The following is a 67,030-nucleotide window of genomic DNA, read 5'->3' as shown; positions in this document are numbered from 1 at the left end:
TGATTTTTTGACCATCGTTGTTACTCTAAAACGATGATTATCATCGGGTCAAGTTGAGAGAGAGAGAGAGAGAGAGAGAGAGAGAGAGAGAGAGAGAGAGAGAGATATATATATATATATATATATAAGCTCGAAAAACTCGAAAAGCTCGGATTAAGCTTGCTCGGCTCATTATGAGTTCGAGCCGAACTTTAATTAAAGTTCGGAAAAAAAAAAACAAGTTCGAGCCGAGTAAATTAAAGTTCAGCTCGAACTCGCTCGGTTTATAGCTCAGTTTGCGCTCAGCTTGCGGTCGGCCGAGCGAGTAAACGGTCGGGATCGCCTCTGGGGAGCCCAGTCCTGGAGAAGACGTTGTAGATGTTGCTGCCTCCTCCTTGTATATATATATATATATATATATCAACTCAATCTTATGATAGCCATCATTTGCTCAACAAAATGATGGCTAAACAAAAGCTACTATCTCGAAGGTTTAACTGCTAGCCGAGGCAACTTATACTACATATGGTGAACTTCACAAATCTTTAGTTTAAAGTTTAGAAAAGCTGTAGTAAACGGATTACTAGTTTCCCAAAGTTTTAAACATTAAAATTTCCAGCTATTCTCCGCAAAAGAGCAAATTGCCGCATTTCTATAGGTTTAGTTAACTTAAAAACAATCTTTTAAGAAATTTGATAAATTTTGTTCTAGATATGAGAACTAGAACTAATGTTCTGAGGATAGTAATAAAAAATTTCTCATAAGTAAAAATCGGTAAGTAAAAAGACAAGTGAACTACCTATTTTCTTGTTATAGCTTTCACGCACTATAAACTAAAGATCCATCAAATTTACTAAATCTAGTATAAATTGCCTCGGCTAGCAGTTAAACCTTCGAGATAGTAGCTTTTGTTTAGCCATCATTTTACCGAGCAAATGATGGCTATCATAAGATCGAGTTGAGAGAGAGAGAGAGAGAGAGAGAGAGAGAGAGAGAGAGAGAGAGAGAGAGACTTTGGATCAACTCTTTTCATTATTTCTAACCATTGGATTAAATATTATAACCCAGTGGGAACCACTCAACCCTAGGGGGACCACTCAACTCTAACCGACTAACATCATCCTGACCCTACAATTTTTTATCCGAGGGTTAAAAACTTGATAGCAAAAAGAGTGTTTTACTATTAATAGTATTCCAGCCTAATTATATATATATATATAGTAGAGCTACTATACTGTCGAAAGTATAGAGGATATGGTGGTTTCGATTTTTTGATTCTTAGATCAACCTAAGCGGCCAAGCTGGAAGCCTTCCAAGTTACCAAGTAACAGCATATGCCTGCTGTTGCCTACCTTGCTATTAATTGTATGCTTGATAAAATATACATAATATTTTTAAAGTAAAAAATTATTATTCATATAAAATTTTAATTTTGTTATATATGATTGGATAGTTTAATCCAATATTTATTTATATAATTTATTTATTTTTGACTGCATAAATGAAAATGAATAATATGGAGATTGAAGACGGAAGAAAAAACATGTGAGGCTGAAAAGATTAGATATTCAACTCATAAATTATTTTTTTCATATTATAATACTATATTCTATATAATTATTTTGTACTTTAAACTATTAGACATATTTTTGTATCAAATTATAGATAATGTTCTATAGAAATTAAACTATTGATTGTATGATGTTGAGAATTTCAAGCGGCTCGTTTAGGCCTCGAGCTCGCTCGACTCGAAATTAAGCTCGCTCGAGCTCGGCTCGAATTAATTTCAATCCAAGCTTGAGCTTAAATTTAAGCTCGAAATTAATTTCAAGCCGAATTTGAGCCGAGGTAAGCTCGCTCGAGCTCGGCTCGTTTCCACCCCTAGTCTCCGCCAAGGGATCCCCAACCAGCAAGGAGTAGATTGACAATGCCATCACCCGCCACTCGACGATTCTATGACTAGGTTTAAAGTTTGAGATGTTATTAATTTAGGGTTAGAATTTTGGATTTAAGAATTTGTTGGATTCTAATTAAGTAAATTTTTTTTGACCTGGTACGTAAAAGTTTTGCTCTTTTAACTGTGTGGTACATGCATTGCAAGTCCATTTTCTAGTCTAACTAAAAATTACAAGTCCTGCATAAGTATTAAAAATTTCAAGTGTGCACGATTTTGAATATTATACCTAAGATTAAGAGTTTTATACTTCTTAACAATCATAAGATTTCTAATTAATTATACCTATTTATCTTTAAGCTTCCTCCGATTAAGCTGATCAATTATAATTATTAACAAAAATAAATATATTTTTTTAATTTTCATTATTCTTGTATATTAGTATACAAAAATAAATATAACTAAAAAAAAAACAACACTCATCATATCTTTCCCTCTTTCTGTTAATGCAACCAATTAATACAACCAATCGCGAACATATGATTAGTATTCTGTCAAGATATTTCTTCAAACAATTACTGCATACATGAGCTATATTCATCATGTATAAACCTTCCTTAGCATTTCGTCGAACACTTGGCACGTGCACACAAACTATACATCATGCACAAGTGGAGTTTGATATTTTGCTGAGCCTTGCTTATGCACAAGTGAATTCGGACAATCCACCAATCATTTGATATGCGTATTTGAATCACGGATCTTTGGCATTTCATCGAGCATTTGGTAGGCACGCATGAGCAATGTATAATGATAACATTATCTCTGGCATTAGGTTATGCAAAATTCTGTCTTTGGCATTTTGCTAATCACTTGGCGCAGGCACATGAGCAATGTCCTATGCACAAACTTTTTTTTGGCATTGTCTAACACTCAGCATACACATATAAACTATACACCGCGCATGAGTTGTCTTTGACAAAAAGCCAATTGAAAAGGATGGCAATCAATAATTTGATTAGCGCTTTCCACTTATGGTTAAGCATCAAGTGGATGGTTGTTGCCGTCGCCCTTCTCAACTGCCGACAGTTATGTGCCAGGCAGATTGTCGTCGGTGCCGGTGGCCTTCTTTACTGCCAAAGGCGAAGCGCCAAGTGGATGGTCGTCATCACCGTTCTTCCCTACCGCCGACAGCAAAGCGCGAAGCAGATGATTGTCGTCGTAGTCCTCCTCGACTACTGACGGCGAAGCACTAAGTTGATGGCCATCCTCGTTGTCAGTCTCCTCTACCACCCACGGCTAAGCGCCAGCAATGGCGGTCGTCGGCAGTGGTGGCCTCCGCTACCGCCAATGAGGAAGTGCCAGCAGATAGTCGTCACGATCATTGACGCAGCAACAGCAGGCAGGTGACCACCTCCTTAATTGGTCAATGATGGGCGCCCACTTGTCCTCGGTAAATGGCGACAACAGCAATGGAAGCGCTGCACCACTCCGAGATCAACGATGGCCTGACAGCGGTAGTCAGTGACGACGTAGGAATTGCGGTGAGCGGTTAATTACCTCTCATCAATCAACAATGAGGGGCGTGGTGGTGGATGAAACGATCTCCATGAGGTAGTCTGGTGTGCATAGAAAGCTCAATATAGGAAGTGCCTTGACTGTAAAAGAGAGAGGGGGAGTGTAAGAGAGAGAGAGAGGGAGAGAGAGAGAGAGAGAACCCAAACCCACCTCTCTATCTGAGTTGTTTAGTAGATAGGATAATAGCAAAGTGAGAGTTAGATGAAGAAAATGGTGGAGAAGCGGGGGAGAAAAGTGGAGAGAGGGTTAAAAAGTGCAAAAGAAGAATGAGATGGTTCGTTGATCTAAAGAAATGGTGACTTGGGAGAAAAATTAGTAGAAGTGGATTGATGGTAGAGAGAGAGATTTAATGAAGTGTGAAAGAAAAGAGATATGATCTTTCTTTCTTTTTTATTTTAATTTTCAGTTAGCTTGATTTTGAATCCTAAAAATATTTGATATTTATAATTTGTTAAAATAACATATTTCACCTATGTATTTGATCACGCTACTTAACTACCAACCACTATATATTTTTTACGCGAATTGGAAAGAAATAGAGCCTAGAGTTCCAAACAATAACATTCCTTCCCATAGAAAAAAATTGCAAAATAAAAAAAATCAAAAAGGTAAGAAGAGAAATGATAAGTAAACAACCCTCGTCGTCCACCGGTTGTAATCCCTCTCCTTGAGATTTAAAATATTCAAAATAAATTTTTGCACTAAAAATAATTGATGATAAATAAAAAAAAAAACTAGTTCTTGAATGGTCTCTACAACTCAAAATGTATTGCAAATCTAGCATTGCTGAGTAAGAGCAAGTATAGTCCACTTATTATCACCATACGACAAAAAAGTTTAAAATACAGCAGTTATATTATTAATGTGGTGTCCCCAATAAATCAAATAACTTTCCTAACATTCATCCATCTCATCATAATTTTTAGAAGAATATGTTCATTATATTTTTCTCTTAAAGAATAATAAAATATAGATAATTGACTGAATATAGATAATGTTGTATAACTGCTGCATAGTAGACAACTAGTCCCTAACCACTGAACGTCAGAAACAAAAAATAATTTTTCTAACAAAATGATCATTTTACGTTCCTATCGTATATGATTCACTTATTTCAATTTTCTTCAAATACGGTTAAATATCAGTTTATAATAGAAGTCTAATTTTCTTTTTAATGTGTCCCGACCAAAGTAAAATATAAAAATATACATAAACGTTGATGCAGATTAAAAAAAAGTAGAGGAACCGACTTGCTACATGGTACAACGACCACCTACAAAAATCCAATTTATGGACTACTATGGAAAGTGGCCTGATGAATTTGATGAGAAATTTTACAATCCCTAAAGAACACGCGTAATCATGTTTTTCCTATCTGACCACCACCCTCAGCGGTCCACCACTATTATTTCAAGTCGGCTTCAAATGGAAGAACTCAAATGTTACAACCCTCAACCCTTATCAGGGAATCAGACATTGCCCCCTTTAGTTTACCAAGTAATGAACAAATACCAAAATCAAGCATACAAACTATAATTGAATGTTCATGGCGCAGGTGATAAAGGATTTGATGGTCAGTGTCTGAGGTCTCATGTTTGAAAGCTAATTACTTCACATTATCAGCAAAGTTTCTAAAGAAGTAAACGAAGCAGGATAGCTTACCATCTTTCTCTCTCTCTCCCTCTCAACAAAAAAAAAAAAAAAAAAAAAAAAAAAAAAAGGGAAAAGTTGTACAAATTATAGAGCAAGTTATCAAAATTATCATTAGCTAACGCTGTAGATCAGAAAACTCATCTCAAAATCATTAATCTACTCCTCAGACCTAATGGTCAGAAAATTATAGTTACTAGAAAAAACTCCTTACCAGAGGATACCGAAGGATGTTCCCACAAGATCAGTCAATTAAACTTTAATCCGAATAAGCATTCAACAGTGAGGCAGCACAGGATTTTTCTGAAGTACATGAGGCATTACCAGCGAAGTTTAGTGGATCTATGGTAGCATTTCAAGTAAGAAATCCAATGAAGAAGTTTTATAAGTTTATAACATCAAAATATCAATGCACAAACAACTCATTAAGTAATGCATTACTTCATCGATAGTTAGAAAAAAAGTTCTTCCTCGGGACTTAAGCTGCATTTTGGATTCTAAATCTTCCGACTTACAAGAAATGTAAATCAGCACTCTAGACTCCCCATACTATCATTGACAAACATATGCATCAAGAAATAGATGATTTATCAGCATGGTAAAATCACACTATAACTAAACAAGTGCTCTGCAATTCAGAAAATCGAAAATCAGCCTGACGTCAATGGTCTCAACCGTCAAAACCTTTTGAAGAATCCGATACATAAACAACAACAAAAGGATAAACAAGGCGCTTAAAGTGCATCAGAGAAAACAATAAATGGGAAAGAACATTTTGTCTAAAGAGACATGTCGTTCAAGGTCATATTGCAAACGGAAGCAAATAGGCGTTAGTCTTCTATTAAACTCTCCTGATTCATACTGCTAATCATTTGACCAGTTTCCCTCTGTCCATAAAAACAAAGTAAACCATCTAGCAGTGATGTGTGCGCGCAAACTTAAAAGAAATCTCATACAATTAGACTCACCCTAACCAGTGTTCCCTATAATGATACCTCTAACAGAACTTCGTCATTTGGCAGGAAATAAGTTATAACCATTATGCAAGACCCCTATCCTGCCACTAATAATAATTCGAAGTTTGTGAAAGAAGAGCAAAAGAGCTTGACCTAAATTATATAAAACAACTGTCATTCTCCAAAAGATAAAGCTATTAGTGAATGGTATTTTTAACATTTATATTCAACACTTCCCCTCTCATCTGGGCTCGAGATTTTTTAGTAGGCGAAAGACGCGGACTTAAATTAAATGGGAGGAAGTTAAATAACGCTAAGAGCCTGGTGGGATTCGAACTTAGGACCTCCTATTTTGATGTCCTGAAAAAAGAGTAAAAAAAGCTTGACCCTCTAGGGTTTCATTAATGAATATAAATAGTACAGAATGTGTATACAAGGCAACCTGTCCCAGCGATAATACAGCCAAAATACCATATAGCCCCTATACTATATATGGACAGTAGTAATATATAATACTAAAAAAATATTGCTACATATATCGTAACAGACTAAAATAATCCTAACAGTTCAATAAAGCCAAGACCAACTAGTTGAAATCATATGAATACTTGAGAGGCATGAAAGGGCATGAAAAAACTTTGTTTGCTGTCCTATATGAGCCTCATTTAACAAGGAACCTCTCTTAACACGTCAACTACGATGCATCATGACTTCTTGAGAAGTCATTTGACTTCAGGCATAAAATTAAGTTTGACTAATTAGGCACACTATGCACATTACTAGCTATTTAAAATATGTTACAAATTTGATTATTTGTTCTCTAACTTTTGGCACATATGATCCTACATAGTAGAGACATCATTACATTCTTTTACCAAGTCATCTTTTTATACATCATTTTATTAGTTCTTTAATCTGTTACTTATTTGGACATTGGAATTACTTTGATATTTTTAACAGATTTAGCAGTATAGTGCTGCAGTCGTGCCACATTCTCAAGGATCAGGCTGAGATGAAGCCTAGGCCCTACTGACCAATCCATTAATGGCTCTATCATCTTCCAGAAAAATCAGTAATATGCATTTGCTTCTGTATGCTGCATGCTGAATCTTGTCAATTGCTTAAGAGTATGGAACTAACCGTACAGAGAAAAGTGGGGCTAATTAAAAGGAATCAAGTGTTGATAGATGATTCGGCGATCATTGCTAACAGAAGTGGACGAAAAAAGAAGAATAAATCATACATAAAAGATACACACTTACCCTACCTTTAAAAACTTTGGAACATATATGAGTTGAAATTTAGTTGCAAATAAAATGCTGTATTACTGTGATGTCTTTCTCTTTTTACTGAGGTTCAACAGGTCACTATAGGATTGTAAGCTGACCCCAACATCTTCATCATACTCGAGACCAAGTTCCTCCTGCAAGGAGATAACTGTTATTCAGAAGGTAAAGAACAAAAAAGATGTTCATGTATAAAAACAATCTTGCTTAATGAAAAGACAACCATGTACAAAGAAGCCCCAGTTTATAGCCAAAAGTTTGCTCAGGAAACACAGAAAAAAAATCTAGGGAAGAATGCCTCAAACCCCCTGAACCACTGCACCTTTACATATGGAAAATTAAACTTAAAAAATTACAAATGATAAAACAAGCTAATAAAAAAATTTATCTACATATGCCAAATTAGTTAAAAACTGCCAATCACATAAACTGCAAATGACTCAGCAGCTCCAACACCGACCGCGACAGTTCAAAAGAAGGGTAAGACGTAAACTTTCGATTTCCACGTGATATTCGCATGCCAATAGCCATTATTGTAAAATCAGAGGTAGATGGTCGAGTAAAACGGGCGATTTTTTTTCTCTTTTCAAGTTTGAGTGATCATCTGTAGAAACTGAGTGGTTCAAGAGGGTCTGGCACATTTTCTCACAGAATACAAGGAAAGAGAACGATGATGCAAATGAAAAACCTTGAATTCTTTTACATCCTTGGGTGAATTCTCTGTTATCGCATCCCATAGTTCTTTGAAGATCCTCTTTCGCTTTCTCCACTGATTAATTTTCTCAGAATATGATTCTTCTACTACCTTCTTCTCTTCTGGTTTGACCAAAACAACTCCACTACGCAATTTCACAAGCTTGTCTTCCATTTCCAGGACCTGGATTGATAAAATTGTTTCTAATTTTATTATTGGTTTCAAAGCACATACTTGTTGCAGATCAAGAGTATCAAATGTAATTTTCAAGGCATACCTCGCTTCGTAATTTTGCCTCTTTAGCATGAATTTCTCCCAAAGTCAAGCTTGATTGGAGTGCTCGAATTTCTGCACTAGAATGTGGAAAGAGTTATATATTGAATTGCAATTCTGTATAGGTAGTTTACAGAGTTTTACATATATATCCCTGCGAATTATATATTTACACTGTCCACCACGTAATATCTAAATTTTCATATATATATCCCAAGAAAATGCAGTTCTCTATTTAAATGCTAAACTCTAAGGTTAAACAATCCATTTCATGCTGGAAGTTAAGACATTTTATTTCATGCTGGAAGTTGGTTTTGTACAAGAAAATGTTATTTAACGAGAGGAATCAATATGTGCAAAGATAAACATATGCAAATAGATTCAGCAATATATGTCTATAATATTTTCTACAATGACTAAGGAACAAATTGCACTGAACCATACCAGCCTCAACCTCCGCTAGGGCTTTCTTTTGAGCTTCAAGTTCTTCCTGTAGCTTGCTATTATCCTTCTTCATCTGATCGAGCTCTTGCCCATTGGGTATCTTGAATTGATCTTGCCGAGCAAGATAGATCCTCTGCTTACCATACTCTTTGAAGGAAATTTGTCCGCTATCACACAATGCATCCAGCGCTTTCTGGACTCCAGTTTTCTTAAGATTGTACTTTTGCAATGCATCAGCGACATTTTGAGAATTTAAAGGCCTATTTTGCTGGCAAAAGAACAGCATAAGAAGTTAATGAACCATTTCACGATGATAACCAGGAAAAACAAGATACAGTCAGATTCTCATGATGCTTCCAAAATTATTATGGAGCAATTGCTTATATACCCCTACAAGATTCCCGACTTTCTTATTTACCTCTCCTAGAAGGCAAATATTAAAAATACCCTTTTAACGTTCCAACCAAGGTTGAAGGTGCCGCCCCGTGCCTTACGGCACGGGGCGTGCCGTACCGTGCCAAGGACGTAGCGACACGCCCCCGTGCCACGGCACTTTAAACCTTGGTTCCAACCTTTCAAATGTACCCCTAAAGTTAAATTCTGTTAGTGAACTGTTAGGAACAACAGTTATTTCTATAAAATTACTATTTTGCCCTTTCAAATATACCCTTCTACCGTCACCAACTTTTCTTATTTGCCTTAAATTAAGGGCAAAAAGAGGTATTTTGACTTCTTCCTTTTCAAATATACCCTTTTACCGTTACCAACTTTTCCTGTTTGCCCTTAAGTTAGGGGCGAAACAGGTATTTTGACTTTTTTAACTCTGGTAGAAATTTAACCTAGGTTTAACATGAGATAACTTAATGGGTACTAACAGCGGGAGTATTTTTGAGTAATTGAGAAATATACGAGGGGTATATTTGAAACAAAAAAAAAGTAAGGATATATCATATATTTTAGAACTTTTGAGGGGTATATAGGCAATTATCCCAATTATAAACTACAGAAGGATTATAAGAAGGATAATAAGCAAGTGAAGATAAACACATTCGATGTCCTACTTTTGAGTTGTCAGCCTAATCTTACAGTATATCAAACAACTGAAGAGCATCCAATTGTTAATCAGAATAAAGAACATATCTATCTTACAAAAATAGGACTTGGCATTGAATATCAAAGTTGGCACAGCAAGACCAGTGTGTTATATTATTTTGGTGATTAGATAGACTAAGCATAACAAAAAATAACAGTAAGTTTGTGTAATTACACTGTGACTTCACTTTCTGTTTTTGAATAAAGCTCTAGAAATAAGATATCATCTCACAAGAAAAAAGTAAGATCTCTTAAAGTTATAAACACAAGATAACTGATTGGGAGACTTGCAATCACGGGAGAAAACGTTAGGATTCGTTGATTGATTTTGAGAATATCAAACCAAAATCAACAATGGCGTGATTACTTTGTATTAAGAAATGGTCTTGCGGTGAAAATTCATAAGCTCTGGATTTGTATTTCTTTTCTTCTTCTCATCTTTCTTTTTCCTCTCTTCCTCATTCACAACCCCCACACCCTTCCCTTGACGCATTCCTATGTAACAACTCATTCCCTGTTTGAGCTCTCTAACCACAATTAGCTTTCCATATAAAGAGTTAGAACCATGGGGAAGTCCCATCTATCAGAAGAAGGTAAAGCAAGAGAAAAGACTAAATTAGACTCAGTTTCTCCAACTTAAATAGTGCATATTGATAGATGGATGATAAGAAGAATAGAAAAGATATAAGCCTGCACAAGAGGTGGTGCAGAAAAAAGGGAATATGATTTGCAAGAACTTGGATGCTACATAATTGAAGATACACTAAGAATTCTCCAGAACTCAACCATCACTTTAGAATATTCAACATATATATGGCATCAATAGCTCCAGAGGAGTAAATAACATAATAATGCAACATGGAGAAAAATGACTAAGGCATACAAAAGAGAGCAGAGAAAAAGCAAAAGGCAAGCAAACAACAAATTGCAAAGTTTCTTTTCAGATTAACAATATGGTCTTGTGACAGACACAACCCACGACAGAAATAAGTAACTCTGACAGCAAGTGGTAATAAACAGATCTTCTGGGCAAAAAGATTACCAATACTTTTCTTCAAAGACATTATAAAAAAGCTAACATATAGTATCAATAGAAAATCGTGTTGATACTCAAGGTATCCTTAGAAATGGAGTGCTATATCACCTTTTTAGAAGAACAAAGAACTACTATTTAACAGCTGATCATAACTGATGGTGCAATAATGTGCAAAGGAAAGAAGAAAAACTAACCAATAATTATAAGGAAGGTATGTACTTACCATTTAAGGATCAATCCTTAAATAGAAAAAGAAAAAGAAAAAACCAATTAAGAAGCATTAGCTATACCAAAAGACAGAGTCTTACAAGCTACAGCTAGAAATACTATTCTAAAAGCCTGCTATCTAGGTAGGACAATAACAAACGGTATGCACGAAGTGAAAAGAAAATGAGTTACCAGTCACTCCATAAAAGCAAATACTAACATTACAGTATGCCACTATTGAGTAAAGTTTAGCTGACTAACTAAGAAGATATTTCGTGAAGTTTGCTCAAGGATTGAAGTGTATGATGATAAGCAACTCGTCAACATGACGGAGAATGTCAACCAAAAAAATCCCAAAAAGAAAAGAGAATGCAACAAAATTTGTGCAAATAGGCTCCAAACAGCATAAATTGATTATCAACATATCTGTCAATTCAAATAATACAGAGAGAACATTCAAGTTGTAGATACGATATCAAAATTGCAAAATAATATATAAATAGGATAAAGCACTGGTGCAAGAAAAATAAAAGGATAATATAGTTCACTCTTTAATCCACTTATTTGTCACATCAAAACCCTAACTTGTCTAATCTAAAATGCTGGTTTACAATAAGAGGCTTATCTCTTTCTCAAAATTCAAGGTCCAGTTTTCTAGATAGTGTATATGCTCCATTACTACTCTTGTTACATCAGCCAAATCAAGCAGGATTTCTTGTCCTATTGAACAAAATAGCAACTCCAAAGTTGCTGAGAACATAGGCCTTGAATCCTAGATCAAGTTACCCTCAAATTCCCAAGATTTGATCCTTAACAACCATTATTTTGTACTCATTTTTAGAGCACGTTGTTCTGTATGTCCTGATGCACATCTAAATTGAACAAGATATGTGAAACTCATAGCATACATGCAATTTTCATGTCAGAGTCTAAGTACTTAGATCCACTATACATGATGAGAATAAAAAAAAACACCATAACAATATAAGAGAGAGAGAGAGAGAGAGAGAGAGAGAGAGAGAAGCTAGAATGCTTCTAGAATGCATCATTTCGTTAATGGGGCATCTGAATAGACGATCGTGATTGGCACCATTAATCATGATCTAGGCTATCTGAACTTTCTAAAGACTGAATTTCGTGATTTTGCAACACCATTTGACTAGTATTCAAGTGATTCCTTGGGACCACTTGATCACTAGTTAAACGATGTCGTATAATTGTGAAATTCAGTTTCAACGAAGTTCAAAAAGCCTAGATCATGTTACACAGCGCTAATCGTTGATTTGGATGCCAAGCATCAAAACAAAGTGGAAGCAAAATAGCCACATATACTTCTATAAGTGTTCCAGCTTTACTCTATGGAAAACATTACCATTCTCGGATCACAAAGAAGCATAACTGCACATATCTAATTGAGTGTTATCTATTCCCAGATTAACACAATGTTCATATTACTCCTGAAACAAATACCCCTCGAGGGAGATACCAAACATTTGCTTCATGATATTGAGCTCGAGCATAAACTACTGGTTTTGAATCGAAAGAAAATGTAGCTTTGTCAACGAGACCAAAACCCCGAACTCGAATAATTTCCAATAAAACTCAACTCGAAAACAACAAGAAAATAGTTTAAATCAGATCTAGGGTTACCTCGTTCACGAAGTTGAGAACGATTCCTGCGGTCCAAATTCGAAGGCGAAGAAGCTTGGTTAGAGACGATGAAATCGGAGAAAAAGTTCGTAAATAAGGGGGGCAAAAAATGGGGGAGAAAAAGAGGAGGAGGAGGAGGAGATGGTACCTTCGACATTGTCGGGTTTGGGCGCCATATTCCTCTTCTTCTTCTTCTTCTTCTTCTTCGGGAAGGAGAGGTAAGTGGCGTCGAAGAAGACGATGAAGAGTGAGACGGTGATCGAAGTGAATTTTTTTGAGGGGAAACTTCAAATACCCTAGTTTCGTACTTTCTCACTTTAATACCATATGATTTAACATATATCAAATTAGTATCATATGATTTCACACTTTTTCACTTTAGTACCCTGTGATTTCAAATGTATTAAGTTAGTACCATGTGGTTTCAATTTTCTCTTTTTATTATCCATTTCGGGTAATATAATTTAATGAAATATTAAACCACAGGGTACTAAAGTGAGAAAGTGTAAAACCACAGAATACTAACTTGATACACTTGAAACCAAAGGGTACTAAAATGAGAAAGTGCGAAATCACATGATACTAACTTGATACACTTTAAACCACATGGTACTAAAGTGAAAAAGTGCGAAATCACATAGGGTATTTGAAGTTTCCCCTATTTTTATTAATAATCCTTCCCATTTTTACAATTATTTTAAAACTAATTTTTTTAAAAAATAACTGTACCACATCATATTGAGATTTTGAAAAAATAAATAATATAGACGTCATTCACCGTACTCATAACTTTTCCTAAAACTATTGTAGAAATAATAGAAAAGAATAGAAAAAGGAAGAAAACGGCGAACAATTTATCTTTTTTTAAAAACGGTAGATCATTCACTGCTTTTGTATGACTGTAAAAAATTTAATCAATGTGGTGATTACCGCTCTCACTAATATTTCTTTCTTCCTCCACCATAAGACTATATTTACAAATAAAAATTTAATGGATAAATTTTAGAATAAAATTTTAGGAGAAGACTATACTGCATTAGAATCTCCGATCAAAGTCGCTTTGTTTGCGCTGTACTTATACTGGTCTTTTTTTCTCTTTTTTTTTGGCATTTGGGCATCTTAAAATAATTTATTTTATAATTAATCTTTTAAATAAATTTGATCTACAGAAATAATTTTATAATAATGTCAATGTTGACATAATACTGGATAGCAGAGAGTTGATAAAACTTATTCTTATTATTAGTAATAATAATAATAATTATTATTATTATTATCTATAATATATTCTATAATAACTCTATATTAATCTCTAAAAATTTATCCATGTAACAGCCCTACCTTTTTTGTTAGGTATGGGCTCTATCTTGCACTACCTTCTTTTTATTACTAGCTTTTTCCCTTCTTTCGACCGTTTCTCTACTCAACGCTTTGTCATTCCTTCTTCTCATCGCCGCTTCCTCCATCAATGTTTCAATGTTTGCGCTACCCTCCTTTGTTGTTTTTAGTACTAAATTTACCATGCCTAGATCTAAATGCTACTCGATCTGCTATCAACCGCCCAAGCTTTGTTCATCGTCATTTTCTGTCTCCTTCTCGCCTCTTCTCCCATCACGAATGATACTTCAACTTTAGCTTTGGCTTTGGCATTGGCTTCAGCTTCGAATCCATGGGCATGCAATAAGGAAAGAGGTCGTGGTTGATGGTTGGTACCTGAGACCCAAGTTCGAATCCTAGTTGATTCATATTTTCAGCTAAGTTTATTTCTAAATGAAATAAACGAAGCGGGTAGCGTGCTACCTATCTCTCAAAAAAAAAAAAAAAAAAAAAAAAAAAAAAAAAAAGGAAATAGGCCGTGGTGGAGCATGCAGCCATCCAGCCATCTACCACTGCTTGGTCAGCGTCGAGGCTCGTGCAGATCAAAGCCGTCGAGAAGGTCACATCTAACCAGTGGCAATCAATTAAAGCTAGCTGAGGTGAAGACGATCTGGTCACCCAAAGTGGAACCCTTAGATCGAAAATTTGCAGAGGAGGTATATTATGATTTGGTGGGTTCTTTTTCTTCTACTTTTTTTTTTTTTTCTTCTCATCATTTATTTTTTGTTGTTGCTATTCTCTTTCTCTACTTCCTATAGCTATGGTAGTCTATCTCTGATGCACTCTGTCACCATTACTCTAAAGTCAATTTGGTATTGAAGCTTATTTAAAGCTAATGGCTTGTTTGTTTGGGAGCAACAGAATGAAAAAAGTAATTTTCGGACAATAAACAACGTGTTTGGTTTACCATAAAATTATTATGCCCGAAACTTAAGTTTGTCAGAATGCCGTAACTTTACTTCACCTCGGGATAGGACGAAGTCAATTGTAGGAAGAAAATACTGGAAAAATATATATAGTAAAAAACAAAAGAAGGATTTTTTTATTATATTATAATTAATTTATATAGTTTTTTTATTATATAATATAATTTATTACTTATATTATTTTTTATTTTTTATTACATTATAATTTATATTTATCAAGTTATATAAAAGACAGCAATATTATTTTACGCTATTTATTTCCTACTAAACAAATAATAAAACTAAAAAAAACGTTACTTTCACAGCCAATAAAACAAACAACTAAAGAGAAGTTATTTTTATGTAAACTCTAGTTTAACCGAAAGCACACTTCAACCCAAAATTCAGTTTTTGGCAAAACAAATACACCCTAAAAAATAAAATAATAAAATTAAAATAAAAGCATATAGAAATTTTTTTTTTTGTTTACCGATAAAACTATAGAAAATATATTGTAATTGACTTATATTAGTAGAATTTATTGCATACGATATTTTTTTTCATTATACTTTAGCATGAGAAAGCATGGAAGTGAAATGTATAGTTAAATATCTATTTTTCTTTTCTTTTTTTTGGAAATAGACTTTTATTAAAAGTTAAGCAAGCACAGGATGTGTAACAATGCAGTTTGGTGCATCTAGTAACAAAAACTTTTGCAGTTCTAGAGGATGACTATCCTCCCAAAAGGTAAAGGAGTTAGCATATCTACCAAAATGCGCAAGCCAATCAGCTGCCTGATTAGCTTCGCGAGGGATGTGACTAATACAAAATGAACAAAATGAGTGCAAAAGTGAGAAACAGTCAGTAAAGATAGATCTTTGCTTCCAAGGGATCTCTGTTTTCCTCGTTAAGATGTTCACCAGGAACATCGAATCGGTCTCCAAAATTGCATTGTCCAACTGCCGCTTAACAGCCTTAGTAAGAGCATACCAAGTGGCTTTGGCTTCGGCATCAAGAACTAAATTACAACAAAGTCTCCCAGCACCTGCAAGGATAAATTGACCATCAGAATTACAAAAAATAAAGCCAGCTCCTCCAATACCATATGTAGGATTATAAGAACCGTCAGAATTAATCTTAGTCCAACTGCTGGGAGGCGGATGCCATTCAATGGTTCGGCTAATCCTAGATTGCCTTGGAGAAGTAGGCTTAAAATATTCGACAGTTCTAGACAAAGTGCGATGAGCCAAGACTTGATTGGAGTCTCTTATTCTCTCAAAGAGAAACCCATTTTTATGCTTCCAAAGGGTCCAGAAGCCATTTAAAATAATAGAGTGAAGGAATCTTCTTTCATCACTATCGAGCAAAAGGCCGTCATTTAACCAGGAACCCTCGCACCAAAGGTTGAAGTGCTGTAGATGAAAGCTCACCAAATTGCATAGGCAATTCCAGAAATTTTGGGCTATAGGACAATGAGCGAGGATGTGGGAAACAGTTTCATTCTCTTGATTGCATAGGGGGCAAGTAGGATCACTATCCGGATAGAGTATGTGCAACCAGGATTTAGTTGGGAGCTTAACCCACATAGCTTTCCAAGTAAAGATTTTAACTTTGGGGGGAATAGATAGCTCCCAAATAGTCCTCCAACCAAGCCAATAATGAAAGTCATTAGAAGGGTCAGGTGAGAGATATCTATAAACGGAACTTGAGGAAATTTTACTATTGGGTCTAGGGGTCCAAATCCAAGAGTCAGGGGATATAGATGTAGGGAGTGGAATAGTAATAATCCATTGGATAAGGAGCTCCCCAAAGCAGGCATTTAGACGATTGAGATTCCAAGAATGACGATGAATGAGCCATTTGACTTTCTTGTTACCAAAAGGAAAGTCCATATTAATATAGGTAGGCTTCCAAGCAAGAGGAATATAATCAATCCAAGGATCAAGCAAAATCAGAGTAGAAAAGCCATTGCCAATGGACTTGATGATACCACCCCTCAGATCATGGATGGAGTTGGATATAGCAGCATAATAAGGAGAATGTTTAGTCCGAGGTTTAGCAATAGTCCAAGGGTGGATAGAACCATAATTTCTGTTAATAAACTAAGAAAGGGCAGTATCTCTGTTAGCAAGAAGGTGAAAGGCTTTAACTCCAAGAAAGGCAATTCTAGATCTTCTAAGATCTCTCATGCCAAGGCCACCATTAATTTTTTTGGAAGTGATAGTGTGCCAAGCATTAAGATGAAAACCCTGACTAGCATTGTGCCTTTCCCACAAAAAGAAGCGAGAAATTTTAGAAATTTGGTCAACAACACCAAGAGGAAGGATAGTGTTGGTCAACGCATAGGAAGGCATAGCAGAGATGGAAAAGTTAATTAAGGTGCTTCTTCCAGCTTGTGAGAGAGAGTTGCGCTTCCAACCAGCAAGTTTGGAGCTAGTCTTGTCAATGATGTCTTTAAAGTGACTAATACGAAGTTTAAAGGGGGAAAGCGGAATGCCGAGGTAGCGAAAAGGGAAGGATCCATGCCTAAAGCCAAGAGTTTGACGGATCAAATTGATAATAGCTTGGGGGGTCCAAATAGGTAGGAAAAATTCAGATTTGGTAGCATTAATCTTCTGATTAGTGAGGGAATGATAGGTACCAAAGATGTTAAGGACTTTTTGACAATTAGCAACAATGGCTTTGGTAATAATGATAATGTCATCGGCAAACATTAGGTGGCAGATAGGATCACTGCCGCGCACCGAGAAGCCATCCAAAGCATTATCACGCATAGAAATGTTTAGAAGGGCCGAAAGAATATTGGCACACATGATGAACAGGTATGGGGATAAAGGGTCACCTTGGCGAATGCCACAGTAGGGATTGAACCAATCTATACTCGACCATTAAGTAAGAAAGAAAATGAAGGGCTGGTGATGCAAGCCTTAATCCAATTAATCCATAACAGAGGAAAATTCATAAGAGAAAGAACTTTAAGGATAGCCGCCCAACTCAAGCGATCGAAGGCCTTTTCTATGTCAATTTTGATAAGCATGTAAGGAGTATCGGTTTTCTTAGTCTGAAGCATGTGGATGATTTCCTGAGCCATCCAAGTATTGGTAGAAATAGACCTGCCAGAAACAAAAGTCGACTACTTAGGGCTAATGAGATTTGGGAGTAAAGGTTTCATGCGGTTGACTAAAAGCTTGGCAAGAAGGCGGTAGCAAACATTACAAAGAGATATGGGCCTAAAATCGAAAACACGGAAAGGATTAGGCTTCTTAGGTATAAGAGTGATGAATGATTGGCCCCATGGGTGCGGCAAGCTACTCTCATATTGAAAATATCTCAAAGCCAAGCATAGGTCGTGACTTAGAATATCCCAATACTTGATATAAAATTCGGTGTGAAAACCATCAGGCCCAGGAGCCTTACCACGGCCCATAGAAAGAAGGGTGGAATGAATCTCCTCATCAGTGAAAATGAATCTCCTCATCAGTGAAAGTTTTAAGAAGCTCATCATGATACCCAGAAGAGAGACCGGGAAGAGCAGGCCATCAAAACTGGGCAGTATTGATAGATGAAGGATGCGACCACAAGTCAGAACAAAAATTAATAAAGGCGTTAGAGATCTGATCATAGGAATCCACCCTGATGCCATTTTCATTAATCACAAAGTGAATACTATTTCTTCGACGCCTAAGCAGGGCAGTAAGATGAAAAAAGCGGGTGTTTCTATCTCCGTCATTCACCCAATTAATGCGACTTTTAGAACGCCATTTAGTGTCGAGTTGGCGAAGGAGGGCCTGATGTTCCTTATAGGCAATAGAGAGGTTGACAGAATCCTCAGGACTTAAAGAACGCTCACAATCCTTAGCCTCAAGGATGTGATTACGGTCACAAACACAATCAATACGATTCTCAAGTTTGCCAAGGCTATGTCTATTCCACAAGGAAACATTACATCTAATTGCAGTAAGATTGCGATGGAAATTGGATAAAGAGTTAGGGTAACTATATAGGGTCTAGGAGTTAGCAACAATAGAGGTGACTTCGTCATAATCAAACCAGAAATGTTTAAATCTAAAAGGCTTCTTCCCTATATGGTGCAGGCGAGTTAAAGAGGTAAGCAGGGGTGAGTGGTCGGAGCCCATGCGCGGCAAATGTCTAACGAGACAATCAGGGTAGAGAAGCATCCAGGGGTGGTTTCCCAGAGCACGGTCAATGCGAGCACAAACATGCCTGAGGCCTTGTCTATTATTGCACCAAGAAAATGGAGGCCCGGAGAAGCCCAAATCAGCATAGGAAAGTTGGTCCACAAAATTTCGAAAATCACGAATACCATGATTAATAGCAAAAGGCTTGCCCCCAAGCTTATCTTCTTTACTGAGAGTGACATTGAGATCACCCACAATAAAATGAGGTGCATTAATACTAACAAGAGAAGCAAGCTCGGTCCAAAGAGATTTGCGAATAAGATAAGAAGGACTAGCATACACACCAGATAAGATCCAGGGAAAAAACCCATCAATGGAAATAACTGCATCTATTGCCTGTCTCGAGTGGATAAAAGTAGTAACTTGCACCTTGTTAGAGTTCCAAAGCAGCAGAATCCCACCTGAGAAGCCCAAGCTCGAAATTTCGGAGGATCGCCAATGATAGCCCAATCTGCGAGCAAAATTAGGACCAGAGATAGTGCTTGATCTAGTCTCAAAAAGAAGGATAAGAAAAGAGTTATGATTACGAATAAACTCCCTACATCTATCCATGGTGGAGTTCTTGGATAGTCCACGGCAATTCCAAGCGATCAAATTCATTAAGAAGTTGTAGAGCATGAGGGAGGCTCAGCATTAGCCGCAGCAGTAATTAGCTCAATTAAAGCCCTAGCATCATTGGCCCTTCTAAAAGCCGAGACTTTGGGTCGAAGATTAGATTTAGCAGCAAGTGACGAGCGTGAAAGCTCGTGGGCAAGCTTAACCCGCCTTCCAGAGTTGCACCTTCGCAACAGTGAAGGAGTAGGAAGGTCTGGATCATCTTGTAAGATTTCCTGGCTTCGCAAGTCTTGCGTTTCTTCCCTAGAGCGAGCGAGCGAAGAGAGAACTTGCTCAATTTGGGCTGCTAGGTTAGTATAGGTGGTCTGAGAGGAGAGAAGAGGAAAAGAGAAAGGTTTAGGAGGATTTGTAGTTGGGTTATCTCAGGGGCGGAGCCATAGAGGGCCCTACAATGGCCATGGCCCCTCCTAAATTTTTTAAAATTACATATAAGTACTTTATAATAAAAATTAAAATATTATAAATTTTAATTTTAGGGGGCCAAATTATTTTTTTAATAAAATTTGTGTCTCAATTTTTTAAAAAAATTTTTTGGTCATTTTCCTTACTCTTACGGTCTTGTTCCTCTTTAAGCATATTATCGTTAACAGTGAATTTGACAATTTTTTTTTTTTTTTTACTATCCAAGGTCGAATTTTTTTCCTAGCAAATCTAAATCTTGGCCTCCCCGAATCTTAATTTCTGGCTTCCTCCCTGGGTTATCTGATGGGTTTGAAGGATTGGGTATATGTAACATGTCAATGTCATTGTTCGGGGCATTTAAACTAAGTGGAGGGCTAGTAACACAAGCAATAGGATTGGTAGGGGTTTCATCCATCATCATATCATGATCTGATGGTAAATGAGTGTCTTGTGGGGCAAGCAAAAGATGGGTAGTACAGGGAAGGCTTTTCTTGGAGGTTGAGCCATCACGTGGGCTGGGATTGCAACTTTTCACAGTGTTTGAAGCCATAATGGCCTAAGGGATTGTCCCAGACGGATTAGACAGAAAGGCCTCACTCTTGCTTCTGGACCGTTGGATGGCTAGTTGAGGAGCAACGGCTTGATGTCGATGGTCGACTGGGTTGGCGTCGGGCCCGGCAGAAGGCATCGTCGGTGATCTATCAAGTGAGCCACTAACCGTGTGGGTGGGAATTGCACACCGGCGACTGCGGCGGCGTTCAACGCGAATCCATGGTCCAAATAATGGAGTATCAGCATTCGAAGGGTGCACTTGTGTATAAGGGGGTTGACTGGTTTTAGAATTGGAGTGAGTAGTGGAATTGCCTTCATCAGTAGTGGTCGTTGACGAAAGAGGGCAATCACCAAGGCGGTGCCCGATTTTCCCATAGTGGAAACACATTGCCGGAAGGTTTTCATAGGCAACGGATTGATAGTAGCGCCCTTCGATAGTTTTCACCCAGGTACCCTGTTTCAGCAGTTGGTTAAGATCAAGCTCAACGCAGACACACGCATAGCGCCCTCTTTCCCTATTTAAGATGCATTCATCAATCTTGAGAGGTTTACCAAAATGGGAAGCAATCTGAATCAAGATATCTCTATCCCAATACTCGTTCGGGATGTTGGATGTGGCCCACGTGATATATTCAAGGCGATCCATAAAGATACGGTCAATCTATTTAAGTCGATCTATAAAGATATTTTAGATCTTACGGTTAGGATGTATCTGGACACGTCCTTGATGGACGGACGTGATTTAACATCCTTACATTAAGTTATACATAAATATGTAACATACGGGAGTCCCGGTCTAACCCTAATCCAATTGTCTGTGACGGCTCCATCTCCGGGGATAAGGGAATTAGACTCGAAACGTCCCGTCTTCTTGCAGATCACAAACGAGGACGAACCACGAGAAAGAATCACCGCTTACAAATCGGGTACAGAAATCGAAATCATGGCAGAAGGTACGATCTAGTTTCTTATAAAGTTTCTAACACGGGATTCCTAAGAGGTGGATCCAGACACGGGCAAAGCTAATCTCCTCTAATAGAGGTTGAAAGTTGGGGCGCCAATGAATGAGATTAAGGGGAAGGCCTTTAATTGACCACGGATCGCCAGTGATCACCTTCATCATGTCCTCCTCCTCTGAGAACTTGAAGACAAAAAATCCAGCAGCCATATCAACCACCTGAAGGGCACCTTTTGGGTTCCATTTAAGGGCGACGTCTCGCCGAAGGCTCATAAGCGGAGGTGGTTTGCCGAGAAACTTGCCAATTAGGCTGAAGCTCCATTCCAAGCGGCTTTTCGATAGTAGTTCAGGGGAAATGAAAACTTCATCGGACGTAGAGGACTGAATACGTTGCAACTGATGCAAGGAGCAGGGTGAAGTGGAAGTATTTTGTCTGCTGAATAGTTGAGCCCAGGAGGTTGGGTTTGATCGCTGAGATTCACTTGAATCTGGTGGCTTAGCAGGTGGGATGGGAGGAGGGGAGGGGAAAGGAGGTGGATCGTTAGAGGATGAAGCCATTTTCTTTGGAAGTCCAATTTAGTTAAATATCCAAAAGTGTATAATGGTGTGTTGATCCTATATTGACCATGCGTGATGCGAAATTTAAAAAAAAAAATCACTTGGGCAGGGGAACGAATTGCTTTTCACTAAGTTTGGCACCAAATTTAAATAAATTTTAATTTAACTGCAAGAAAATCATTTAAATGCATTTATCTATAAAATTCTTTGTTGATTTCAATCAGAATTCCCACTAAAATCTATTCTATTTTGTTATTTTGTAAAAACAAAATGAGAAATCATTTTGGTACAACGACTCTTGTTAATTCCATCCTCAGTTGCATAGCAAGAAAGATACTGTAAAATTATGATTAATTTACGAAGGAGTATTTTCAACATTATTGATAAGGTATAACTAATAATAAAATAAATAAATCCTCCCCAAATCCAAAGTAAAACCATCGGATTTGAATGACACTCAAATTGTATTACGAAAAACCGCATCAAATCATTCCGAATGAATTGAATGATCAAGACCATATTGCAAAAGGCTTCCTTAAAAATACTCTTTTTTTTTCTTTTTTTTTTTTTTAACTTTCCTTCCTAACTTTTAAAAACCATAATTTTTTTTACCATCTTAACATTTCAAATTGCTGCATTTAACCTCCTTAAGAATTTCATCACTATTACATCCATTTCATATAATTTATATAAAAACTACTCTTCAAAATAACATAAATACATTAAAGAATTATTTTTTTCTTATATAAAAGGTGCAATTTAAATATTTTGCCCTCTCCATTCTCTCCATTAACATCGTACCCTCCTAAAACGATTTCTGCAATTTTAAGGAGGCTATAAATTTTAAAAGTCAGAAAAAATGTAAATAATTACAAAAAGTTTTCCCCAATTTAGGCAAAAAAAGAAAAAAAAAATCTTTAAACTTGTAGACAATGGGGCAGCCAAACAGGGTGTTAATGATATTGATCCACAAAGGCTTAGAATGCAATCAGAATTCTACTTGGTACCATTGGGAAACATGTAGAACTAGCAGTGGCTTAGGCTAGTATAGAAATACATAAGTAAAGCCACTCCTTATTACACTACCAAAGTATCAAAATTAAGCACTTCCAATCTCTCCTTAAATGCTATAAAATTACAAAGCTAAGCATTCGTTTGGCCCAAAAAAAAAAAAAAAAAAAAAAATTGATCCCCAAGAAGTCGCCATGCATCAACCAAAGAGAAAAGTGAATTTCTTTTAGTTTTCGTAACGAATGATCAGTTTGTGAGAAAAGAATAATAATAATTTACTTAATAACAAGGAACATAGATATGATTTCCTTAATGCTTCACATTTTATTTCCAAAAATTTGAGTAGAACATCAATTACACTTGCTTACGTTTCTGTTCGTAAAGAAAAGCATAAAGGGATGAACATTATGATTTCTATTGTCTGTTTTGATTAGAAAACCCGTAATTCTCCAAAGAAACAACAAAAGAATAATAATATTGGCGAAAAGTGCTGCATAAGGACCCCATAAAAATAAGAAGTCCAATGTTACCTCAACGGACCTCCTCCAGGAACAATAATGCTAATGATAAGAAAACAAAAGATCTAAAGACGCAGATTGCTACATCATTTTGAACTTACATTCCCAAGAACACTAGCTAGGGATAAAAATACACTTAACAAGCCTGAATTTTTTGGGCATGCTCAACTTTCATCTGTTTTTTACCACACCTTCAACAAGCATGCATAAATTCTTGCCACATTTTCATCCTTCAGAATATCCATTAGTTGACATAGAATCAGTTGATAGATGACTAAAGTGGTACAACAACTTAAGCTCGGTGATGAAATATGTAATAATTAGAGTACAATGAAAACCCAAAAAAGACAGCAAAGAAGAACGAACTTATAAAGTGTAAGGAGAAACAAACGATGGTTGAGGGTCCCTCCTTTCCATATAGAGGAGAATTCAAATGGAAAGGTACCGCCTCCGATATGCGGCCATACATTCCCTTTATCCCAACAAAGAAGATAAACAGTATCTATTCCCACCAGAAGTGGAGAGCACAACTGCCTATAAACATAGTGTTTATTATGATAACAAAAGATGAGAGTTAAGATGAGAGTTAACTGCTCCTAAGGTACCCCCAGCTTGTCACGGCGTGAAAATAAGGGAAAAAACACAGAAGTGTACTTCAACCAAAATTTGCAGTAGCATCAAGTACTTTTGCAGTAGGAATGTGCAGAAATATGTATTCCGTTCAAATATGAAAAATAAATGGTGCAACAGTGTAACACAATTTAAATTGCTTAGTATTGACAATGTAAAACTGGACAGTGCAATCTTGCCGGCCAAATTTTCATAAACGTGTCAGTATTACATAAATTAAGAAGTCTATGAATCAGAAAGTTCCTGCCATTATTCTACACGTAATGTATTGATATAGAGCACATAGGAAAGCACATAACATCACATATTCTTTTGAATTTATTTATAGGGTGAGATGGGACAGTTTTCAAGACAACAGTAGGTATGGGTTACAACATATTGGATTGGAATTCAAAAAGCACGAACGAAAAAAAAAACAAAAAACAAAAAACAAAAAACAAAAAAACAAAAACAAAGGGAACAAAAACGGAAGGGGAGAAAGTAACTAAGGATTTAGACACAATTGAATATGACGACGTCCTGCTAACTAATGGAGAGCCAAACAAACTTTTACAAGTAAAGCTAAGAGTATTTTAAAAGGTGACTCCAAAATAAAATTGATAAGTCAGTTTTGTACACGTGACAGCTACTTTACCATAATAGATTAGCTTTCAAAATTTGTCAGAAAGTTCAAAATCAAATCTACTTAATAGCTATCAGATATACAAAATTAACTCATCAACGTCATCTTGGATTACATTCTGATATACCCATATAGATTTAGGCCACGTTTGGATAGCTTGTTTAAAAAACTCTAGTTTATTTTATGCGGTTTTGCTAATTAAATCAGGAATTCCATGGAATCCTACAGGAATACTATACTCTGTTTTTATCTCTATTGGATGCCAAGTGCAAAATTTGAAAGTAATGCTGTCAAATTTGATAAAATAACTAATAAAAATATTATATTTGCTAAGCAATTAGAGATCAAAATAACTAACTAAACTAAATCAAATTGAACTACATTTAGACTAATTTATTTCTAATAAAAACATTACTTATAAAAATTCCTAACTAAAAATTAACAAACAGAGATCAAATAACTAATTAAAAAAAATTAACAAATGACGGCGGGTGCAAAGTGGTAGGGAGGATCAGAGAGCAAGAGTGGGTGGGTTCGGGGTATTGGGGGAGAAGGGGGAGTGAAAGGAGAGAAAAATAGGGGAGCGGGACTAAGGCTCGATGGCCAGAAGAAATTTTTTTTTCAAGGTTTGGATTTTAACTACACTATTTTTAGCCCCCATGTTAACTATATTTTTTTTCTTCAAGCCTTTTATTTGAAGCATCTAAACACCTCATAGCAAAACTTTTCCTGGGAGCATAGTATAGTTATACTATACTCTCTTTTATGATACATCCAAACAGAACCTAACTATTCTTTACAAACATGTGGATGCATCATAGAACATAGTATAACTATACTCTTGAGAAAATTTTGCTATAAAATGTTCGAATACTTCAAAAGAACACCTAAAACATATAGTTAACCTAAAATAAAATCCACTCAAACCTCTGAAAATAGTTTTCTCCATTTTTAGGGCCTTAACACAACCTCAACCCCCCAACTGCAACCTTATCTGCTATCTATCTCTCCCTTTTCCCCTCAAACTTAGCGCCACCTCCGTCGACCCCTCTTGCCGGCCTCCTTGCTCCGCCACTCCCTCCTCCGCCACCCCTCATTTCCCCATGGCCGATGATCCACCACCGCTCTCTCCTCTAAACAGTATGTACCCAAACAACCTAAAAAATGAATCTGTAAAATCATGTAAGATCATATAGAATGCGCTATTTTAGTCAAACCTAAACCACATAATAAATAATAGCTAACATGCACAACCCTACTCCAAAAGCGGAAAGTACCACACTTGTTGATATGCCCAGGAGTGAACGGCCCCACAGATAATTTAGAACTTGCCGAGTAGTCGTCCAGTTGTTGTCAAAACCAAATAACTTCATATAATGGTTGTTGCCAATGCAAAGGAAGAAGCTATGCTGATGTTAGCACCCATAACTTTGTATCACAGAAAAAAGAAAACTAAAAAAGCCTAGCAACCATAAGAATCTGCTAACTGACAGATAATCTAATCTTACCTTGTCTAGGAATCATAAGCAATGTATAGCCCTCAGCTTTTCATGGTGTTGTCAACTAAATGAACCACAACCAGAAAATAAATAAAAATGATCAGCACTACAATCCTTCAAAACAGTAAGTTATCTCTCTCCATTGAATCTACTTGTAACTTATCTCTTCTCCTTAATCTACAGCAATTAAACTTCAAGGGCCTGTATGATCCATTTTCTGGAACAGCTCGACTATTTAAGAAGCAAAAGCTAGGATTTCGAGCAACATAAGTCTAAAAATTTTGGTCAGAACAGGAGGAAAAAAGACGCTTCAAGATCCAAAACAAAAGATCCAATTTGAACATTTTATTTCTAGCTTCACCAAGAGTATTAATTTCAGAGAGCCTGCAAAGGCTTCTTTGAAAAGCTATGCTTAAACAAGACATCTCAAAAGCTATAGACAGAACTAGCAAGGCACCAACGACCTCTAACCACAGGATATCTCTCTTTGACCTGCTACTACAATCCAACATTGGGATAACAAATGTACTATAATTACAGGAACACTATCGAACAAAAGATGCATGTTACAGTCTTACAGAGTAATAAGGGACTATATGACTAATCATAGTCAACTAGTGACAATAACCTGCGCAGTGCTGCAGACACTTACATAAAAACATAATGTAAGAATCAATTGATTTAGTTATTATTAATATTTAATTTTAGAACTTAATCGTTAAATATTTAATATTTAAAAATATTATTTTAAAAAAAATATATGTATGCTCTCAAGCACTCTAAAGGTCACAATGAGCCCACTTACTCGAGCCTATGCGTCTACTCCCCGAGACCTAACTATTCTGGGTACACCAATCGACATATTGCATTTTCATGATTTCTCCATGAATTTATCATTTTTATAAGAACCACCAAATCAGTCACACCGCACTGCAAAGAACAGTAATGGTGATTTTTAAGCCTACAGATTTGGACCTAATGATATATATTAACCTATCACTTCAATTATTATTTTATGTAAGAAACAAATAAAGAAAACTAGTATAATTTTTGTCAATAATAAAATAATGTTATTTGCTAATATCGTTTAGTTGATGGAGTTTACATATATTTTTACCCATATTTTATATATTAATATATTTTAGTATATTTTTATTTTATATGGTATATAAAAACTGAAAAAAATCAAACATCAGAAATTATAAAAAGGAGAGAAAATTCCCTACTACTCTCCCGCAATTTTGCCCAATTCATTTACATTTATGTCTAACAATTCTTTTAAATTACAGTCTGGTCCAACAGACATAACAATAAATCCAATGAGCTTGTTGGAATGAATCAAGTCCAAATGAGCCCTAATGATCATGAAAATTAAAATATATATCAAACTCACCTATATTGTTGCATAAGTTTTCTACACTTGGTGCAAATAATATTTTTCTCCTCCAACCTATCTCGTCCTACGGTAAGAGAGAGGTAGAGAGAATGAAAGGGAATAAACCCCTTTTACATAGGAGAGGCCCAAACCATGTCAACATGTAGGATAAGATAGGCCTCCATTGAGGGCCCATCTGTCAAGCATAGGAAGAGCAGTTTTTACACTAGTCCTTCTATTTACATAAAATTAAATATTAATACAAATTGATTCATTTGATATCAGTTTGATCTCAAATTTAAAACACAAGACAATCTTGGGCTCATGATCGACATTAAAATCTTGGATTTAGTATTCGAAAGGTATTTTTAATCAAGATTTTTACATCCAGATTCAGTTACCATTTGATGCACAACGCTGCGGACGTTTATATAGAAGCGCAATGTAAGAATTGATTTAGTTATTATTGATATCTACTTTTACAGCTTAAATTTTAAATAACTAAATATTAAATGGTTTTATATATGAAACCAAAATATAATCATGTCTTCAAACACTTTGTAAGTCACCACGAACTAGGGCTCACAATTCAGCTCATTGTTCACGAGCCAGCTCGTGTTCAGCTCAAAATAAGGTCGAGATAGATCGCTTATTTAATAAGCGAGCTGAACACGAACTAATTTTTTCACCTCAAAACCTTAACGAGCCGAGAACATGAGCTAGAGTTAGATCGCTTGTGTTCAGCTCGATATAGCTCACATATTATATATATATATATATATATATATATATATAGAGAGAGAGAGAGAGAGAGAGAGAGAGAGAGAGAGAGAGTAGGGCTACTATACTCTTATGAGTATAGAACACTTCGTACTCATAAGTTGTTTTCGATGATGGGCTTCCAAATCGACGATTCACTCCGTTAGATATGATCTAAGAGTATTTGAAACTTCTAGAAAATAAATTTCATAATTTTTCGAAATCATAATAAAGTCCATCAAGCAGGCATAAAATGAACGGCCAAAATCGAATGACGTCCTAAAAATGGATGATCAGATCCTTCAATTTCAGATTGGAGTTACTGATCTTTATCTAGGTAGTGAATAGAATTTTCTATCAAAAATTCAATCGGTTCCGATTCTTTTACACCGTTAAACTAGCAAATATCCCATACCAGCTGTTAAAAATTATCAATTTTGTAGCCTTCTAATCGTAAGGTAATGATGTCGAAAAATTATAAAATTTGATTTCTAGAAAATTTAAATGCTCTAGATAACGTTTAACAGTATGGATCGTCGATTCGGAAGCTCTATCATCGAAAACGACTTATGAGTACAAGGGTGATCGTACTCATAAAACTATAGTAGCCGGACTATATATATAGAGAGAGAGAGAGAGAGGGAGCGAGCGAGCGAGAGAGAGAGAGAGAGAGAGAGAGAGAGAGTAGGTCTTGTGTGCTATCAGGAGCACGGAGGCCTTCGTACTCCTAAGTCGTTTTCCATGACGTAACTTTCAAATCGACGATCAACTCCGTTAGACTTGATGTAACGTATTTAAACTATCTAGAAAATAAATTTTGCGCTTTTTCAATATCATTTACCTAGTGATCAAAAGGACTCAAAATCAACAGTTGAAAATAAAAATCAAACAAAAAGTCATAATGTAGCATTAAAAGTTTCGATCAGAGATATTGATCTTGTTGTAGATAGTATAAAGAATTTTCTATCAAAATTTCATCTGATTTGAATACTTCTACACCATTAAACTTGCAAACGGCATACATCAACCATTAAAAATTGTTGATTTTGAATTCTTTCGATCACTAGGTGAATAATATTAAAAATCCACAAAAATTATTTTCTAAATGCTTCAAATACGCTAGATCAAGTCTAATGGAGTCGATCGTCGATTCAAAAGTCCCATCATCGAAAACGGCTTGGGAACACGGAGGTCTCTATGCTCCTAATAGCATATAAGACCTCTCTCTCTCTCTCTCTCTCTCTCTCTCTCTATATATATATATATATATATTACAAATTTCTACTATTTGGATTTTAGGCCAACCAAAATGTAAAGAGACCAATATTTTATGAATTTCAATTATTAGATTAAGATTCTAATTTTCTACTTTTAAACTTTTCAACCACTAGTAGGGCTAACAATATAACTTCTTGTTTGCAAGCCAACTCGTGTTCGGCTTGTTAATAAACAAGTTGAACGTGAGTTGGATTTTTCAACTCAATATTTTAACAAGCTCGCTTGATATTTTAACGAACATGAGCCGGGCCCAGCTCGCTCGTGTTCGACTCGTTGACAGCCTTACCATGAACCCACTAACTTACGCCTATGCATCGCCAAGATTTAACTCTTCTTAATACACTCAACTATCATTTGCATTTTCATGGTTTTTTGGAAAAAAAATCTGTCACATTCATAAAATCCATCAGATTAGTCATATCATACCATTCAATTAAAGTCACAGAATGTAGGTGCATAGGTTTGGATCCAAGAGCACATATCAATTTTTCACTCTACTCCTCTCATGTATATCATCATATGATTTGGAAGTATTTTGAGGAAGAGCAACAGAAGAGAATTCAAATACCCAAACTTGAGGTCGGTTAATTACACCGGAAGGAAATAGCATTACCTACAAACAGTTAAAAAAAGGTCCAGTGGAGTAAAAATATTTCCTGATAACACGATGGATACCGCCAATGGAAAGCAATTTTCCTTGGGCCTAGGGCCTTCCTATCCCCCCTTTCTTCCTCTATTTTTCTCTTTAGTGGTCTCCTTAGTTTCTTTCGCATCATCCTTTGCTTCTTGAATGTAATTTATTTCGCAGCCCTATTCACATCTAACTTCAATCTACTCAAATCTGACTCACATTCCCAATGATTTTAGTATTTCATGATTTGGTCACAATATCACAATTGATCTATGCATCGAACGGTAAAAATTTGTAGCCTATATTTGTAGCTAACATTGACGAGAAGAATACGAAAGCCAATTAACCAATTGTGTGGTAAAAATGAAAAGCGGAATGTGTCTGTAGCCATCAGTGCAAACCACTGCTCATAAAGATTTTAGTGCAGACACTAAGCCTGATTATCTTGCCTCATCCTTCTCCTCGTATGTACTCTTGAAAGGACAATAATCAACAGTAATACACTGAATAGGTGAAGGCCTGTGAGAGGTCCATATGATACAAGAATGATATATCTTCAGAAAGCAATGACTCATATAGTTTCTATTTCACTACCAGGCAGACTTTCCAAATCCAAGAATATTGGAACTAATAATAAATAATCCAGACAATTCTTCACCATCACATAGGTTTTCCCATCTTTCGTCAAATATTTTGGTTGAATAGTGTAGGCTGAAGTTCTCAATAGACCCTAAAAGGATATTAATTAAGGCCTAGTAGGAATTCTTTAGACAAGATAGGCAATTTTTGGAGAAAATCCTAGTCAGCTGCAATAAGCTTCAGGCTAGAGAAGTTCCAAAGGAAAACGTTTTGTATGGTAAATCAAAAGGGAGGGAAATCGAGGCATTGAAAGAGCTGAAGTTGATAGATTATAGTTTTACCTAAAGGACTTTTTATTAGTTATCCCTATCCATCTTATCTATCTCCTACGTCTTCCTCTGCAGCTCTCCTTGAAAATTTAATTCTTTACACATCTCAATTGAATCTCTGATGCAGTTAAAGTTCAAATTTGACTCCTCTTTTTCCTAATATAATTGATAAATCAACATGAAGGCACCTCTTAACTGCAGGAATGATTGAAGTATATTATCTCCAAAATTACAAACCCAGAGAGGGCGGTGTATACGCATTGATATTATTGATAAAACTTCAGTTCTTCAGAAGTCATGACCAAATAGACTGCGGCAAAATAATTGCAACAGAAATTATCATCTGGATCTAGTCTCAGACCAAAAGTACGCACCAAAGAGAGTTTTCAATCAGATCAAAGTTGGACCTTAATTGAGACAAGGGATAAAACCCCTGTTTGACGTCTACAATAGATTTTCCTCGCAATTCCAGTAAAAACCAGAGAAAGGCCAAAGAAAGTAGTAGAGGGAGAAAAAGCAAAAGAAGAGAAGAGGTTCCTAAATCAAGCTAATTATTTATATTTATGATGCAGATGAGAGGCTCTGAACACTGCATAAGCAGAGAAAGAGAAGACAAATAGAAAGAAGAAAGAAGCCAAAGAATTAAAAGGGAAAAGTTTCATAATCATAGAAAGAGAACAAAATGACAAAGCAAAAGAAGAGAAAAAAGGATAGGAAAGGACAAGAAAATGAAGCAAATGAGTAAAGTCCATAATCGATAAATACTTCATTTTCACTAATAGTTTACCAGTAAATGCATTCTTCTTGAACTAGCCAAGCCAAAGTGTAATATCAGTTTAACCTTGAATTGAAAAATTATGAGTTCCATCAGCAATCAATCAACTGGCTAATGCTAAAACAGCAGAAACTAGTCACCCAACTGTTTCACCTTGAGTTAAGCTCTACTTTGATCAATTTTTTTTTCATAAATATCGGTCAGTTATTCAGTTGGGTATCAACGATCTAACTACGAAATCTTGATTGCAACACCCTGGGCTCTCATAACAGTCTGCTCTATGCTATAGCTAGAGAGATGGCAAATAAAGAATTTGTGCAGAATGAGAAACCAGAGACATAAAACAATGTGTTAGGCCTTTTAACTGAAAACTAGATAATTTTATGGCCTATATGGCATAGCTAAGGCTTCTAAAGTATATAATTCAGTAGATTTGCTTGGGAAGTTAAAAATCTTTTATATCATCCCATTTTACATTGAATTACCCAATGAGTTATTACTGAAGCATATAGAAGGAGCTTCAAATTGTATATATTCAGCCATTAGGACATACACGCAGTTCAGCTTCCTGTCAAGACAGAAGGCAAGCATTTTAGCCCTCAAAAACCTAGCTTTTACTACTTGAACAGAAAGAGCTCCTTAAATCAAGCTAAACAGAAACTGTTCTACTTATGGAAGACAAGCCAGAACTGAAAGAACACACAACAAACTGAAACAATACAGAAAGCCATAACGCTTATCTAATCCAGAAAATTAACAGCCGATCAACCAACTACTGCAACAGGTCTCAGTTTTGGCTTCTCCAGTATGTTTAGGACTATATTTCTTCGTTCATAACTACCAAATTATCACTTCAATGGCTTGAGCTACAACAAGAGACACCCTATCTTACTTCTATGTGCATGAGATTGAACTATACATTAAAATAGTGATGCATTTTAAGAGGAGGTTCAGGTTTACTAAGTCCTATCCTTCCAAGAGAAGAAGATTTTAGGCAACGCATTCTCTTGATAAGTTAAGATAAGAATTAGAGTGCAAACAGGTCCTAATAAATGAAATCAAGGCCAAATCAATTCATTGGGAAGGAACGGGCAAGAGAGCACACCATGAACATCGTCGAATTCTGAATTCAATGAAGAGTTTTCTTTCCAAAGGCATGTTTGGCCACTAGAATAGGATATGCCACAAAATTGCTTAGGAAATCCAGCTCATAAATATATCGTTCAAAAGATAAAACAATTGGCGAAAAGTCAAAGAAGTCAGCTCAAATCCTTTCTTTCTCGTGCTACAGAAAAAAACATTAGCAGTGGAGGCCACTGCTGCTTCCTTCCTTGATATTGAGCTCCTTCACACTCAAATCTGAATCCAACAACTACAGGAATTCAAAAGAACTGAAGTGAGATTAGGTCTCTCAGGACAAGAGCTCGGTGGTGGTGGGAGGAGGGGAACCTTTGGCAGGTTTTCTCCAATCTGCCGTAATGCCAATTCCACTAATGGGATTAGCACCATGTGAGGGGGATAAAATGATTGAACATGATTAGATATTCCAACTCCAATCCATCCACGCATAGGGTTACTGACACGGGACTAAAAGCCTGAAAAGGGTCCCAAGCCATGGGTGCCAAATATTCCCCAAGAGCTCTGTGTCCATTTTTGACAAAGTGCTCTTTTCACTTTTCTTAATATCAGCACTGAGATGTTGATAAAAGTAATATCAGCACACTGAGATGTTGATAAAAGCAAAAAAGCGACTCCCCTTGATGGAAAAGGAGGATATATCTCCATGAAAAAAAAGGAGATTGATTCTCTCCATCCAAGAAAGGTATTGCAGGACCAAGAAAACCAACAAGCAACACTCCCACAACAGATCGAAAATAAAGGATTTCAATCCCAAGCAAAGACATTTGATGAGAAAGGTCAAGGATCCTTCTACACCCAGACATACACTGCAAAATTAGCCACAACTAAATAAGGCGTCTGTCACAAAGCATATGCTTATCAGTTTATTATAAACCATTAAGGCATCAATAGTGATGAAGGGTGTTGAAAATGACTTTGGACTGCTGAAAATCAAAAAACAATAGTCAAACTATTCCAATGATAAGCAAAGGTATCATTTAGAATAGAAGAGGATATGAATCTATTAACACTAATGATCTTTTTCAAAGGTTTTCAGGTGGATTCAACATAGCATACGATGTTGCTGTGATATCTTCGCCATCAAATAATCCATCCTAACATGAGGGAACTTTGGATATCTCAAGGGAAGCTATATTCCCGAGATGCATATATAGAGCTTACAGCAAATTTCAAGGACCTAAAAACTCATGTGAACCAACGTTTATTCATCAATAGAAAAATATACAATCCAAAGAGGCCTCCTCTGCTAAAAGCGACGCGTTCCAAGGCGAGTTTTCCCTTCGCAAGTGGAGAGGAAATCGTTAGAAAGTAACTGTCTTGAAATTCTGGCTTGATTCTGATCAAGCCAGAAGCTTTTTTCTTTATTATCAAAATAAGTGTCAAAGGCTGCGCTAGCAAGGAGAACCTGACAGGACATACATGCCCAATAGTTGGGCATGTTACCCAACTCAAAAGTCAGAGCCAAAACAAAAAACCCCATTTCTATTAAGTAAATGTTTCAGCTGGGATTTTGTGAAAAAAAAAAAAAAAAAGAATTAGGGTCCTCAAGACTAACATAATGGCACCTAAGGTTTAACCATAGTTAGCTCAATTGCAAACCCCCCTCCGAACTGCGATCTGAATCACACGTACTGATTCACGGTGGGTTCTCGATCCAGATCACAAAAAGTGGTGGTGAACCGAAATAGAGGATAAGCAGTTCGATTTCCTAGATGTAATTTGTTTAGTTATCTAAAAGAAATGTGTTTTATTAGATAAAATAATACAAAAGGGTAATGCTCGTATAAAAAAAGTTGAGGCAGTTTATGTTAGAAGAGAGAATACCCAATCTGACCTTACTGAAAGAAACTGTCCGGTAACAAAGGAATGTTACTGACCTTTTTATACATGTCGATCTGTATTGACGTTCTAAACGAACCACATTCCGGGAAAAAGTTTCAACTAATCCTAACCCCCTCCTAACACGTTCTTAAGAAACTAGCAAACCACACTCCCGTACATGTACCACGCACCACAGCGTATCCCCTTCTAGATAACATTCGGTTTAACATTAGGCCAGAGCGCATCCCCATGTAGGTGCTGACCAAGCTAGGCCCTGATAGTTGTCTAACTTCGGTTGAAATCAGGCTCAAGCACAACAAGGCCTACTATAACCCCTAGTGAAAAACATAGCTTTTGCTATTCATGTAATTAAATTGTTCATGAATCAGTCCAGCTAGACAACCAGTATAAGATAAGACTTTATTTTTTTAAAGTAATTAATGATAAAAGTCAATTTATCTAGAAGTCTTGATCAATTAGTAGGCAGAAACATTATGCTCTGTCAAGTTCCAAAGAAAGTTTTTAAGCCATGGAAATGATAACTTAATATTCTTGAGAGTAAACTTTTAAACATTAACGAGATTATCGTGTAACGAAACATAGGATAAATGCATAACCAAATAATGATGACTACCAAACTAAGGCCTTGTTTGGTATTATTGCCTTTTTCTTTGATAATTTAGACACAGATCTATGCATTGAAATATTGGGGTGGATAATAGAGTGCTTGCAGTCAATACATCTACTGGGGTTGTTTGGCAAGGAAAAACAAATACATAGTAGCAACTTCTTTTCACGTCTTTGGGTTTATGAATGCTTTTTGGCATCCAGCAGCGTTCCATTGCAAGCTAGCCGACAATAACAAGAGTAGGAAATTCCAATTGCTGACACATCCTATCAAACAGAAGTTTGGTTTATGAAAAGGAAAAAAGGGCAACCATACCAAACAAGGTCTAAGCCGATCTTCATTAATTTAGTGAAGCAAAGTGATTTCTGCATTATCTAGCAAACGATTCTAATAGATTAAATTACTATGAAATGAGCAAACTATATTATATTCAAACGTATCTAAAATGAGATATGCTAGTAAGATGTTGTTGAACAAAAGACTTTCAATGTTTCTATACTAAAAGAAGAATTAAAGCAGAAAACAGCAGTTTAAATAGTTACCAAGGAAATCTTGATTTGTATTTTATAAAATTTTGAATTGTAAAATACCAGGAATTGACAAAGAGATAGGATGCAAACTTACTGAATCTCGTACAATTGATCAAATACCTAAGAGGGAAAAGAAAGTGTCATTTGCGACCAACACATAAAACTAACCTACTAATGTAGAGAATTTTGCTCAAGGAAAAAAAAATAAAGAAGATAAAGAGAACACAAAAAAAAAAGATAATAATTGAAGGAAAGCATAAGTGGACCTAGAGAAAATTTTACCATGCTAAATTTCACGGCAACGACGATGCATCCAGCAATCTCCATTCCAAAAGCCTCGAGAACACAAAGCAAATATTAGATGTGGTAAAATATTAAGACAGAAGAACAAAGAAAAATGCAGACATGATTTAGTGAAAGAAGAAAAAAATGAAAAAAAAAAAATGAATTATTATGTTTGTTAGCTCATCTAAATCACTAAAAAGCCCAAATTGAAGCCTGCAATCTTTTTTCTGCAAGCAAAGCTTGCAGTTCTTAACTAGGAAAAAAGACAACACAATAGGTTAAGAGTACATTTTTTAGACCCAAGATATGTTAGATTTCAACTAACATTCAACCCCACAATTTTTGAAAATAAAAAAAGAAGATATAATAGTTGACTGCAAACGCACATATTAAGGAAAAAATTCAGAGTCCATTTAATGTCAAGAAAAATAGGAAAACACAAACTTTGGTTTAAGAGACAGTTAGCATCAAGTGTTCCAAACACATTAATCTGCCCAACAATCAACCCAGGGTACCTTCTTTTATGCCCTGTAGCATCTAAAACATTGTTTGTTGTTCCAGAGCCCTGGCATAGACCCTGAATGAGAAACAGAATTAGACTCTCCAAATCAAAAACACCATTGCCAAGCAAACGAATTAACAAAATTTATGTTTAAAGAGGGTATGCAAGATTATAATTCTGAAACAGAATGCACAGGATGGTTAGCCTCGAAGCAGTACGTTCAACAGTATAATGGATCTGAACAAGCATATAATACATAGATCCAGGTAGCAGTAAATCAGCAAAGCAACAAGTTGTTTCAAACTATAGATAAGGCCTATAAAAGGCCCACAAACCACTGATACTCTAAATGTCAGAAAATATTCATTCAGTACGACAGCACACATTTCCAGATTGCAATTCTGATAGCAGTAAGACCAAATAACTGGTATGTTGAAATGAACATAGTAGTCTATAGATCTCAAAGCCCACAAGCAATAATGATTTACAAGATATGAAACGCCTTCGGCGAGTTGTCTTACAAGAAACAGAACACATCCAACTGATAAGAACTGCAATGAAGGGCGGTCCCTAAGTCAATCATCTCTTCCATGTTTTCTCCACAGTGTTGCAAAGTTACAGCTCCAAGGTACAGGAAAAAGACATAAATGCCGAAGAATTAGAGAGGAAAAATAATAATTTTGGTTTACAAGGAAGATGCAAAGCTCAACAGCAGTGTCAGAAAAATCAGCATCTTAATTCACTTGCCAGTGATAAACGGATGACTCAATGCTTGAGATACTGTCATCCTCTTTTCTGGATCCAAAACAAATATTCGTTCAAGGAGATCTTTGAAACTTGCTAACATTTTAGGGTCCTCCCCAGGGAAGGTTGAAATTAGTGCACCAATGTCCTTAGGCTTTATGTTCAACAATAGCCTCTTCACCGTCTGTTAAAGGAGATAACAGAAGAAAACATAAGCACTGACCATTCAAGAATACAAATATTTGTCAGAAGAGTAACATAATAAAGAAAATGATTCAAGAAAATCAGAACATGAGAAACACCGACCTTCTTTGTAACAGGATCCTCCTCTGTAGCATGAAAATTTAAATCTTGATCAAAATGCTGATCTGTGAAGGCACCCTATATTAAGAACAACTATGTCAGCAGAACAGATTATGAACTTATTTCAATCATTAAGTTGTACAACATAATTAAAATCAATAATTGCTAAGCTAAAACACAAATGAGAGCTGTAATCGTGCATCAGAAACAAAACTGACAGTATTGATATAGGGAGGTGCAAACTTACAAATGATTAAGAAGAAGAGCAACTAGCAGATAATTATAAGCTTCATACAGACTATTGTCACTGAAGAGGCTCAGTATATACGGAAGAAGCGAGCACTTGGATTAAAAAAAGAATCACCATTTATTTATTATTCTCTCACCTTTCGAAGCATCTTCTTTGGGAAGGGACCTTTCAATTCCATGTGAAGCCGAAGCATGTCATTGTTCGACGGACCAGGAAACAAGACTTTTCCAGAATAAAGTTCATATAAGCAGCAGCCAACTGACCAAATGTCCAACGGATGATCATAAGGCAACCCAAGAACTGAAAAATAAGACTCATCGTTACATGGAATGCCTACTAACAAATAAAATAGCAAACTTAACAAGGATAATTCACAGTGAACAAATAGTGTATGAAAAGTAAAGGACAAAAATAATGGTAGACTTGAAACTTACTTATTTCTGGGGCACGATAAAAGCGGCTGACAAGGTATGGGGTGATCTCGTTCTTACCAGCAAACATAGCATTGCCAAAATCACAAAGCTTTAACACATTTTTAGCCTCATTTACCTACAAAAGAGAAAATGACAACAAAAGGAAAACATCAAACAAGTAAGAAGTCTAAGAAGTTGCTAACCAAAATAAACCCAAAAAATACAAAAGTGTGGTTTCTTCTCCTACAAGCCAATATTAAATTAGTATAAAAGTTTGTACATACAGAAAAACAGGTGTGCTTACTCAAAAGCAGAAAAATGTTAAAAAAAAAAAAAAAGGCCTCATGTATGAGGACATACCAGCATATTATCTGGCTTTATGTCACAATGAAGGACGCCACAATTTCTCAGATGCTTCAACGCAATGAAAAGCTGCTTTCCATATGCCCTCACAGCAGTCAGCTTAAGTCCAATATTACGACCAAATTTCTTTAGAACCTCACGAAGATTCATATGAAGAGATTCAAAAACTAAACAAAGATGATTCCTATACTTGAAACTTGAAATAAACCTAACACAATGGCGCTTGTCCTCAGGATCAGCACCCGCCAATTTCTTCAATATGACCAGCTCTTCCAGTCCAGCCTTGTACCTTTATCAAAGAGCATTACCAAACAATTTTACCAACAATCAAATTTAACCATACTAGGATAATAATAAGTCAGCCAAAAGACATTATATAGTTACTCACATGGTCTCATTGTTACGTATAATTTTTATGGCTACTTCTTCAGGATCACCTTTCCCAGCTTTAAGATCTTTTGCACGGACAACAGTTGAAAAAACACCCTTCCCATGAGCAGCGATGACTTCATAACGACCATCAAGCACTTCTCCAAATCGGTAGCCTATTATGTGAAGGGGCAAAAGCTCAGGAAACGACAATGTATATGATATCAAGGATAGACAAATAATAGGAGAAGAAAAATAAAAGATAAAACAGCCCCTAGATGTTAAAACTTACTATAGTAGCCCTCAGCATCATCCCAATTGTCATGCAGACCACTTCTCTCAATCTGCAAACCATCTCCCTTGCCCTGAACAGTGAATATGTCACAAGTAATGAATTTCCGTACGAAGAATAAATGGCAAAAACAATGTAGCCAACAGGTCATATAGTGAGTTCAGTATGCACAGTGTTCTATATTATTTGACCTTCATCTCAACCACTTCGTTAGCTTGCATATGTATAAAAAGCTTTCTCCACAACATTGTCGCATTAGTTATTCCAAAGTAACCGATGTCATCTGCTGTTTGTCAAACAAACCTATTACATAATTTACATTACTAGGTAAACACAACTTTCACCAGAGAAATTTTCAAAATCAACAGAAAAGCTCTGAAAGGTTTCAAAATTTCCAGAGTTCATTTTAGAGCTTACTGTAAGAAAGAAAATATTTTTATTCAAATTGTCTACAGTAACTTAAAATATAACTAGAGTAACACCATTTCATGAAAAAGAAATTAGATTGTGACAGATGAAAAAGTAACAATCTGGTGTCAAACTGTCAACATTGCTTTGGAAGTCCAAAGTTTCGTTTATCGATACGTATGTAAAAAATGATTTTAAACAATCACTGGCACTTCAAACAAAGTAATTGCGGAAACTAGGCAATTCGCAAGTTTACTCTGAATAATTATTAAAATAAGACTTTATACGCAAGTTTTGTCATTTGTGTGCATCACTACTTAAAAATTGTTTACTTGATTAGATGATTTATCCTAGTCAGGATTCACATAGTTACTGATAAAATTCATCTGGTAAGAGCTTTAACTCGCTTGCTGTATATATATCAATAAGCTAGTATAACAATATTTCTAATTTTATACTAACAAAATTCATCCATTCAGATAATACAACAGATTCAAGCACCCAGCAAACAGAACGAGAAAACTTATTATTTATTCACAGTAGCTCTAAACTGACGCCTTAAACAGAAACCTTTTTTCTGTTAAACAACAATCATAAATCACAAGCTACTTCATTATACAACAAACGGTTTTGACAAAGTAAATGCTGAGGATGGCCATGTGAGATATTAGCAACTTGCCAGCAAGGTAAGCACCCCCGTGAAACTATAAGCTACTATGCCGTGTGGTGCCGCAGCATGTGCTGAGAATGCCAAACTTCTTAATTATTATTTTTTTGTGTTTATAGCCATGGAACCATTGGCTCAGTACATAACACAGTACTTACCATGCCAGAGCCAAACCCTCATAGTGCGTGCAGCCAACGAGTAAAAAATAAATGAGCTTCTCCAACAACTTAAAATGGAGCATCACCACAGCAAACAAAAAGACAAATACATGAAATAATACAATTTCCAAGCTGGCAGAAAACATGTATTCCCAAGTGGATGAAAAATCAAGAGAATAATTAAAGGTCTAGATGGTGGTACATTACCGTTTTAAGAACTCCAGCAGGTGATTCTCCAAAGATGTCATCACAAAACATATCAGCAGATCTCTCACTCTACAGAATAAAAGATCAATTCATAAGAAACTTCTATAAGAACCCAATAGTTGTATTTTATATAATTATGGAAATTACTTATCATAATCCAAAGGATAACTTGGAAAACAAGTGACGTGAAAAAAAAATAGCTAATCCAAGGATTTCGGTTATGATAGGTGCAATACAAACCTTGGGAGAACCCTGCCCAAGCCCTACAGCAACAGCCATCTTATTCGCAGGAGCACCATTTTGGGTAGGCGACTTTCCAACAGCAAAAGATGGTTCAGCAACATATACATCCGAAGAGTCACGTTTACTCTCTAACTCTTCGCAACAGGCCTGGTTGTTGGCATTGCCATCATTCGCTACAGTTGTGTCAGTCACATTGGATGGCTTTTCTTCTGCATTCAATATATTGTCTACAAATAGTCAACGTATCAAGAGAAGCCAATTTCTGAGGAAATACAAAAGTGTCAACAAATAAAGAGTCATTATGTAATAACAAAAAGGAAATACCTTTCTCACTGATACTAGGTAAAGATTCAGGCTGTTGCTTCTGCAATTGCTGCTGCTTATACTTTTCTAAAATTGCCTGTCTCCTTTTCCTACTTTCCTCCTTAATTTTGTCAACATCTTCTTCCTCCTGTTTTGCTAGCTGCTGTTCAATTTTCTCCTGATAATCCTCTTCTTCCTCCTCCCTATCAATATAGAATGTCAAAACAATGATGATACTGATGAAATAACTATTAGAAACGTAAAGCATCATTATGAGGATGATTTGATCTTACCTGATAGAATTTGCTTTGCCTTCTTCAAGTTTTTGACTACTGGGATAAGCTTCTCTACTCATGTCCTTAGATCTCAGCCTCTCCTGATCATCATACCTTGAATGCCTAGAATCCCTATGCCTATCCCTACTGCTAACTCTATCTCTTCCATTCTGGCCACTTTGGTCTCTATCCCTATCCCGGTTCCTATCTCTATCGTCAATTTCTCTCTCCCTTTCATGCTCACTCCTAGTCCTCTCCCTTTCTCTTCTGTCTCTGTCATCTCTCTCCCTTTCGCGCTCACTCTTACCTCTCTCCCTTTCCTTGTACCTCTCCCTACTCCTGTCCCTTTGCTTCTCTGAATCTCTGTCCCTTGCACTGCTACTGCGTCTCTCCCCCTGGCTATCTCTCTCTCGACTGTAGTGCCTGCTCTCCTTTCTGTCATATCTACTATGACTGCTACTCCTCTCTCTTTCCCTACGAGTAACTTCATCTACATCCATACTTTTTCTATCTCTATCTCTTTCACGGCTGTCATGCCTACCACTACGTCCATCATGCCTGCTAAAACTGCTGCTTCTCTCTCTTTCGCGGTAGGCACCTCTCTCACTTTCTCGACTTCTAACCAGATTCCTATCAGAATCATGTCTATCACCATCTTCACGTTCAGAACCATGTTTCCTAGCTCGGGAACCGCCATCTTCATGCGATTCCAAACTCCTTTCGTAGGATTTCTCTCTATAATTGCCTATGGACCTTGCCTGCTCCCTAAAATGCACTATATCATTCCTTTTATGATGTGAAGATTCTTTGGAGACAGGAGATCTCGACCTCGCTCGAGTCTTTGGATGGCTTGCATCAACATCCCTGTCCCTCTTTCCCTTCTCATCTCTTCTATGCAAAGATTTATTAATCATGTCTTTATTCTCCCCATCACTCAATGAACTCCGCCTGTTTCTCCGATCCCGACTCTTTCTGTCTGACCCTTCTCCCTTAACCCAAGCTACCTCTTTCTCAGCAGAATCCTCGGATTGTTGAAAAATATCCAACATGGCCACATCTCTCTTTGGATCCTCAATATCACCATCTCTAGAAGCTACCTGCAATTAACCATCATATCGAGAATAAAATTAAAAGATGGAAAAGAATAGAAGGAGAACAAAAATTACAAGGATAGTTTTGCCTAAAGTGATATACTGAGTTTCATGATTCTATTCTTGGCAAATTCAAATTTCCCATTACTCCAAAGAAATTCACCAATATATATATCACATAAATTTCCAACTTTGAAAGAAGAATTCGAGGGTAATGATGATAACCTATAAACACGCAAATTAAAAGCATCAAGGTCGATCGGAACAGACCAGAGTGGGATCTTTATTAGCAGCGTCTCGCCCGATCTCACCGGATTCAACATCGGAGCACCCGCCGACCACCAAACCGGAGCCTTTACAGCCCCCGACCTCCTCTTCTTCCTCCTCGACGATCTCCCCCTCCTCGCGCTCGTCGTCGCCGACCTTCACTAGGACAGATGAAGCCACCTCCGCTGCCCCCGCATCCATGGAGAGAGGGGGATCGTCGACCTCGTCCTCCTCCTCCTTCGCCCGCCCGTTCTTGCTGTGATTGCGGTGGCGGCGGTGGTGGTGGTGGTGCTGGCGGCGGTGGTGCTTCCGCCGCTTCGGCGACTCCTCCTCCTCCGGCGCTGGGTCTTCCGGCGAGCGGCGATGCTTACCCCCGGAGGAGGGGGAGAGCGGCGAGCGGGGCTCTTCGGTGGCCATGGTGAGGGTCGAATTTGGCTGGGGGGAGAGAGGAGAAGAGATTTGGGGAATTAGGGTTAGGGTTTCGAAGCAGAGAAGGGGCCGAGGAATAGTTTATTGACGGGACGGAAAAGAAAGAGTCTAATAAAAATAAAATTAATACTGATTGGAATAATATTATAATAATATATACAACTTTTATTTGGCTGTTTAATAATACGCGCCTCGGCTCAGGTTGTTCGTTTCCGTATCTTTCTCCCTCTCATCCAGAAGCCGCCGATATTGCAATTTGCAAGTTTTATCTTATCTTGTGATGAAATTATTACCGAATTTTTTTTTTCCTGTATATCCCTCCAAAACTGCTATTTACATAAATATTTTTTTATTTAAAGAATTAAAATATCCTAAATATTCTTTTATATATGAAAAAAATTTTAAAAAAATCTTCCCAACAATTTTATTTAAGTTATACAAATATCACATATCATATTTAGTTGTCTGAAGCTGGCTGAAGTGAAAAAAAAAAAATCACTTTTACAAAATGACTTTTAGTTCGATTGTTTGGTCGAATATAAAGTAAAACATGAAAACTATAGTTTTGTAATTTTGATTTATTAATTTTATTTAAAGAGGTGAAAATATAAACAAACTACTTATACTTGTAATTTAAATTAAAAACTTAAATTTAAATTCTATTTTAAAATTTAAATTTAGACTTAAATTGAGTTGAATTTATAATTAAAATTTAAGGCAAAAATTAAAATTATAATTTGAATTTAAAGTTTAAGTTATAACTCAAATTAAAATTAAATTCTAAAATAAAAGTTCAATATAGAAATTAGAATATTTATTCAAATTTGAATTCATAGTTTAAATTTATAATTTGATTCCTATTTTAATTTATTTTTTGATCTCAAAATTTTAAATTCAAATATGAATTCACAATTTGAATTAATACTTAAATAAAAATTAAAATTTGAATTTAAATCACAAGTCGAACTGAACATTGGACTTCATAATACAAATTCAGAGTTCAAAGTGAAACACTTTATTGAAATTAAATATAAATAGAAAATTTAAATTTAAATTTGAATTTCAACTTAAAAATATAAATTTTAAATTTAAATTTAAATTTCAGTCAATAATTTGAATTTATAGTTAGAACAATTTGAATTCAAAGTTTAAATTGAAGTTCTTAGCTAAAATTAATGTGATTAAAATTTAGATTTCGAATTTTTAATTTAAATTAAATTTAAATTCTAGAGTTCAAATTTAAATAAAAATATAAATATAAATATTTAAGTTTAAATATAAAGTCACAAATTTGAATTTAAAAATTTTATGATGAATCTAGCGAAACAAAATAATAAATTATATGCCCCAGTTGTGCTAAACACGCAGGCGCAATCCGATCGAAAATTTGATGGACGGATCTCCGGGAATCGCATAATGTTCGCTGAGGGGTCGAAATTGGCAAAACGAAAAATTCGTGAAAAGCCCTATATTTTATGTACCATTTTGCGTGATTTCGAACGTCGAGGTGCGTATGCGCGAAATACCCGGGCTGTGGAGGGCTTAGTTGAAAATAACCATCAATGGAGGACTAAACTGCAATTTGGCCAGCTTGTATATATATTATATTCGGGTTTTCATGATTGAAACCCTAACCTAAGCCTTGCCACCCTGAGCTGCGCCCTTGCCACCTCCATCTCGCTCCTCTGCCCTCGCCGCATGCACCCCGACCACCGGCGAGCGCCTCCAGCCGCCGGAAAGGAGTTGCATTATCTTCCTTTCCACCATCTCCACCAAATCTTCCACCATCTCTGCCCGTAGACCACCAGGATCATTCACAGCCTCGGGCCCCCTCCCCTGGCCATAGCCGCCTGGGCACCCTACGGCTGGGCCGGGTCAGCTCAGACCGAGCTTGAGTTAGCTCATGGCCTCCGAGTTGCCGCCGCCTGGAACCGATCGCGCTGCCCTCCCTATACCTCCGGCGACACCGTGCGCGCCGTCGCCACCGTCCCTGCAGGCCGCCGACGCGAGACTTGGCCCGCGCCGCCACTGCCCAAGGTTGGCTGCGCCGCCTCTCTCGACCTCTGGCGACTCATCATCGTGGCCCCTGAGCTCCCCCTAACACTACCCGACCGCCACCCGCCCGCCGCTGCACCGTGAACCAGAGCCTACCAGTGCGGGCTCGTGCTCCTCCGTTGCGCCTCCAGCCGCCTCCTGCTGCCGGCCAACGCGAGCCCTGGCCCCCACGAACCGACCGCAACCACCTCCTGCCGGCGCGCCCACCGTTCGGCTGCCACCAGCCAACCTGTCTCCACCTAGTCCCGGTGAGTCTATTTAATAGTTTCTGCGCACAATTTCGGGTTCGGGTCGCTGTTCCGGCGATCCGAGGGCACGCCGATACTCCCGGAAGTGAGCACGATGATCCCTGACCTATGCCGATCATCATGCTCACCTTATTTAGGGTCAGAGAGATCACGGTTTGAGAATTAAGCGCTGTTTAAGCACTGTGTGCGCAGTTCGCAGATTTTCGTGTCACTCCCGCGTTCTCCACAGTGGACCGCCACTCTTCAAATCGTGAGGACGGCCTCCGGCACGTCGAGACCTATCAGTGTATGTCTCGGCCAGCCTCGAAAGTCGTCGGTTTCAGCTGTCGGGCCGTAAAACCCTGAAAATCACATAAAATAATGTGAATTTATGTGAACGCAGGGACTTATATACAAATTTATGCTTTGTGGCTACTGTGGGCAATGTGCGCGGACAGTGAGTGACCTCTGGACTAGTTGTCCAAGGTCCGAGGCCTTTACGGAAATCGAATATCGATTTTCGGTGCGTTTTCGTCAAAATTCGCCGACGGAACGCGATTTCATTTCGAATTTCTCCCGACGGTGCCTCACTGTAATTTGCTTTATCGCTGAGCCTTATTGGCTGGTCACTTGTGTCGTTTCGAGGGTTTGGAGATGACGAGTGAGCGACGGTGGGTTCCGGTGTCGAAATTGACACTTCGGGGAACCCGGATTGGAACGGTTATCCGACAATAATCGTTTTGATGTGAGATTTGTATTTGCTACCAGGACACCTTATTTATAGTGTTGGGTGGTAGCGGGTGACTTATGGCACGAGTCGGTGAGTTCCGGGACATTTCGTGTGTCCCGACGGAGTCTCGGTGCGATTTTCGAGACTTCCGGTGAATTATGGTAATCGATTTTAGGAAACCGATTTCCGTGGGTTTAAAGGTGGGATTGTGAGTTTAGTGTTTCACATTTGTGGGTTAGATACTAACCCAGTGAACCCTCCGTAGGTCCGGTTGACATTCTTCCACAGTAGGAAGACAGATGCTACACACGTACAGGTGGGTACTTCGACCCGAAGTCGGTATAGTGGTGCACGCTCGGTGACATTCCTTTCACCATTTCCTTACTATTACTTGCATATTATATGTTGAGGCTAGCACCCTTATTATCTCTCTATTGTTCTATTTGTTTAGTTTACATATCTAGCATCATGAGTTAGAAGTAGAGTAGGTTTGTGATTATACATGAGATCTGTGACCTATTCGGTCGATTCTTTGCATCTGGTATTGTGACCTGTTCGGTCGGTTCGACTACTTGGTGACCTACACGGTCGGTATACCCTGAGGGCTAGGATTGTCTACTAGTTGCCGACAGTTGGCTTTTGAGCATATCAGCATTGATCGTGTCACGCCCTGGGGTCCTTTTTGGTTTTAAAACCAATGCGAAAGTGCCTCTTTTTTTTTTGAAAGCCTTAACCCCAAGGGATGTCAAATCTGCCACAAACACAGGAAGCTCACTGTTCACACGAACAGAGTCTCCCCTATATTTGCACAGCGTCGCACAAGTACAAGATATAACCACAGTATATAAACAACCATACACATTCACCACATCACATAAATTCATTCACAAGATTGTAATGTTGTCTTCATAAATCTACATCTATTAGTTTAAAACGTTTCCTATCGGGAAACTCATTTTGAAATACTAAAAGTTATGACAGCCAGAAAACTTTTTTTAAAACTCTTTCCCACACGGAAATCTTGTCCTTTAGCATTTGGTTCAGGTATAAGCAAGAACTAGCTATTCCAGGAACAGGTACAAGTATGGGGATAAGACAAATAGCATTTTGATGAAAATTAGGTTGCTCCCGGGAATAAGAAAAATAACGTTTGGATAGATAATATGGAATAAGAAAAATAGTGGGTAGTTATATATAGAAAATGAAGGTGTTGGTGAGGATAGTTATACCAGCTTATTTCAGATATTCGAAAACTACTATTCTAAGATAAAAAATTTGCGTTTGGGTATAAATGGAGGGATAAGGGCCCCTTATCCCCGATCCAAGTGATACCCGCGTGGGGTAGAAACCATTTTCATAATCTCATATGAAAACCATAATTACTTTAATTAATTTCACAAAGCCATGAATATTTACTTTAATGAAACTACTGAACCATAAATTGTCTAAGTTATTTAATTTGAATAAGCAAGGATACAAACTAAACCGAATGTCACCGAGCCGACGACTCTATCGACTGCTACATACGCGCCTCACGCACCGTCCCGACTCGGACCAGCAATGTCACCTGAAAGGAGGTTGGGGGTGAGAACATGTACACATGTCTCCCCTCCCAGTGGGTACTGCAAGCCGACGAAGGCGAGAAGTACTCACCGGCAAAAAGAGATCATTAAAATCATAGGTAGATATCACAAATACAGTAGCTATAATGCTGGAAGGAAAGGGAACAGTAATAGAACATATAACTACCGCTACTGTAAAATAGAACAGAATGCATACATGGATATCATAACTACAATAGCAATGATGCATGGATAAACAACAGTACATAGGAATATAACTAGCCGCTACTGTAATACAGAACAAGTGTAAGTATGCATCAATCGGATGATCATTCCCAAAAATACCCAATCAGAAATCTGGCAAAATGTATACATGTTCATCCACAACTCTCCAAAATACATATACATCATGTCCTCTTATCTATACAGGGTGTACTAATGCAAAAAGGAAAGCTACTAGCTAACTAGGGTGCTATGCCCTTACCGCGGTCCTCGCCCAACTCGGCCCTGCAACAAAGTGGGGTGAGAACTATATAAATATAGTTCCCAGTGGGTTCGGCCGCCGACTCCGCCGATCTTCCCACTAGGTCTAAGCAGGCATAAGTAGATAGATAGATAGATATGAAAATGAGCTGCTATATAGTAACGAAATCTACAATATCCTACTATGCCTCAATTAACAGAATGAATGCATGAACATAGTAATGTACTCTACTAACATGATACTATGTCTCAATCTGTAGGATATAAAGGAAATGTCTATATAGTAATGAAACCTACTATCAAGTACTATGTCTGATATCCAATCTCATCTCGGCTAATCCGGAGATTACGCCAAAACTCACATCTCAAATCTTGCCGGTGGGTAGACTCTGCGCTACACACACGCTCGAGACCGTCTGCCGAGTAATTAAATTACTGAAACGCGACGACGACTCCAGAGCTCACTACTTGGGGTGGAGCGACCACGCCAAGGTTACACAGACTATGTGAGTACGATCAAATCCTCTCACTCGAGGGTAGTTAGTGCCTCTGCTGTACTAGTTCACATGCTACTACTCAGGAAATCATTATCTATTCCTAAGTTCATGTCATAGTGTCTCTACTACACTAGTCCAAATGCCACTCTTTGGTTCACATGCTACTACTCAGGAAATCATCATCTATTCTTAAGTTCATGTCATAGTGTCTCTACTACACTAGTCGAAATGCCACTTTTTGAGTTCATTTACATATCCAAGTTCATCTTTTGTTCTTTGGCACTATAGGATTCCATGTCAAGACCCAATTCTCATATGTCCACTAAATCAAGTGCTCAACTCACTGCATAATTTCTACTATGAAAACATGCTAGGAATTGAAGTGCAACTACTTAACATACCCTATAATGCATGATAACAATATATGTACATATGCTATAATAAAACAACTCGGACATAGAAGGAAGTTCGACTGCTTCGGGATGGACACCCCCCATCTTCTGGTGATGCCACGAAGCTAGACTCCAACTTTCATAATTGTCCGCCGCCTAATTCCCTCGATTGCGGCAAACGAAGCCAAAAACAGGCTTTCCTTCAATATCTCCGCGTAGACTTGTCGTATCGCCGAACCGAGTTCACCAACGCGTTCGATTACCTAGCAGATAGGTATAAAAGAGATCAATCCCAACCTTGGATCTCAATTTAACAAAACCCTCTTTCGAAACCCTAGATGTTCAATCTTGCAAGAATACACCATAAAGATCACTAATTCATGCAATTAACATCTACTTAGTATCCAAAGATTCTACTAAAACCATTTCTAGAGCTTAAAACGCAAACCCTGGAAATCTACCATTGAAGCTCGAAGAGCTTACCTCAAAGCCTTCCTCTCCAAGCAAAGGAAGAAGAAGAAGAAGATGAAATTCCACTTCTTTACTTCAATCTCTACCAATCCCTCCACTTGCTTCCACCCTTGGGAGAGCTTCTAGAGAGAGAAAGGGAGAAAAAAGATAAAGAAGAGTGTTCTCTGGCTGTGAACATAAGAGAGGGAGATGGGGTCCATTTATAGGCTGCCATAATTTCAATAAAACCCCTCAACAATTGCTATTTGCAACATACTGTAATCTGCAGTTTTCTGCACTTGGTACAGGTACGCGTGATTTTGTCATCCGTTAACCAATTACGCAGCAGCCAAACCCGAGAGCTGCCTTCTCGGGTAGCTGACCTGATACCGGTACGCACGAGGGTGTCACCGGTTTAACAGCCAAAAATACTCAAATCCGAGAGCAGCTGCTCTCGAGTGCCTGCCTGGTACCGGTACCACCCTGATGTTTAACCGGTTACAAAATGCCCAGACTGTAGTTTAGTACTTGTTCGACTTCTACTTCGCGCCGAGCAATACTAATACTCATTATCTCACTTGGAGTTCAACTTTAACCCTTCCAATATTATTGGAATGTCACATGGACTGTGTCCAAGCATCTCTCTCGCCAGCTTTGGTCACTTTGACCAAAAGTGGTTTATTACAACGAGGATTCAACATCTTACATCCCCCATCCTTAAAAGAGTTTCGTCCTTAAAACTAACTTAACTTAAATATAACTCATACTTCAACCCAATTTCTCGAAGAGATGAGGATGGTGTTCCTTCATTACGTCCTCAAGTTCTCACGTGGCTTCGCGATCGTCATGATTGCTCCACTGAACTTTGATATAAGGAATTTTGCGGTTTCTCAACTTCCGTACTTCTCGAGCAAGAATAGCTACCGGGAACTCCTCATAGCTCATATATTCTTGCAATCCCGGTGGCTCATACAATAGAGCATGCTCGGGGTCATGGATGTACTTACGAAGATTGGAGACGTGGAGCACGTTATGAACATCCGCAAGTTTCGACGGCAATGCAAGCCGGTATGCTACCGCTCCAATCCGCTCTAGTACCTCGTAAGGTCCAATGTACCGGGGACTTAACTTTCCCTGTACTCCAACCATTTCACACCTCTCATAGGTGATACCTTTAGGAAGACGCGGTCTCCAACCGCGAACTCCAAATCTCGCCGGCACTTATTCGTATAGCTTTTCTGCCTCGATTGCGCTGTCAACAACCGTCGGCGAGCGAGGTGAACTTTCTTCTCCGCTTCCCGCAAGACATCGGGACCCAACACCGCCCGTTCGCCCACGTCACTCCAATGTATAGAAGATCGGTACTTCCTCCCATAGAGAGCCTCAAATGGTGCCATCTCTATATTAGCTTAGTAACTATTGTTGTAGGCGAACTCGGCCATCGGCAAGTGACCACACCAACTACCCTTGTAGTCAATGACACACGCCCGTAACATATCCTCCAAAACTTGAATGGTTCTCTCTGATTGCCTGTCGGTTTGAGGATGGAAAGCGGTGCTAAACTCGAGCCGTGTGTTAAGTGCCTTCTGCAGGCTCTTCCAAAAGTGCGAAGTAAACCGAGGGTCTCGATCCGACACGATTGACTTCGGAACCCCGTGCAATCTCACTACTTCATCAAGATATACCTGCGCAAGCTTGTCACCTGACCAAGTAGTGTGGATCGGTAGAAAATATGCTAACTTCGACAAACGATCCACCACTACCCAAATCGCATCGTGGCTACCCGACAAACAGGACAATCCGACCACGAAGTCCATAGCAATATCCTCCATTTCCAAACGGGGATAGGTAGGCTCTGAAGCTTTCCCGCTAGAAATCGGCGCTCTGCCTTGACTTGTTGGCAAACAAGACATTGCGCCACATAGCGTCCAATGTCAGCTTTCATTCCCGGCCACCAATAGAACATTCTCAAGTCTCGATACATCTTGGTGCCGCCTGGGTGGACACTATAGAGAGACTGATGCGCCTCTTGCAAAACCAACTTTCGGACTTCTTCATTTTCCGGCACACACCACCGGTTTCGGTATCGAAACGCGCCATTCATGTATGTATGCTGAAATCGCCGCCACGCCTACCCTTGATGTCGCGCCGTACTTTTTGAAGATTCGGGTCCGCAGATTGCAAACTCTTAATCTTCTCCAACAAGGTCGGTGGGACAACGAGAGCCGTGAGCATAGCCGGAACTTCCGGAGCTACAACCTCAAGATCCATTCGCCCCATTTCTGTCCACAAGGATACTTGATTCGTGATCAACAATGCGAGGTTCTCCGTCGATTTCCTGCTAAGTGCATCTGCTACCATATTAACTTTTTCTGGGTGGTAAAGGATAGTAACATTATAATCCTTTAATAACTCCAACCACCGTGTATATCTCGCAATTGAGCTCTTTCTGCGTGAACAGATATTTTAGACTTTTGTGGTCCGTGTATATCTCGCAATGCGCACTGTATAAGTAGTGCCTCCACAGCTTCAAAGCGAAGATCACTGCGGCCAATTCCAAATCGTGGATAGGGTAGTTCTTTTCGTGGCCTTTCAACTGACAGGACGCATAAGCGATCACCTTCCCGCCCTGCATTAGAACACACCCCAAACCCAGATATGATGCATCGCTATACACCACAAAGTCCTCACTTTGCACCGGTAGGGCAAGCACCGGAGTCGAAGTCAATCTTTCCTTCAACTCCTTGAAACTCCGGTCACACCCATCGCTCCAAACGAACTTATGTAACTTCGCAGAGCCAAAAGTCACATTTCTTCAACCTCGCATTAAGCTTCTCCTCCCGAAGGACTTGTAGCACAAGCCTCAAATGCTCCGCGTGCTCCTCGTCGCTACGAGAGTAGATCAAGATGTCGTCTATGAAGACTACAACAAATCGATCTAGGTATGCCCTGAATACACGGTTCATCCAATCCATGAATGCTGCCGGGACATTTGTGAGCCCAAACGGCATGACCGTGAACTCGTAGTGTCCATACCGCGTGCGAAACACGGTCTTTTGCACATCCTCCGACTTTATCTTTAGCTGATGGTAGCCAGACTGGAGGTCTATCTTCGAATATACTCGCGACCCCTGCAACTGATCAAACAAGTCGTCGATACGGGGTAACGGGTACTTGTTCTTCACCGTGACCTTGTTCAACTCGCGGTAATCTACGCAGAGTTGAAACGATCCATCCTTCTTTCGCACAAATAAAATTGGGGTTCCCCACGGTGATACACTCGGCTTGATAAACTACTTGTTGAGGAGATCTTGCAACTGAGCCCTCAACTCTTTCAATTCAGCCGGTGCCATACGGTATGGAGCCTTTGATATTGGCGCGGTCCCGAAAACCAAGTCTATAACGAACTCGATTTTCCGATCTGGCGGTATCTCCGGTAACTCCGCGGGAATCACATCCGGAAACTCCTGGACCACGGACATACTCTTAAGTGCTGGAGTCTCCTGATCAACCTCCACAACAATCGCCAAATATACTGCACAACCGCTGCTAACCAGCTTTCTTGCCCTAGATGCCGACACCGTCATAGCGAAGCACGAGTTCTGACATGCTCGATAGGTAAACTCTTCCTGTCCTGGCTCACGAAAGGTAATAACCTTGCTTTTGCAGTCGATAGACGCATAATACTTCGAGAGCCAGTCCATGCCCAGTATCAGATCGAAATCTTTCAACCTCTTAAGCACCAACAAACGTGTCGGCGTAATCCAGTCGCCCACTTGCACCGAACACGCCAAACACTCCTTGCGGATAACAAATACATGCTCGGGGGCTTCAACCCGCCAAGTACTACTGCTCAACCGAACCTCTATGCTATGCATCTCAGCAAATGGTCTACTGATGAATGAATGCGTAGCACCTGTATCAAACATAGTTCTTGAGCGAACTCCGTTAACCAAAACCATACCTGCCACGACGTTGCGCTCCTCGGCCTCAACAGGTTCCTCGGCTTGAGTGGCGAATACCCGTCCGCTCGGAGCCGACCGGGTCACCTCAGGCTGACGCGGCGCCATAGCGCGTCCAGCAGATACAGCAGTAGGTGGAGATCCTCCATAATAGCCCGGTGTCGCTGGAGCTGATGAAATCGACGGGGCAGGCGAGGTCCTCCCAGGACAGTAACGACTTATGTGTCCCGCCTGGCCACACGCGAAGCATCTCCCCTTTTTCTGCTTACAACGGCTCGGATCATGATCACTGCCACAAATGACGCACCGCCGAGCCCAACAACTCTTGGACTGTGTTCGCAGGTACTTCGGAGGCTTCCTCGACCTCAACTGACCCCTCAAACCCTCAGGGGCTCGCCTCTTACCCTCGTTCTTCTCGGATGCCTCTCGCTCTTCACGAACGTGGGCATTACCATGCTCCGCCCACAACGCCCGATCTAACACCTCCGAGAAAGTAGTAAGCCTGAGGATGTGAACCGCCCTATAGATATCCGGCCAGAGTCCTCGCTCGAACCAGTCGGCTCGGTTCCTATCGTTCCACACCACGTCGGGGACGCAATCGATGATATGTGAGAACTCCCGCTCATAGTCTCCTACTGAGCGGTTTCCCTACCTCAGCTTCCTGAACTGATCCTGGAGCTTCCTTTTCTCGCTATCGGGGAAGTAGTTAGTGAACAACAATCCCCGAAACTCCTCCTACGTCAACGGCGGAAGGTCAGAAGATCGATCCCGCTTGATCCGCTTCCACCACACCTTCACCGTCCGCTCTAAGCAATGAGTGACGAGTTGTACCTTATCCCTCTTTAATGTGCAAAGATCATCGAACAGGGTCTCCATCGAGTCAACCCATGACTCGACCATCCACGGCTCGACCTTCTCTCCGTCGAACACCGGTGGATCAAAGTTCCGGAACATCACAAGAGCCGCAAGCGCGCGCTCTTTCTCCGCAACTATCACCGCACCTTCGGGATTAGAAGTTCCCGAACCAGTAGCTACCACAGCCGGCGCGGGCCGTGCTGTAACCGGCACAGCCGCTATGGCCACACTCTCCGTCACACCAGGCACAACGACAGGGGGTGCGGGTCGCTCGACATCCGCCTGAGCCGACGCCTGTTACGCGACCAACTCCTGTAGCCTAGCGATATGATCCTCCTGGCGCTTCATCGCACCAGCCATCGAAGCGATCTGCTTTCGCAACTCCTGTACTTCATCAGATCACGACTGTTCAGGCACCTCGGAAGTTGGTGCCGGAACGGATCGCGTCTTAGGGCGTCCTCTCGGTGCCATAGCTCCTGAAATGCAACGAATTGATTAATCACTTTAACCCCTTAACTTTTCGCTATTACGAGACAAAACGACTCAACATCGGAATCGGGCGGAAGCACACAAGTGTACTCATTCTAGACTCTTAGCGTCATGTTGTCGGCCGCAAACACAACCACTTCGAGTCAAGAACTAATACCACTTGAATCCGTCTCTATCAACAATTAGAGACATACGACAACAACTTCGACACAATCGAATCAACTTCCGCCACCAGCATAGGTTCACGTCACACTCACGCATGTAGTGTTCCGGAGTTTTGGATCTGATTCGCTACAGTATTAGTGACTGGTCGACACATCTAGAGAGTGTCGGACTGAGTCAGAGTCGTTTCTGCACGCAATGGATGCAGAAATAGACTTTGCGCACTCAAATAAGCAAAACTGGAGTTTTGCCAGATTCGGGCGCCCAGAACCAGGTTTGGGTCGCCCAGATCTTGAGTGTTGAATTGAACTATATTAAACTGAAACTGGAAGCCAATTCGGATCCTATGTTTCGGGCGCCCAGAAGTGGGTCCGAAAGTTTACTTTGGGAGTATCGATTGCACTGACACGTGTCTAGTGGTAGGTGAGTTCCACCGGACCAGGTTTCGGGGGCAGTATACCGTGGGCGGAAGAATCGAAGAGAGAGCTTTGTATAGCCTGGAGGTTTCGTACGCCCAGAAGTAAGTTTCAGGTGCCCGAAAGTGCTCATTTCTGAAGGAACAGCAGGTTTGTGTTTCTGTTCCTGGGGCTTATCAGACCTTTCCAACTCTTATAAAAGCTTGGGTGTGATCCTCTGAGAAGCTTTTTCATTCCTCCTTCGCAGTGAAGCCTGATTTTGCACTCTAGTCCCTCAACATTTCACCTTGAGGATTGTAGTTTCTGCAGAATTCCTGCAGTGACCTTCGGCGTTTTGGCTCGTGTTCGACGTAGAAAGGTCGTATTGCTACGAAACTTAGTTTGTTGGTTAGCAGACAGCTTGGAAGTTTCATGGAACCCATTTTGATAGAAATTGATTGAGGTTAGTATAGTCAATTTGCTGTTCTACTAAGCTGCTGTTGTTTTTGAGCTGAAAATGGGATTTTTGGGGTTTTCATGGATCAATTCTTGGAGGGAGCTGGAATTGTGACCTGAGATTAATGTTCCATCTTTCTCCACTAGTTTTGGAACCTTTCCTCATCTGATTTGAGCATTAGAAGGTAAGTTGACATTGAAATTGAGAAAAATCTAGCTTAAGTGCTGAATTTTTGGGATATTGATGAAATTTAGGTGCTTTGTGTTTAGATCTTTGGAGGAAGCTAAATTTCTAACCAGCAAGTGTTGCTCTATCACCCTCTGCTGTTTTGGGACCTTTTCTCACCTGATTTGAGATTGGAATGTTAGTTTGACATTGCAATTGGTTGAATTTAAGCTTAAGTGCTGAAATTCGATAGTATTGAGGAAATTGTGATGTTTTTGTGTTTTGATCTTCGGTATAGTATTGTTGCTGGTTCGGGGGGTGGTCTCGACCGAGTTCTCCCAGCGATTTCATGACTTCTAGCTGTGTCAGATTTGCGCTAGAGGTGGGTTAATGTTATGCTTACCGAATTTTGCGAATTTCCTCCTACATCTAGTTGATGTCAGCATGTATAGTTAGTTCGTGTATATCGTATTAATTAGCTCAAACTCATTGATTTGCATGCTTTCGATATCTGAATTTGGAGCTTAAATTGTTAGTTAATTATACATGTTCTACTTGGATTTGACTTAGGAGAAAACTAATGATTCTGCACCGTCATTTTCAGAAACTACCAGATTTAGCTCTAAAAATTGTAGTTTGTTTGTATCGCCGCAGTTTGTAGGCGGTGGATATCCAGGATAGTGTAGAATGTATTTACACTAGTGTTGGGGTGCCGAGTATATTTTTACAATAGAGTGTAGACTGTTCCGGACTGTTAGGTGCCATTGAGGTTGTCGGTAGACCCAGTTTGCTCTTTTTACATCGGATTGTGCCGAGGGCACGTAGATTATGGTTGTTAGACCAGTTACACCTTTCTACTTTGATTACAGTCTGTGAGAGCCTGATTAAGCTCGGCAGAGATATGCTTGCATACTCGATTGGGTAGCGCCCACGAGTGCCACTCCGGAGTCGGGCTTTGTGCTTTTGCGTTGATATCGGTTTGTCCTGAGGTTTCAATACGATGAGATCGCAGTTTCTATTTGGACGATTCTTGAGCTAGATTCAGGCAGGGTGGGTCCGTTTGGGCAGCCCGTGTGAGGTTGGATTAGTAGTAGTTAGTGACGCCTTTGTTGACCTTCAGTGAGGTTGTGACGTGAAGGGAGTCACAACCGTCCTGTCGGACCTTTTTTGCCTGGACCGGCTACTTTTGAGATAAGGTGTAGTCTAGTTAGGCGAGATGGGTGTATTCATAGTCTCTAGAGAATTTTCTCCACTGGCCACTCTTGAGCTACGGTGTAGCTTAGTTAGGCGAGACGGGTGTATTCACAGTCTCTAGAGAGTTTTCTCCACCGGCTACTCTTGAGCTGCGGTGTAGCCTAGTTAGACGGGACGGGTGTATTCAGTCCCTAGAGAGTTTTCTCCACCGGCTACTATAGGGTAGTATACGGGTTAGCTTCGACAGGCGAGACAGGTGTGTTCACAGTCCCTAGTGAGATTGGGTCAGGACTTGCATCATCTACAGATAGTTAGTGTTGAATCATGATAGTATAGTGGTATATAGCTGTAGATTTGTTCCAGCTTTTCTTACTATCCTTGCTTACTTCTGTAGACTAGGTGGGTGAGTCGTTGAGGTCGGTAGCGGTACCCACTGAGAACTACTCCATTTTGCAGTAGTTCTCACACCCGGTTGTGGATCCTTTTTGCAGAGCCTTCTTCTTCGGTTGCTGTTGTCGCGGATGCTGATTGTGGAAAAGGAGTCGTGAGCTAAATCCCTTCCCGTTTTGCTGCTGATCTAGAGTTATACCAGCTACAGATAGTTGTAGTTTTTGGTTCTTTTACATACTGATGTTAGTGCTTCGCTGGAACGAGTGTTTTTGTACCAGGATACTATATATGTATTGAACCGAGGTTTATTTATATATGTTTTTTTTGAGCAGCTCTATACTACTGGTTGTAGTATTGTATGATTTCAGGTACAGGTACAGCTATCACTTCGTATACAGAAAAAATTTCTTTGTATACGACGAGTCTGTTAGCGTGCTCGGAAAAACGAGTAATCCGGGGCATGACAACGCACCTATAGCCTTAGGGTTACCATCCTAAGGTCTCCTAGGTCCATTCTAGACTTCTCTCTTTGCTTGCTTTTACTTGCTCTGATACCACTTTATCTGTCACGCTCCGAACCGACCAAATTGGCGGACGTGGGGCGTGACACCGACAATCCTACTCCTCAAGGTATATCGACCTCATAGGTCATCAAACGACAAGAGTGACAAAACTGATCGACTAGGTCACATAAATGTCAAATCATGGATCACTGTAATCTATAATCATCTGTTGGCAACTAGCCAACAATCCTACCCCTCAGGGTATACCGACCTCATAGATTATTAAACAACAAGAGTCACAGAATCGACCGAATAGGTCACCACAGATAGTCCACTCTACTTCTAAATCATGATGATAAATACGGAAAGTAACCAAGTAGAGCAGTAAGTACGAAGTCAAGGGTGCTAAGCTCATAACATGATATGCAAGGTAATAAAGAGAGGATAGAGAGAACGTCATCGAGCGTGCACCACTATACCGACTTCAAATTGAAGTACCTACCTGTACGTATCTCGCACTGGTCTCCCGATTGCGGAGAAGTATCAACCGGACCTACGAAGGGTCCACCGGGTTAGTATCCAACCCACATATACGAAACACAAACTCACATTCCCACCAGTAAACCCACGGGAATCGGTTTCCCAAAATCGATTGCCGTAACACGCCGGAAGTCCCGAAAATCGCACCGGGACTCTGTCGGGACCCACGAACTGTCCTGAAACTCATCGACTCATGCTACGAGTCACCCGCTGCCACTAAACACAATTATTTGTGTGACTTGGCAGCAAATACACCTCCTCAAAACGATTATCGTTGGGTAATCGTTCCGATCCGGGTTCCCGGAAGTGTCCAATTCGACACCGGAACCCACTGTCGCTCACCCGTCATTTTCGAACCCTTGAAACGACGCGGGTGACTAGCCAACAAGGTTCAGTGACAACATGATCTACCGTGAGGCACCGTCGAAAAAATTCTGAATCGAAATAGCGTTTCGTCGGCGGATTTCGCCGAAAAACGCACCGACATTCGATTTCTAGAAAGGCCTGAGGCCTTGGACAACTAGTACAGAGGTCACCCGATGCCCGCACACGATGCCAACAACAACCACGCAGTGTAAAATTGCATATAAGCCCCTGTGACTACATAAAATCACATCATATTATGTGATTTTCGGGGTTTTACGGCCCGATAGCGCAAATCGAGGACTTTCTAACCTGTACGAGACACCCTCTGCCAATCCTCGATATGCCGGAGGCTGTGCTCACACTTCGGAGCAAGGCCGGCCACTGTGGCGAGCGCGGGAGCGACGCGAAGTTCAGTGAACCATGCGCGCTAAACCTAAAACACTTCTAATTCACTTATCAGGGGCTCGTTGACCCTAAATGAGGTGAGCACTGTGATCTGCACAGACCAACGATCACCGTGCTCATCTCCGGAGGCATCGAAATAGCCTCGGATTGCCGAAATAGTGACCTGAACAGGAAATAATGCACAAGCTAGCTTAATCAAGCTTACCGGGCCAGGGGGAGCTAGGGCACGGCCGGCGGCGGCGGGGTGGCGGGAGCGCCGGCGGTAGATGATGGCAAGCGATGGAGGGAGGCTGGGGCATGCATCGGCCGGCGACGAAAGGCGGCGGCGGCGATAGGCATTGATGCTCTAGCCGCAACAACCTGTGGAGAGCGCGGGCCAAGTCTGGCCGACAGGGAGCTCCGGCGGCAGGGCGTCGGCGGAGGACAAGTGCGGCCGGCTAGGCAGGGCCGACGCTCACACTGGTCGGCGGCGCTAGAGCACCCCGAGCCCGCATGGGCTCGGCTCAGGCTCACAGGGCAGCGGCGGCCACGGCAACGACCGGGGGAGCTCCAGGGCGACGGCGACGGGTCGCCAGAGGTCAGAGAGAGACGGCGCGACCAACCCCAGGCAGCGGTGGCGTGAGGGGACAACGCGGCCAAGACTCGGCCCGAGCTGGCTCGGGCAGGCCGCAGGAAGCTAGGGGCACGGCGGCGGCCCACAGGGACGACGGCGACAGCGCACGGGGGTCGCCGGAGGTCACAGGAGGGAGGTGCGGCCGGAACCAAGCGGCAGCGGCTTGCGGGCCGCGAACTAGCTCAAGCTCGGCCCAAGCTGATTTAGTCCAGCCGCAGTTTGCCCAGGCGGCGATGGCGGTGTGCGGCGACGGCGACGACTAATGGGGAAGTCACCGAAGGTTGGGCCACGGCCAATAGAGGAAGCCCAGGTGTGAGGACCTTTCTCTGTGGTCTATAGAAGAGATGGTGGCAAGTTGGTAGAGAAAGCAATAGAGGAGAGGCAATGCGGCTTTTTTCCGGCGGCCGGAGGAGCTCACCAGAGGCCAATGTGTGCTCTGCGAGGGCAAAGAGGTTTGCTGGTGACGGCAGGGGCACAGCTGAGGTAGATGAGGCAGCTTAGGGTTAGGGTTAAGATGGAAAACCTTAGCTGCATATAAATACAAGCTGCAAAATAGCACAAAAGTCCCCAAAGACTCAAATTTTCATACTGGGTCCTTCACAGCATGAGTATTTCGCGCATACGCACCTCAACATTCGAAATCACGCAAAACGGTACATAAAATATTGGGCTTGTCGTGAATTTTTTATTTTGCCAATTTCGACCCTTCTGCGAACATTTCGCGATTTTCGGAGATCCGTCCGTTGGATTTTCAATCGGATCGAGCCAGCGCGTTTAGCACGACTAGGGCATCGAATCTACAATTTTGTTTTATCTGGTTTGGCCACTGATAGGCGACAAAACTCATCCTCTCTCCAAAGAAAAAACAATGCATAAATACATAGAATACATGTATCTCCAGTTTCCTCAAAAACCATGCGTCAGATTTAAAATTCGTCAGTGCCAATGTTTCCAGAATAGTTAGAACATTAAAAATGAGCTATTGGATCACTATGAACGGAGTCCGATACGTGCCAGAAGCCATCTCTACTCATTGGCCTCTTCGAAAAATCGGAGTTACTATTCACTTTCAGTGATTAGTACATGTCGTGTAACTTCTCCATCCTAACTCGTTTTCTTCTGAAACTTGACGAGTGCTTATGTAATTAAATTACACACAAAAACATCGTCAACCAAGGATTTATTTGCATAGCACAAATCTCAGTCCTTACAGATCGCCCGAGACTCGTACGTATTTCACGAACACCAGCGGTCTGATCTACCGCAAGGGGGTGTTTTTTTTCCGAAAAAGTGGTTGGAAACGCCAACCCGTGAGCCCAGAGGCCTAATCTGGGTTATATGCAGGTAGAGTGGCAGTGGCACAGGCTTGAGGTCTGTGGACGGATATGGCAGGTTTCTGATTAGGTACTTTTGGACTTCTNATGCAGGTACAGTGTCAGTGGCACAGGCTTGAGGTCTGTGGACGGATATGGCAGGTTTCTGATTAGGTACTTTTGGACTTCTCGTCTGGTTAATGCATGCATACAATAGCGGTAATGGTTTATTGTTATATTATTTCCTCGCTTATCATTGCTACTGTATTACTGCTATCCATACTTTAGTTATCCTCTTTGACTGGTGAGTATCTCTCGCCCTCATCGGCTTGCTGTACCAACTAGGAGGGGAGACATGTGTACATATTCTCACCTCCCACCCCACTTTCAGGTGACATTGCGGGTCTGAGTAGGGACAGTGCATGAGACGCGTAGTTAGCGGTCGATAGAGCTCCCGACCCAGTGGATTTGTTTATTCCTTAACTTGCTTTCTTAAAATAATTGACTTAGTTAATATTGTTCAGTTGGTTTTACTTTATTTGGATAAATGTGATTTTTGAAAATAATAATGTACTTATAGTTTGTATGAGATGTAAACGATTTTCTACCCCTCGTGGTAGCGTGTTTTTAAAGGAAAAGGTTTTCGTGTGGGAAACAATTTTAAAAAGAGTTTTTCTAGTTTTCATGAATCTTAGTATTTCAAAATAAGTTTCCATGTGGAAAATGTTTTAAACTAATAGATGTAGATTTATGAATAACATACTATATCCTTGTGAATGGAATAAATATGAATGATGTATGTGATGTGGTGATTGTATGTGTATGAATATACGGTGTGGTTGTATTTTGTACTTGTGCGACGCCTTGCAAATACATGGAAGACTTTGTCCGTGTGAACAATGGACTCCTTATATTTGTGGCGGATTTGACGTCCTCTAGGGTCAAGATTTAAAAAAAAAAAAAAATGGATACTTCCGCATTGGTTTTAAACCAAAAAGGGACCCGGGGCGTGACATAAATATTTAAATTTAAATATAAGTTCACAAATTTGAATCTAAAATTTTGTTCAATTTGAATTTACAAATAAAATTCATAATGTGATCATGATTTTAATTCAAATTTAAAGTGAAATTCAATTTTAAAATAAATTCAAAGATTAAGGTTAAGATCAAATATTACCTTTTGACGAGTAAGTATCAATTTTAGCAACTTTTTTTTTTCTTTGAGAGATAGGTAGCACGCTACCCGCTTCGTTTATTTCATTTAGAAATAAACTTAGCTGAAAATGTGAATCAATTAGGATTCGAAATTGGGACCTCGGGTACCAACCACCAAGTTCTTTGCCACTTGCTCTAGGGACGGTCAGTAAAAGAACAACATGCAAAACATATGGGGTCTCCTTTCATTTTCTACTTAAACTTTAGCCCGTGGGATGAATATAATCAAGGTCGTGGGATGCTTATGGAAGATATTTATAAAATTAAAATATTCAAACTACTATTAATAATTTTTATTGAAAAATTATTATTGAAAAATTTATATTCAAAAATTATTATTGAATATAGTAATTTTATAAATATCTTCCATAAACTACTATTAATCTCCGTAATTGAGTCAACGTGACATTCTCTACTCAATTTTTAGCCTGTGGGATGCTTCTTATTGCTCTCCTTTCATTGAAATTTGTTTCTATTCTTATCATGGTTTGTTGTTCCTATATTGTCACTTCGAATTCTATAGACCTAGTGCGTGGATGTTCCTTCTCCCTTCCTCATCGTTTCCTCTCTTCGCCGCCTCGGTTTCCTGTATGTGTTGAGTCGAAGGGTTGTTTACCATTTCTCCTATCTATCTCTGCCTATATAATTCAGCCTCTCTTCTAGGACCCCACTCCTCCTGATAAGGCGGAGAGGGAAGGGAGACATCCTCAAGCATAGTCTAAAACCCTGGCGCCACCCTTCCTCACAATTAGCGATAGCGCCACTTGGCCTTCTCTTGCTCTTTGTGATCTAATTAAGGTTCAGTTTGAGCTAATTAAGGGCGCACAGTGCAATTTGGGGCATCCTTCATGGATTGGATCGCTTTATCCCACAAATGTTTAGGTAAGTTTTATATATTTAGTTAAAGAATCTCACTTGCAGAATTTTTTTTCTCTCTCTTTACAATTCTTTTGAGCTTTATATTGCTATAATTTGGGTTTGGAGCTCGAATTGAGGCTTTTGGCATCGATCTGATCGATTTTTCTTTTTTTGTGCAAATTATAAGTTAACTTGTCCTTAAGTTTAATACCCTATATATGAAGAATCTCACCTCAAGGAGCCATAAATGTTTTTTTCTAGCATATTCGTGGATCAAAAGGCAGAGTTTTGGCACTATTATTGATGGTTTTACGCTTCTTGATACAATTTAATTGTAAATAAGTGCAATTTCTGAGGATGCATGCATGAATACATTCCTATAAACTTGCAATTGCATACATATAGAAATAAACTTCTCTACTCTTCTTTAGTTATTTAGATAATCATTTATTTATTTATTATGTATTTATATGTGGTAATCTGTTTTTAGTTAATCATTTGTTTATTCATTATGTATTTATATGTGGCAATCTATTATGTTAATTGCACATAGTTTTGATAAACTAATTCACTATCAAGTATTTGTTAATTGAATATTTAGTAGAGAAAACAAATATGAAGTTTCGATGGGTGCTCAAAATTTTATTGAGTTGAATGTAGAGAGTTTTGGGTTTGAAAAAAAATGTTTCAGCATTACTGAAGACAAGATCTTTATTATTTTATTGTTCGGCTACTGGTATTTATGTGTTCGATGAAATGCCTATTTGAAACTTAATTCAATATAAAGAAATTGCCTATACTTTTCTGCATCCTTGCATTTTGGTGAAAAGGACGTGTGTCACGCCCAAGGGTCCCTTTTTGAAAGCCAATTCGAAATCGGACTATCTTTATAAATTAGAGTAAGCGAAAAGCTATCATTTTATTATTATTATTATTTAAAACCTTGACCCCAAGGGTGCAACAGACTCGTCACAAACATAAAAATTTTTTGAGACAAATGGACAGAGTCTCTCATCTATTTGCACAACGTGGCACATGTACAATTATCAACAATGACCTCCACTCACACAAACAAAAATCACAAGTCACAAAGATTATCATTCCACAAGTTTCACATCATGTAGCTAGTCGTCCCTAGTCAAACCATTCCACATCAATTTCACATTCATTCCTACTAGTTTAAAGCGCCCCGCTCCCATGAAAGCTTCACTTTGAAATTCTAATTTTCTGAAATTCACGAAAAGCTGAAAAAACCACTTTGAAAAATATTTCCTACATGGAGACCTTTATTTTAAAGTAAACAAGCTACCACGAAGGGTAGAAATCTATCATTCGAAATCAAACTTCAAAACCCCGAGTAATCGAAACCTCAAGTTTCCAAAATCTACAAATATCCAAAATCTCATGAGTAACCAAATTCTCACATGGATAAACAATAACTAAACCACGACCGTCTATCTACTATCTTGTGACAAAAGGGTAGAATCTGGACTATCAACAATGTCTATCTAGTGATATACATAAAATATGAGAAGAATCCAAAGATGATATCGTAAGTCGAGACCTATATCACAAGCTCACTATCTATGTCCTCACGCACCGTTCCGACTTTCACATCCCGAGCTACCTGAAAAAAAAAAGTGGGGGGTGAGAACATGTAAACAATCTCCCCCTCCAAGTGGGTATCACAAGTCGACAAACGCAAGCTGTACCCACCGGCAAATGGAAGGGTAAACAATAGTAGTAACAAAAAAAATCAGATATAATAACAATGAATAACGTCCACCGATAATCGCCAAAGAAGCTACTATTGTAAAGTGAGATAATAAGGCAACAACTAACTATAGACAACAATCAAATTTGTGCAATAGCAATGATAACTGAGTTGAACACAACCGTAATAATTGTATGAATAACCGCTACTGCAAAGGGAGATAGAGAAATGACTATGTGTCAACTGCAACTGATCATAGTTAGTTAATTTAGATTCGGCAAAAATTCGGTACGGATATAATACGGATAAAATTTGTATCTTAATTTTAAATTCGTTAAAAAATACGGTTAAAAAACAGATTCGTCAATTATTCAGATATGTGATTTATACAAATATTATACGTTCACCAAGTAAAAATTCGGGATAAAAAATTCGGCTGTTAAATTAAATTTTTTTATGCTATTAGTATAAATACTCATAATTATGAAGAATATCCGTAATTCGGCTATTATATTTTTTTCTCTAAATTAATTTTTTTTTAGATTTATGTCATTATCATAAATAATTATAATTTTTATAAATATAAAAATAAACTAATATAGAATAATATATAAAATCATATATATATATATATATATATATATATATATATATATATATATATATATATATATATATATATATATATATATATATATGTATATATGTNGAGTGTGGAGTGAGAGGTCCACAATGGACCTCTCACTCTACATAGTGCAGCCTCGTGGTCCCCGCTATTTCCCAACGTACACCGCGATTTTTTCCAAGCTCCTCATTCTTCCTTGCTCGCCCATTTTCTTTTTTGCTTTGCTCGGTCTTCATGTTTCCTTCAAAGTTGAACAGGCAAGGTTGCTCGACTGCTCACAAGGAGGTGCACGAATTTGCGGAACGGTGCTCGCCCGATGTCGGTCCAAAAAATTTCATTAGTCCGCAGCCACCAAATCCAAATTTCTCAAGAAATTTCATCTTTCCACCGTTGCTACATCCGAATTTTTCAA

General features: G+C 38.9%; 2 protein-coding genes across 10 annotated transcripts; both read right to left on the bottom strand.

The window, feature by feature from the left end:
- On the bottom strand, nt 7,159–13,030 carry LOC109711820 (homologous-pairing protein 2 homolog). The gene is made up of 6 exons (XM_020235089.1): nt 12,888–13,030; nt 12,740–12,765; nt 8,755–9,022; nt 8,315–8,385; nt 8,032–8,220; nt 7,159–7,480 (listed from the first exon to the last, which is right to left on the bottom strand). The coding sequence occupies exons 1-6, from the start codon at nt 12,913–12,915 to the stop codon at nt 7,382–7,384; spliced, it is 681 nt and encodes a 226-aa protein (XP_020090678.1). The 5' UTR covers nt 12,916–13,030; the 3' UTR covers nt 7,159–7,381.
- On the bottom strand, nt 23,771–44,135 carry LOC109711783 (serine/threonine-protein kinase prpf4B). 9 transcript variants are annotated; one of them, XM_020235040.1, is made up of 17 exons: nt 43,574–44,135; nt 42,231–43,309; nt 41,959–42,140; nt 41,632–41,861; nt 41,392–41,460; nt 39,952–40,024; nt 39,679–39,835; nt 39,288–39,579; nt 38,949–39,063; nt 38,651–38,814; nt 38,268–38,342; nt 37,965–38,145; nt 37,739–37,838; nt 37,231–37,292; nt 36,713–36,766; nt 36,525–36,550; nt 23,771–24,064 (listed from the first exon to the last, which is right to left on the bottom strand). In XM_020235040.1, the coding sequence occupies exons 1-14, from the start codon at nt 43,985–43,987 to the stop codon at nt 37,253–37,255; spliced, it is 3,171 nt and encodes a 1,056-aa protein (XP_020090629.1). In that variant the 5' UTR covers nt 43,988–44,135; the 3' UTR covers nt 23,771–24,064; nt 36,525–36,550; nt 36,713–36,766; nt 37,231–37,252. The 9 variants fall into 9 exon arrangements, with proteins under 9 accessions (XP_020090629.1, XP_020090610.1, XP_020090638.1 ...); XM_020235021.1 differs by having other exon boundaries at nt 23,773–24,368; XM_020235049.1 differs by lacking the exon at nt 23,771–24,064 and adding an exon at nt 33,425–33,683.

This window comes from Ananas comosus, linkage group 1 (assembly GCF_001540865.1).
Source record: "Ananas comosus cultivar F153 linkage group 1, ASM154086v1, whole genome shotgun sequence".
Lineage (NCBI taxonomy): Eukaryota > Viridiplantae > Streptophyta > Magnoliopsida > Poales > Bromeliaceae > Ananas > Ananas comosus.
This window is presented reverse-complemented; position numbering and strand designations above follow the sequence as displayed.

What these genes read in the sequence shown, in the direction of transcription:
- LOC109711820 (XM_020235089.1), bottom strand. Translation starts at nt 12,915, where the DNA reads ATGGCGCCCAAACCCGACAATGTCGAAG. An exon ending in CCTAGCGGAGGTTGAGGCTG is followed by an intron (nt 8,386 to 8,754) that starts GTATGGTTCAGT and finishes ATTCTAGTGCAG; the next exon opens with AAATTCGAGCACTCCAATCA. An exon ending in AGGATGTAAAAGAATTCAAG is followed by an intron (nt 7,481 to 8,031) that starts GTTTTTCATTTG and finishes ATCTCCTTGCAG; the next exon opens with GAGGAACTTGGTCTCGAGTA.
- LOC109711783 (XM_020235040.1), bottom strand. Translation starts at nt 43,987, where the DNA reads ATGGCCACCGAAGAGCCCCGCTCGCCGCTCTCCCCCTCCTCCGGGGGT. An exon ending in CTAATAAAGATCCCACTCTG is followed by an intron (nt 43,310 to 43,573) that starts GTCTGTTCCGAT and finishes GGTTAATTGCAG; the next exon opens with GTAGCTTCTAGAGATGGTGA. An exon ending in AGGATCCTGTTACAAAGAAG is followed by an intron (nt 38,146 to 38,267) that starts GTCGGTGTTTCT and finishes CTCCTTTAACAG; the next exon opens with ACGGTGAAGAGGCTATTGTT.